This window comes from Papio anubis, chromosome 15, assembly GCF_008728515.1.
Source record: "Papio anubis isolate 15944 chromosome 15, Panubis1.0, whole genome shotgun sequence".
Lineage (NCBI taxonomy): Eukaryota > Metazoa > Chordata > Mammalia > Primates > Cercopithecidae > Papio > Papio anubis.
Genome location: NC_044990.1, coordinates 66326335 through 66398423, shown reverse-complemented (window position 1 = coordinate 66398423; position 72089 = coordinate 66326335). Strand labels below are relative to the sequence as shown.

Sequence of the window (72089 nt, the reverse complement as noted above, 5' to 3'; positions counted from 1 at the left end):
GTCCTTTCTGTTTGTTAGTTTTCCTTTTAACAGTCAGGACCCTCAGCTGCAGGTCTGCTGGAGTTTGCTGGAGGTCCACTCCAGACTCTGTTTGCCTGGGTATCAGCAGCAGAGGCTGCAGAACAGTGGATATTGCTGAACAGCAAATGTTGCTGCCTGATCGTTCCTCTGGAAGCTTCGTCTCAGAGGGGTACTGAGCAGTGTGGGTTGTCAGTCTGCCCCTACTGGAGGGTGCCTCCCAGTGAGACTACTCAGGGGTCAGGGACCCACTTGAGGAGGCAGTCGGTGTGCTGGCATAACCACTACTCCTTTAAAAGTTGTCAGACAGGGACATTTAAGTCTGCAGAGGTTTCTGCTGCCTTTTGTTCAGCTATGCCCTTCCCCCAGAGGTGGAATCTACACAGGTAGTCACGCTTCCTTGAGCTGCAGTGGGCTCCACCCAGTTCAAGCTTCCCGGCCACTTTGTTTACCTACTCAAGTCTCAGCAATGGCAGGCACACCTTCCCCAGCCTCACTGCTGCCTTGCAGTTGGATCTCAGACTGCAGCACTAGCAATGAGTGAGGCTCCATGGGCATAGGACCCTCTGAGCCAGGCGCAGGATATAATCTCCTGGTGTGCCCTTTGCTAAGACCGTTGGCAGTATTAGGGCGGGAGTGACCCAATTTTCCAGGTGCCATCTGTCACGGCTTCCCTTGGCTGGGAAAGGGAATTCCCTGACCCCTTGCACTTTCCAGGTGAGGTGATGCCTCACCCTGCTTTGTTTCACACTCAGTGGGCTGCACCCACTGTCCTGCACCCGCTGTCCAACAAGCCCCAGTGAGATGATCCCAGTACCTCAATTGGAAATGCAGAAATCACCTATCTTCTGTGTCACTCACGCTGCGAGCTGTAGACTGTAGCTGTTCCTATTCAGCCATCTTCTTAAATTTCTTAAATGTCATCAATGTTGTGTCAATCTCTTGACAAAAATGACATATTCAAATGAGTAAGTAACTAAGTGCACAGACACATACACACAGACTGATAGCCAAACAGATAGATAAATTTATCTAGATTTTTGAAATCAACATTTTATAAAATTTATATTCTCCCTTATGTTAACTATTACCTCATGAATAGACTTTTCACTTCATTTATTTATTAAAGTTTAAGGATCTAACCTCATGCATTTGTTTTGTTTTAATAAACACTAAACTTTTTTGCATAAAACAGTATCTAGTTTTATTTCTTTCTTTTAGATCAAAACCCACAGTATTTCTGAGTCAAGTGATAAAAAAATGTGACATATTTGATCCATCTAGTCTCCAAATACATTGACATGTTTGGGCAAATATATATGAATTCATTCTTCTCTATAAACATCAGACTGACTTTGAATTTAACTTAACCCCTTGGTAGTACTAAGCAGCATCATCTTAAAGGTTATTCCAATTTGATAATCAACATATGTATTTAAATTTAAATTTTATTCTTATTTCACAATTTGCTGGTGAAGTTGAACATTGCACAATATTTTAAAATAGTCCTGTAGGAAGTCTCACATAAATCGAAATGTTCAACAAATGTACTTTTTAAGTATTTATTTAATTTATAGCATTTTTAAGGTAAGTCATAAATTTAAAGTAAGTCATATTCAATTATGCTAAAGAGAAAAATTCAATGAATTCACAATATTTATATTTGTTTTATAAGAGTCTATGCTGGACATAAAATATATTCATTTTACTCACACAGTTTTTTAATACATATCGTTATTCCAAGCAAGAAACTAATTACAGTTACCTAGCATCTTAAATAATTTACAGTGATTTCTAACACTTTTCTAATGGAAAGTGTCAGTGATAGAGACACTCTTAATTTATCTGAGATGATATTTTTAAAATGAGAATGACTGCCAGTAATAAATTTTTGCATCTTATGTTTTACAAATAGTTTCAATACCAATATTTTATCTGTCCTACTCATTTTGTGAATTACCATAGGTTTTTAAAAATTATTTATAGACCCTTTTGTAATAATCTACTTGCTACATGACTTGGAAGCTTGAAAGAAACACTGCTGTGACCACTCAATCTCCTTCACAAGTTTTTTAGGACCAGCAGTCCCGTAGATTCTCAATGTTTGGTGAGAGACATGCTTAGATTGTGCTGTTCCTACAATGCGAAGCCAGATAACACTTTGACCAACTTCAGAAAAACTGGTAAGTACATTGAGAAACATATGTATGGTCCTATTAGTTTTTATGTGTTTGGTACACAAAACATTTCTCTGAAAATGTAGTAACTCTTTAGTCTTCAATATTTATAAATGTTAAGCATGTATTTTATAATATTGTCCTAGGTTGCCTCTTTAACTTAGATTTTAATGGTTCTAGCAAGTAAAGAAGCAAAAATAATAAATCATAATATTTTAGAAATCATATTGGAATTCTATAGCATATAAGACATAATCATTTAAGTTCCCCTAAAGAAAAGACATTAAATATTGTCATATGACAGTAACATTAATAATAGTCATAGTGTGAAATTCATATTTTGAGGATGTTTTTTGTTCAAAAATACCTATACCTATTATGTTATGCTTTTTAAAATGTGTTTTATGTTATGTATGTGTACGTTTTTAAAAACTTGTCATTAAAGTAAGTGGATCTCTAATCACACAGTGTGAGATCTTTGTAAATAGCTGCCTTTTAAAGACAATCAAGAAACTTGTGTGGTATCATAAGTGTTAATCAGTAATCAACTTTTGACACAGAGCACTGATTATTTGTTTTATAAAAGAAATAGACACATAATTAATAATTTTAATAATTAAGATAATAATTAGCTGTGGAACGCTTGCTGATACAATGATAATCTGAATTATGTGTTCTCAAATTCTGATATTCCTAACTAAATAGGTTATAGGCCAGGTGTGGTAGCTCACGCCTGTAATCCCAACACTTTGGTTGGCCAAGGAGAAAGGATCACTTGAGCCTAGGAGTTCGAAACCAGCCTGGGCAACATAGTGAGACCCCATCTCTACAATAAATAAAAAATTTAGCCAGGCATTGTGATATGTTTCTGTAGTCCCAGCCACTTGGGAGGCTGAAGTGGGAAGACTGCTTGAGCCCGAGATGTCAAGGCTGTAGTGAGCCTTGATTGCTCTACTGTACTTTAGTCTGGGTAGAGAAAAACACTTTCAAAGCAAACAAAACAAACAAACAAAAACAATAGAATTATAGAGGTTTTATATAATTTTATTTTTCATAGAATTGGAAATATTTGATCTTTGATCAATAATGAGGTATTTAAGTTGCCCATTGCAGCAGACTCTTATTTCTAGAGAACATCACTATATCTTTCCTCTTACATGTTCTGCAACGTGAACTTGTCTCTTTCCTATCAAGAGATAGAGTCTATTTCTTGACTTACTTTAATGTGAACCAATAAAGTATTTGAGAAGAGAAGCTGGACCAGTATCACTTTAAATGGCCTGGAGGCCGTATTTGCTAGGAGCCCTACGGTAAGTATAATTACCCTGAGACAAACAGACCATAGAAAAAAGCCCAAGTCTCATGCATCCCTTGGAAAATGAGATGAAATACAGAGAAAGGAAGAAAAAAGGCCCTTAGACTAGATGTTTAAGTGAGGAAAGCATGTGGAAATGAATCCCCCAGTGGCACACGCTCCATCTCCTGTCACATGAATCACATATGCACCACCGGCTGGGCCCTTCCACAAAAACATAAGCAAATGAAAATTTACGTTTTAAACCACTAAATTTTGACTGGTTAGTTATGCAGCAATTGACTTGTAAGACAGTTATGCTCACATGGAAGAAATATAAAAACAAAAATATAGTTGATCAAATTCTATTAATAATATAGGAATAATAGATCAACAATTGAAACTAGACTGTGCAATGCACTTTTATTATTTCCTGACACTTTAATACTTCTTTTTCAGAATCTGCCATTTCCCTCATCTGATGTTGTCAATGCTATCATTGCCCTGCATTCATTTTTGTAGGTGAATGACCCAGCATAGCCAGTAATATGCCACTCCTCCTAGATACACTGATCACATTAACAATTACACAAACATAGATAGTAAGGATCCTTTTTATGGTTTTATTACTGTTTCTAGGAAGGAAGGAGTCTCTGTTTTTGAGCTGGATGTAACTGATAACCCATTGATACTTGGATTGCTGATGTCTATAGTAAGGGCAACATGTGAAAAACCCCTGCCTGAGAACTAAGTGAAAAAAATATATAATATGGATCAAAGTGAACACGAAAGATACAGACAACAGATGACATCTTTTGAACTCCTGGACCCACTTATGCCTAAAGCAAGAGCTTTCCCTTTGATTTCAAAGTTAAGCGAGCTGCAAAATATTTTTTTTTTTCTTGAATTGGTTTTAACTGCCTTTTTACTATTGAAAACTAAAGTCCTGACTAACCAAACGACATGGACCCTATGTGATCTGCGAATGTGAAGGAATAACAGAGATCTTGCCTATCATGAATGTACTATGAAGTTCAATATAGGTTGAAGATTGTACCAATATTTATTTCGGAACAACTATTGGGCATCTAATATGTGCAAAAATTTTCACTAGACATATAGAGGTATGTATATGTGTATATGTATATGTATGCATGTGTGTGTGTATATACATATACACATACACATATATATATGCCTATATTATATATGTTCTCAATGATTAACCATCTGTTGGGAATTTTTATGTTATTATATACTATAAAAGCTATTGGTTCCAAAAGTATGAGAATTTTGAGAGAAAATTGTCATTACAAAGCATTTCCATGGGAACATATAATTAGTAGACACTAGGAAGCTAAAACTTCCACTTAGTATGAGCTCTTTATGTTCTTAATTATCAATGTGGAACTCTACAACAAATTAGAAGAGTGGTCTTTTCCTCTCTTGCCATATACCCAAAGCAATTAGTATTTTTATTTTCACTAGCTGACCTCATGGGGTGTATGTCTAAAGTCTATAGTGTCTGTCTTTCACAAAGATTTTCTAAATTCCTTTATTTCAATTGCAGTAAAGTTTTCAATTTCATAACAGGTTATCTCCCTCCTACCACACATATCATATCCTTGTATGGTCTACAGGTTTTTCTGCAAAAAAAGAAATTTTTGAAAGAACTTCTATTTCTGATGAATAAATTAGAATTTTCTTTTGAAAATATATAATTTGGCCGGGCGCGGTGGCTCAAGCCTGTAATCCCAGCACTTTGGGAGGCCAAGACGGGCGGATCACGAGGTCAGGAGATCGAGACCATCCTGGCGAACACGGTGAAACCCCGTCTCTACTAAAAAATACAAAAAACTAGCCGGGCGAGGTGGCGGGCGCCTGTGGTCCCAGCTACTCGGGAGGCTGAGGCAGGAGAATGGCGTAAGCCCGGGAGGCGGAGCTTGCAGTGAGCCGAGATCACGCCACTGCACTCCAGCCTGGGCGACAGAGCGAGACTCCGTCTCAAAAAAAAAAAAAATATATATATATATATATAATTTACAAATAAAGCAATATATATACATATATACTAAAAAAGTAATGAAATATACATAATTGCAGACACATCCTTTATTTTTTCTCTAGTAACTTATTCTAGTAATTTCATAAATGAATCTAGATTTCCATGAAAACAGACTGCTAACCATTTTTAAATAAAATTTTAATTATATTATAAACTCTAAACATTAATTAGCAGCCGTCAACAGTGATCTAAATCTTTTCTTTTCCCCAAGCAACTTCACTTCTTATTCATATAATTCTATATTTTATTTATAAAGAGCAATCTGAAACAAATACATAAAAGTACTATTTCTGGGTAACTTAATAAAATTATTCTATTAAATGTTTATTGAAAGTAACAAAAATTAATAATGTTCATTGATTTCCATTAAAGGTTACGTGGAAAAAACTGTAGACGTACATATACAGGTAGGTGCTTCCCAATTAACTCTAGTTTAGCAGAATATAGAGTATATATATAATCTATGTCAATGTTAATTGAAATACATAATGACTTTCATATCCTTCTGCATCTGATGTTTTCAAGAATAATAGCAAATTAGAAATATTTACATAATAAGAATTTTTACACCATTATTTCTTTCAAATTTATTCTTTTTTTTTTTTTTTTTTTTTTTAGAGTTTCGCTTTTTTCGCCCAGGCTTGAGTGCAATGGCGTGATCTCGACTCACGGCAACCTCTGCCTCCCGGATTCAAGCGATTCTTCTGCCTCAGCCTTCGTAGTAGCTGGGATTACAGGCGCCCGCCACCACACCCAGTATTTTTGGTAGACACGGAGTTTCACCATGTTGGCCAGGCTGTTCTCGAACTCCTGACCTCAGGTGATCTACCGACCTCGGCCTCCCAAAGTGGTGGGATTACAGATGTGAGCCACCACGCCAGGCCAAGATGGTGAAACCCTGTCTCTACTAAAAATACAAAAATTAACCAGGCTTGGTGACAGGCGCCTGTAAGTCTAGCTACTCTGGAGGCTGAGGCCGGAGAATCGCTTGAACGCGGGAGGCGGAGGTTGCCGTGAGCAGAGATCACACCATTGCTCTCCAGCCTGGGCAACAAAAGTGAAACTCCGCCTGAAAAAAAAAGAAAAAGAGAAAAAAAGAAAAGTAAACAAATGTTAGAAGCATACTGTTGAAAGTTATAGAATATTAGTAACATATGGCTCAACTATTTGTTAGGGTTAAAAATGCAAAAGTGTTGCAAAATTATAAAATATTCTCTTTTTTTATTACTACCTTGATTATAGGTTTGATTTTACATTTACTGAATGTCCGTGCTAAGGTATTAGGTTAACAGACTGTACATGTTATTGTGTTTCTGAACTAGTTATTTAATAAATCTTGTATTAATGATGCCAGAATTTATTCTATAAAGAGTGAACTGGCCCTCTGCAGCATTAAGACTGAACGGGCTTTCTGTTACACAGGGTGAACAGACCCTCTGGCCCTCCGTTTATCTCCAAAAGAGATGCACCTTGATAAGGACTTTATTCTAGTTGAAGTTAAGTAATGAGATGGGAGAAAATTAATTTTATAGTTAAGCAACAGCTCTCAATGCATATTTAAGAAGAAATTATCATCCCTATATTATTTAAGAGGTTTACTCTGGCTTACATTGTTTTAGAAAAACTTCAAATGAATTAGGCCTATATGCTTACACTTATTGTATGTATCTTCAAATATATTTAATGCTAGTTGTATGTTTACTTTTGATCTTTCTTGCCTTTTCAATGTGGATCAATGTCAAAATTGTTTATCTGCTTATACTTTATAAACTTCAAAGTATCTAGTACACAGATAAGTCTAACAGATAATTTTTACTACAAATTTGACTTGTTGACTTTTTTTAGCAGTAGGAAGTAAAGAAGAAAGTTTCTTCCAGATTTCCTTATCTGTAGGCTAAACTATTATCTACTGCTGCCATAATTACTGAAGTTCTTTGAACTGAATTTGTTTTTCCCCTTTCTGTCCCTTATCTCCACCCCAAAGCCATTTTATTAAAATTACAAGTCTTAACAAAACTTCTTTTTGAGTAATTCCAACATACTTATATAAGTTCCTTTGGGGTTTTGTTCAATTAAAAATATCATATGAGATATATCAAATTAGGAGCTAATACCTAGAACATTTATACATAATTATTTAAAAAGTTATAAATAAGGCATATTTGTGCTTAGGACCAACCTAAGTCTAAATTTTTAAAAGAAAGTTATATGAAATATTGTAGGCATTTATAAAAGATCACATAGAACAATTAAAATTGGTTTTTCAGATTTACTTAAAAGCTATTTAGCTTTTGGAGGAATGAGCTAGAGTTGAGCTGCATGAATAAACAATGCATCAAGGAATACAAACTGATGTGGGAAATAATTATTAATAGGATAGCTTGAACAATATCTCATTAAAATAGCAACTTTGAAGTCAACCGAAGTTAAAAAGTAACTTCTCAGAAGTCTGATAAGTTAAAATTCACTTTAAGAAGATAAATATATAAAACTAAAAAAAATTAACTGAGAATGAATTACAGGAGCATTTTTTTCCCTTAAGTTAGGGGTAGGAATGTATGACCATAATGTCTTTATAAAATCTGTTCTAGTGTCACTCTGAGGACTCCAGAAAATGATTAGTTATGGTCTTTTCCTCTTAATTGAGATTTAGTTTGATTTTATTTGAATAAATTAGCCTATGCTGTGTGTTATTGTAAATGCTCCAGTGAACACACACATTTTCAAATTGCAACTGAATTCAACTGATGCATTGCCATGAAGGTACCTTGATGATGCAGTCTAACATTATACATAAGCTCAATTTAGTTTCTCATTAAAGAAAATTTCATGCAAGAAAAAAATTTACCTATCATGCTAGTGGATTAATATCCTTTTGGAATATTTACTCTATGTATATTTCTAACTTGGAGTGTTGTATCCTGAAATGTATAAGGGACTTTTAATGGAAATTAAAGGAAAAAACTGTATTAGTTCATAAATAACTAACTTTAAAAATTATAGTCACTGTAAATATGGGCACCACAGGTGATGTGAACAAAGAAAGGTCTGCCAGGAATTCAGTAAACTGGAGACAGTGAAATGGTGTTGGTACTAGCAGCTTTTAAAAATTGAAGATGTTTTGAATTTAAATTTAAAAACTAAACATTGGCTTATAATTTTGGATTGCATAGGCAAAGCAAAGAAGCTTTGATCTACCAGTAGATACCCAGGTAAGCATATTGAAAGACATTCTTAAAATATGTAGTGGGCCACAGGAGACTTACCAGCATGATGAGGTTACACCATTCTGTTGATGATGTCCAGGTTGGATTACAGCAGCGGCAGTCCTCAAATGAGTTCATTCTAGGACCATTTATACTTTTAAAAATTATTGAAGACCTAGGAGTGGCTTTGTTTATGTGAATTATATTTCTTTAGATTCACAAATTGGAAATTAAAATGGAGAGATAATTGAAATCATTATTTATTTACTAATTAAAAAATAACAAAAATTAACTACATGTTAATTGGCATATTTTTATGAAATGTAACTATATTTTTCAAACAAAAGAAAATTTACTGAGGTGAGTGATATTGTTTTACATTTTTGAACTCTCTCGAATAAACAGCTTAATACAAGATCATTACATGCTCTTATTTCCTTTGCATTAAATGTGTTGCTATATAATATTTTGAGTGAAGTGTACCAGGAAAATTTGGACTCTACACAGATACTTCATGGAAACAGAGAACACAGGTACCTCCAGAGATCCTCAGATCACATATTAAGAACCACTGAATTAGAGGAAAGATGGGCGCCAACTAAATATAAGACTATGATAACACTTGGGCTGTTAGGTAAAAAAGTGCAAACCATTTCGTCCAACTGCTTAATGAAGAAATATGTATTTTTTAAGTAGCCCAGGCTTAATTTCAAAGTAAAGACATTTTAAAGTCTCTTATGTGAACCCTGGGTTATAACTGAATATAAATTAAATAAGTTTCATGTCACTACAAGTAACGGAATTATTGTCATTTAAAGAAAATTCTGGAAAAGTAGTATTAAGAACATGCTTAATGTCGTTAGGTTTCTTCCTTTGTAATAAGCCAGAGACAACATAAGAAGAAATATTCACCTTACCCCTATTAGTGTCTTTACACCTCTCATGGAAGTGAACACTCAGTTGTAGCCTAGCATTTTCATAGTGACATAGTATATAAATATGTGTTTTATATTAAAGTGATTTATTACTTTACATCTTCTGTATCTCCAATCTGCCTCATCGTTCTCCAACGTCTGTCTCATCACTGTATTCATCAAATTATTCTCCCTAGTAGTATTGTTGATTATTTACTTAATTATGTCTCATTACCACCTAATTATTTGTGTCGTGTCAGCTAAAGGCTCTACTTCTTAAGCAAAGATGAGCATAGTCTGCTGACTTAGCATTTTTCTCGTGCGATTCAGCCAGTCCATCAGATTGTAATCAATCAGAGTGTAATACTGATTTATCTTCGATAAATTTTAGTCAATGTAAATATGGACACCAGAGGAATAGACTCTGTAGGAATATAGAATATATTGATTCTATTATAGATTATATAGGAGTATAGAATCTATAATTCTCGTAGATTTCACGACTATCCATATTAACTACACCTGCTTATAAGTCAAGCTTTCTACTTATACTTTTTAGATTTCAGACTGGTGTAACGGTATGCACTTTACAGAAGACACAGAACACTTATACATGTCCAAAGTATCTGTATAAATAATCAAATAAATAATAAGGAAAAAGAGTAATGGGAATAAGGCTTCATAAAAAGAAAAATAATCACTTTTCTCTCAAAGTACATAGCTGTATATGATTTCAACTTGAGTTGCTGTCTTGGAAAATCTATACTCTTTGTTCATATGTGTCTTATTAGCTACATCTTTTATCAGCTTTCTCCTGTGCCCTTACAGAACTCTGTATTGAACTATTGTGCTGCTTCATTGCTTTAACCATTGATTTTGGGCAGAGGGTCCCCAATGTATATTTGTATTTCTTTACCCTAAATCTAACTGGGAACATAACCGAGATTTTCACCTTTTCTCACCTTTTTCTAGATCTAAATGTTCTTTGTATTCCTATCAGTAGAATTTGGATCATGTATTCTACTTGCTGTGCATCAAGTATGTCAACAGTGTTCAGACCATTATTTTTGTTACCACGCTAAAAAGTGCTCAACTCATTCAAACACCTGTCACTTTATCTCCTGTAAAGCAGAGGTGGCTTTGGCCATTCTGTTTAAAACTATTGATACAGCTGATAGACAAACATTCAGATCCATGAATGCTAAAAAGTTTGAGAATCTTTATTCTTTTATGCCCCTCTGCTTTTCTTTTTTAAGAATTCCATAGCCAAATAGAAAGAATCGTGTTAAAGCAGTTTAGGGTTAAGTCAGCCAGCACAATAATTGTCACAGCCTATGGTAGAGCAAGGAGAGATGGTGAGGATCGGCTGTTATGCAGATAACTTTGAAGTTAAAGGAAAGTGACCCTTGAAAGTTGGTAGTGGGGAAAGGAAAATGGGAAACAGTTTAATTCCATACAAAGATGTAAGTAGGGTAGCTGCTTCAGTCACTGTCAGGACAAAAACATAGCTAGAAATTTTCAGGGGCTTCAGCAGACAAACCAAATGAACTGACCAGGTGATTAAAAACAAATGAATAAAAAAGGATTCCAACTAATGCATGCAAACCTGTGCACTGTGCCCTCAGTGTCTGATTCATTCAGCCTCGTGGGATATCGAAACACCCCTTTCAGTGCTTTAATTTGACATGATGCAAATTAAATGTACTTCACATTGACGGAGTACATAAAATGGTCAGGTAATGAAGGTGGGCAGACTGTCACCTGAATAGAAAGTATAAGTGGTTTTCAAAAAGTGGCCACGTGGGTTCATAATTCCTAATCAAATGCTACAGAATCAGAAAGCTCTGGAGATTGAAAGAATTTGCAACTCGGTTGACAGCAAAACCTGACCCCACATAAAACCATTGGATAGAACTGATGTAACTTGATGTTTGACCGTTGTTTACCTAATTTTATATAGATATTTTTGTCCAACTGTAAAAACTAAGGTTTGGTCAAGGACTGCTACACAACATACTACATATATGTATGATACTACGTTACTGAAATCTGAAAAATTGCAAATATGAAATATATGTCACCACAAGATGTTTGGATCAACCATAGTAGGTATATAGGCCTGTATAGCTGTGATTGTTATAGAAGAGGACTCCATGACCCTCTAGAATCAATGAAAGAGGGAGACCTCTCCTTTAGCCTCACTGCCCATGGCAATGAGTTGTTTTTATTGGAAAACTATAATCAGTCCCAAGTGAATGTGTTTCATAGGAAAGAGCATCTTCTCTAAAATTACATGTTTCCATTCTAGAATCCAAGAGGAAAAATAGTGGATATATGTGTATGTCTCATATATATATATATAAATGCATTTTTTACAGTAAATGATCAAATTAAAAACCATTAAGTTCTATCTGTTCTCCTTATGATCAAGAAAACATTCTGATGTTTCAGGTTTCACATCCAGGTATGACAGATTTTGCTGTTACTGATGTTTGTTTTGTCTTTAAAATTTCCCAGGGCAAAATACATTATACATATAATGAGTCAGAAATGATCGTTATTCATTTACAGGCCCTCCAGTTAGAGTGAAATACTGTCATTTTTAGGTCATTGTATAATGATATTTCTGGAATACGTGGTTTGAATAAAGTAACTTTCAGTGCCAAGGTTAATGTATCAACTTCAGGTAGTTGCTTTGTTGAATTTTGTTAAATATTCTTGAGCTTCTCTAACCCTCTGAGACAGACCAAAATGAAAAGGAATTTAATTAGAGTGTGCTGGGAATGTAATGTGATATATTAAGTTTTTATTAAGAAAACTGCTGCTGAACCACAATGTTATTGGTTCTGAAATTATCCTCCTAGATAAACAGAATACACATATGTGCAGATAAGCAGGGTGAATGTAAAGGGAACTTATCAAAAATACTAATTCAATGAAAGTTTACATCAAAAAGTGATTTTAAAAGAGGAAAGCTTTCTCATGCCATGCGAAGTTCAAAATTAAACCTCCTGTTTCATTTTAAAATCACTGTACAAGAGTGGTTATGCTGTGCCAGTTTTAGTCATTGGAATTCGGTACTCCTGTGATTAATTTCAAAGGCACATTGGTTCAGGGTTATTATTAGGTTAGTCTGTTAATGCAAAATCTGTCAAGAAGGCCTTGAAGTGGAAATCAAGCAGATGCATACAAAGTTCTGGTTTAAAATACCTTTAACCCAAGGATTTTACTATTTTGGTTTCATTTGTTAAAGGGAGCTCAAAATTAAGTAATTAATTCAATTGAGCTGTTTTGTAGCAGCATGTCATACTTTTTTTAAGAATAAAACTCTAATACTTCTTAAAAAAAGCTCCATTTCATAAGTCTATGAATGTTAAAGAGTTAACATGTATTCGATTATTTTATTTATTTTATTAACAACAAATTAATCAAAATGCATGTAAATAACAGCATTCTGTATTAGGCCATTCTTGTGTTGCTATAATGAAATACCTGAGGCTGGATAATTTATCAAGGAAACAGTTTTAATTTATTCATGGTTCTATAGGCTTTACGAAAAGCATGATGCTGGCACCTGCCTCTGGTGAGACCTGTGGACGCTTACAATCGTGGCAGGAGGTGATAGGGAGTTGCATGCCACGTGGCAAGAGCAGGATCAAGAGAGTCAGGAGGTGTCACATTAAAAAAATGTTTATACTTTAAGTTCTAGGATGCATATGCAGAACATGGAGTTTTGTTACATATATATACACATGTGGTTTGCTGCACCCATCAACCTGTCGTCTACATTAGGTATTTCTCCTAATGCTATCCCTCCTGCAACCTGCTTCCCTCAACAGGCCCCAGTGTGTGATGTTCCCCTCCCTGTGTCCATGTGTTCTCATTGTTCAGTTTCCACTTATGAATGAGAACATGTGGTGTTTGCTTTTCTGTTCTTGTGTTAGTTTATTGAGAATGATAGTTTCTAGCTTCATCCCATGTCCCTGCAGAGGACATAAACTCATCCTTTTTTATGGCTTCATAGTATTCCCTGGTGTATATGTGCCACATTTTCTTTATCCAGTCTATCATTGATGGGCATTTGGGTTGGTTCCAAGTGTTTGATTTGTGAACAATGCTGCAATAAATATACACGTGCATGTGTCTTTATAGTAGAGTGGGCAAAGGATATGAACAGGGAGTGCCACACTTTTTTAAACAACCAGATCCTGTGTGCACTGAGCACGAGAACTCACTCATTATCATGAGGAAAGCACCAAGGCATTTAAGGGATCCACCCCCAAGAGCCAAACCCCTCCCACCAGGTCCCACCTCCAACACTGGGGATTACATTTCAACTTGAGATTTGTGGGGCACAGACACCCAAAACACATCACATACAAAAAGATAGAGATAAAACTCCTATACCACTAAGTTTTTCTTTTCCAGAAATTTAAACCCTGATTTTTTTTTTCTCTGTGTATGTGTGTTTTTTTTTTCCCCTACCTCATCAGCTTCACTGACATTATCTACATGAATTTCATTTAAAATAGTCATGGGTGGTTATCTCTTAAATAACGAATCAATTTCAATAAAGCTGAAAGTCAGATAATTCAACACTACAATAGTTTATGTGATTTTAGATTAACATAATTCATTATTGAAATTACTGGAGTAATTATTTAATTTTACTTTTAGCTTAGTTCTATGTAAATATAGGCAATGCCATAAAATAATCAACCATGATACTTTATTATCACTTTGACTGTATCAGTCATCCACTATTTCAAATCAATCACCTAACTAGAGAATTTTTATAGAGCTTTTTAAACTTCTATAATTGTTAGTTTAATATAGAATAGTTTATCTTTTGACTGGAACTCTGTTAAAAGTATTAAAACTTCATTTGATTTTCTTGTAATTACTAAGTTAATTTTCTTAAAATAACTGGTTCATCTTAAGTTTTCTTTAAAAATGTCAGCTATATTTTCTCAAAAGTAAACATATACTAGACCATATTTAGTATAAACCTGTACAAATTTTAAACCATTTCCCCTCAAGAACTGTGGCCTCTTTGATAAATTGGTGTGACTTTCAGTGCCTGTGTTTAAGAACACTTAGTACATCTATTAAACTACACTCTTAATTTTAAATGTAATGAAAGAAATGAAGATATCTACCATATATGAAATCGTTATTTTCCTTATGCTTGCATAAATAGTGTTTTTTCAGTTTTCTTTTCTCAAAACTCCTATTACTGTTGATGTAGGTATACATTAAGTGACAAGCACATTATTTTAAGAATACATCAAAAATAATATGTTATTATATTAATGCAGCACAATGTTTTTATCAATAATTCAAAATTTTACCTTTTCTAATGGTAAGACACCACAGTATCTTCCTTAAATTATCTCAAAATTTAATAATTCACAGTCAAAAATTAAAAACCAGGTAAGAATGCAAAGCACCATGAGCGAGAGCCAGAGAAAAAACAAAACAACAACAACAAAAAGAACAAAAATAGGAGCAAAAACCACCAGGCAGAATCAGAAGATATTGGACTAATGAGGTAATGGACAGAAAATAATTATATTTTAAATGAGGGGAAGATATTAAAAATTTGTTGGAGAGATTAGCATAATTAAAATTTGAAGTGGTATATTTATAAGTAGTAGTTTTCTCTTTATTATTATTTAAAACATATTTTGACTTTAGAGGATGTGCTTTGAACTTTCAAAGACAAAAAAAGGATGAAAACTGATTCTTTATGAATTCTTTTTTTTTTTTTTCCTATGAAAGACTGTTATTTTCAAAGTCTTGTATTTTGGTAACACTCATTGACAGTGTCTGATTAGAAGTAATGCCAGCAGGTTATCAAATCACTGCCCTTTCCTGCTTTCTTGGAGTCATTTTCAACAATTCATTTTAACATCTGTATATTTTATTGCTCTAAGTTTGATATATTACAGAGATGTTTTCATGTTAGTATTTGCTTGCCAAAAAATTGATAACAAGAGAAGACATAATTCAATGTAGTTAATTTATTTATGAATACAAATGTTATTGTTGATAATCCACTTTTATCAAATATAGTAGAAATGTTTGTATTTCCCTGTGTTTGTATGTATTTGTCTTTGCACTTGTCATTCACCTAATTCAGATGAAAATATAAATTATAATAAGGTATACAAATAAGTAGTTTAAACAATATGAGGAATTTATTAAAATACTAATTTTATATTATTTAAAATGCATAATCATAGATACTGTATTTATCCTACTTAAAGTCTGTAAAATGCTGCTATATATATATATATACACACGTATGTACATATCTGTAAATGTTTTAAATGCATGATTGCAAAAGAGTAAAGACTGAGCAGAGAAAAAATAGTACATGAGATTATTGAGATGTAGACTAGTACTAAAACTACAATTTATCTGAAGGGTACACATCCACAATGGGTGAGCCTGAGCTTAGTTTTGAAAAATACATGACGAGAGGTAATAAGAAATAAGTTAGAAGTTTAAGAAAAGACTCCAATTCAAAACTAGCACACCAAAAGTAAAGCAGTATAAAGGAGAAAAATAAATAAAACAGTTTTCTTATTTTCTTAGATTTGGTGGTAAGTGGGTGGGGGAAATAAGGTCCTTGATAAATTGTAATAACAAGTTGATTTTCTTCACAGAGTTTACAGTTGGATCTTCTCTATGTATTTGAAAAATAAAATAAGTGGAGAATTTAAAGTGATGCCCTCATGGTAAAAACTTGGGAGATGACAGAGAAAAAAGGCAAGTTCTGACTGGAGAACTGAAATTCTAGCAAGTTCAAATAAAGTCTCTCAAAACTTTAATAATTCACAGTCAAAAATTAAAAAGCAGGTAAGAATGCAAAGCACCATGAGCGAAAGCCAGAGAAAAACAAAACAAAACAACAATGACAACAAAAAAGAACAAAAATAGGAGCAAAAATCTCCAGGCAAAATTAGAAGATATTGGACAAATGAGATAATGGACAGAAATTAATTATATTTTATATGCTTAAAGAAATAATGTGCCTAAAAATAAAAAAGAATGTACACAGTTTTTGAAAAATCAATTTTCAAAATGAACCAATTAGAATTTTCAGAACTCAGTAAGTTATGAGGATATGTAGACAGTATAAAAAGACTTAAAAATTCAGAATAATTCAGAGAAAGAAAATGAACTACATACAAATACTTTTTAGACTTATAATTTCCTTATAAATAAAAATGCATGTTAAAGGTCAATAAAATGCTGCCTTCCATGTGCTGAGTAAAAATAACTTTCAGTCTGGAAATATAAATGAGCAAAAAATATTTCAGGATTAGTAGCAATACAAACACATTTTCGAATTGTAAGAAGTAGAATGAGGGAAAACTGTACAACTCACATTAATGGAAATGTTAAAAGGTATTCTTAAATAAAAAATGAAAATAAAACCAAATGAAACTTCTGAGTTTATAAATATGTGGGGAATTCTAAATAAAGATTATGGAAAAGACATAGTGAATTTTAGTTTTTGAGTAAAAGTAAGAAAACAGAAACCGTGTATAACTTAAGAGTGGAAAGGAAGGACACAGGAGAAAAGATTCTACTGATGATTGGGAAGAAGGATAATTTCTTTTTCACTGTAAATGCCATTTATTTTTTTCCAGCCAACTAGTCTTTCTATTACTTCCAGCTCAATGTCGACTAAAATAATAATAGCAGATATCTTCCCCTTCCCCTAGTATCAACCTGTTTGTTGTTAACTAACTTGTATTTTAAATTGTCACATAATAAGAAAAATGAACATTTTAAAAATATTTTTACTTTAATTTTTCATATGCTTAATCTTTTAAATTTGGGGGCATAATAAACCAAATATATGTTTCTTCCTTCAATTTTAAAATCAAATAATTGTATAAATAATTCATTATTTGGTAAGCATATGAAAGTACACACCAAGTTTTTTCCCTTACTCTCCCAATATGATGTGCAAAAACCAACCAGTTAATAATTGCTATGCCTTCATGCATGAGTGCATGCTTACATTTTCCATCCTACTGAGAATCATTGAAATCACCTGTGTTATAAGCATAGAATCTGTATTGCTCATCATTAAGCAGTCCTGCTTAAATTCCAACATTAAAGGCATTGTCAGGAAAAAAATGGCCAAAGTCATGTTTTTCCTAAAAATTAATAACTATTCAAAATAATATATGATCTAAATCCTGAACCCTAGACAAGTCTCTTTTCTGTTTAGAGTACTGGAAATATACAATGTAGGAAATAAATAATGAGACTTTAATTTCATGTTTTTTATTAGTCACAATGTTAGCAGCTGTGTTCCTTCTTTACTAGAAGATCCTAGAAATAAATGCAGGTGTTCCTGAAGACAAATGCAAATGATATCAACGTCTTCATTTTTTAATCCACTGAATGTTTAATTATGGAATGCTGTCTTTAGATTTTATTTATGTTAATAGTAATGCCTTACAAAATAGATTCAGAGCAAGAGTTAAACTTCAGAGAAGTTCATGAATTATTCTTATCATCAATCTTGTCACTGTTGACAAATGCTCCATATGTTCACAAATTCCTATGCTTTGCTTGATTTTTAATGTACATTCAATATCAACACTTGAATAAAATCACATGCAAAATTTAAAAAGAGGATAGTAGGCCACTATGCAATTTGGAATGTTAAATGTTATTTTACCTTTATTATTATTTGTTGCAAAATATTTATTTCTACATTTTGCTATATCTACTTACATATGTGTCTTATGTAATCTACTAAAGTGCAATCACTTCAAGGCCAAGGTTCATGTTGTATACAGTTTTATATGTTTAACAACAGTTGTAGGGCAATATTTTAATAGATGTTGCGAGGTGGTGCACAAAAAAACTTACAAATAAGAGATATACATAAAATATTTTGTATGACTGCCTCTGTCCTTCACTGTGTAATAAAGATTTTAAGTATGGATACTTTGCATACTTCGATACAAAGTGACTTTAGGGAATATTTAGTTCATCTGTGCCTCAGTTCTCTTATCTATAATAGGAATGTAAAGGGTACTGGCTATATTTGAATGTGTCCTCTGCAAAATTTATATGTTGCCAATTTGATAGTATTAAGAGGTAAGACCTTCAAGAGGAGATTAGGCCATGAGAGTTTCTTCTTCATGACTGGGATTAGGTGTCCTTATATTAGGTGTCCTTATAAAGGGGTTTCACAAGGGACTTTGTTCTCTCCTGCCTTTTTGTCATGTGAGGACATGAGAAAGTCCTCTCCAGATGCCTTGATCTTGGACTTCCCAGCCTCTAGAACTGTAGAGAATACATTTCTGTCCTTTGTAGGTTACTGAGATTTAGATGTTCTGGTAAAGCAGCACAGATGGATTAAGACAATACCTATCTCATTTTTATCATGAGGATTACAGATTTTGTAAACAGCAAAATATAGTGCCATATATAGAAATGCCATATAAATATCAGCTGTTACTATATATTAATTACTTAGGAAGATTTACAGCATAATTTTCATTAATCACTAACAGAAATGTATTATTTCTTACCATTATGAATATGGGCAACAAGTCACTGTAGCCTTATCTTTGTTAGCAATAGAATTCAAAAGTAATTTTATATAATACTGCAGGTTTTGCAGATATCTCAAATCATTACTTCTACTCATCACTACTTCAAAAGTATAGTTGTTTTTAAATGTGTTGGTATATCTTAATTTATCATATGAATAAGGAAACATACACTACATATACTATTCCAATTTTGTGGGTTGGTTATTCTTACAAGTACATTTTAATATAATTTATTTTATTTTCAAACTTACATCTTATATTTTATATACTACAAAATTATTTTAAAAGGTGGTCTGTAGTCTTCACCACATTGTCACAGGGACTCATGTACAGAGAAAATGAAAAATCTCTGTGTTAGGGTGTGTGGTACTTGAAAAATGAATTTTAACAACTAATCCCAAACATTGGATGACTTTTTCAGAAGAAAATAGCATATGGATTTCTTCTATTTCATAGGGTATAAAGAAAAACATATACTATTTATAAAATGAAAGTTTCAAATAATTAATGAGATTAAAACATTAATACAGGGCTAGCATTGTAAAGTGGACTGAAAGATCTCAAGATACCAAATAAAGCATATATTAGGTTTTTTTTTTTTTTTGAGAATGTATTCATTAAACATTTACTATCATGGTTTTCAGGTCAAAGGACAGGTGAACTTTGGAGAATATCCAGTCATTGTAGTCATCATGATATTTTAAATTCCGTACAAGTATAACAGAGATATAACATAAAGGCAACAGATAATAATACATAAAAGGAAAACAACAATAATGCAATGGAATGGGAATAAGAATGAGATGTCAATTTTCCTTTATGAAAAAAATAGAAATTTCATGGTACATATAATGTTTCTTCACCAACTTGAATAATTTTTTTTTTTTTAAGGCTATCATAGATCCTCAAGAAAGAAGACATCACTTACTAAAGGAAAACTTGGTGATAAAAAATTCAGTTTCCATCCTATTCAATCTTGAGAATCTCACTGTCTACAAAACTGCTTGTCAGGAAGCAGGAGAGTTTCAGAATTAGATAATAGAGAAGTTCAGTGAAGTGTAATGTGCATTAAGAAGTAGAGAATTTCAGTGCTACCTTCGGGGAAAATGTCCTTTGGTTCCACTATGATACACTGTCATTGACCTGCATTAAACATAAAATGTAATATTGATTTTTAAATGCATTTTGAAATGTATTCTACACATACTACTTAGATGAGAAATCTTTTATATTTTAGGTAAAGATTGTGGTATTTGTACATGATAACTCCATCTGGTTTTAAATTAATTCTTCAGCAAGCCACAATAATTTAATAATTTATCTAACTACATGAAACTAATTAAATCTAACATTTATAATTGTTACAGATTCATGCTTTTTATGTCAACTCCGGCTACTTGTCCCTAATTTGACTTTTTAACACTAGCACCCCCCCAAAAAAAAATCTTATTCAAGGAGACATGCCATGTGTGAAATTGCAAAGAAAGTCTGATAGAATAACAAAAATGTTTTTGAGAAAAAAATCTTGTTTTACTACTTTTTTGGTTGTTTAGAATTTGATTGTTTATTACAACATTTTTTAACACCTGCTATGTTATGGGGTGACATTCTACTGGAGTAATCAAAAAGGAAATATAATTTTTTGCCAACTAGTTCCTCAGATCTAATAAGGAAAGGGATAATAAATAAGCCATTAAACTATGTCACAATATGTCGCACACAAAGGTACATTGTGTTTGAATACAAAATATCTGGTTTTGAAAACTAAATATGTACAATAAACGTCATACTATTTAGCACCAAACAAAGAAAAAAGATAGTTGTTTCACTATTATACATTTCATTTTTGTACTATTATGATGTAAGTGATCAAGTGAGAGGCCCAAAATTACAGTATTCTCAGGAAAGATCAGGAGAGCTTTCTATTAAGCTCATGCACTTGGACACAGGAAGGGGAACATCACACACCGGGGTCTGTTGTGGGGAGCGGGGAGGCGGGAGGGATAGCATTAGGAGATACACCTAATGTAAATGACGAGTTAATGGGTGCAGCACACCAACATGGCACATGTATACATATGTAACCTGCACGTTGTGCACATATACCCTAGAACTTAAAATTTAATTAAAAAAAAGAAATGTAGTTGATTTTTACAGAGAAAGTAGAATAGTATAGAAAAAAGAAAATGACTGCAGCAATGACTGAGGAGATGAATTCTGCTGCGCAGTGTAAAATCTACTGCTAAAATTGGAAGGACATAGAAGAAGGTGGTGTAGGTTCTGCCTTCAAGTAACTCCAAAACTGGATACACTCTGTATATAACTATAGTAGAGAAAAAAGACTTATGGGGTAACTGAGTATGCATTGAACTTTTCTGACTGTTAAAAATATGACTAATGATTCTAAAACTACATTCTCAGCTGTAGAAATATTACAGATAATGAAGGTTTGGTTGGTGAAAGCATTAACAAGTAGCTAAAAGGGTGTTCAAACAGCCAGATACTCCTTGACATACATATTTTTAAATATGTCAGGAAACTAAAGGAAGGGATGAAAGGCAGGAGAAAGGGAAAAATAATTATCGGTATGGGAAGGAAATATTTGAGAGATACTGGAGAGGTAGATCTCAAAAACATTCATCATCAGCTGTAGAAAACTAACAGATGACGGAGGAGACTAGTTTAGTCTTCCATCAGCTGTCCGTGGTAAAAGGTTTCTGACCAATATCTCTGCAATATATAATAGAAATACTAGGAAACAATATCTAAAAACTCATAGATATGTAATTTAATTTTTTATTACTAGATTCAACAGACATAAAATTACATTTTAGCAAAAATATAACAAATGCATAAGGAAAAAGAAAAATCTTACATAAGGGAACACATTAATTATTGGAAGTGTGTATACCAGTGAGTAGTTGAATTTTAACTAAACTATAATTGAATAATTTAATAATAAATTAATCTTTTAGTTACTTTAATAATAAAATGAGCAATTGATTATATTTCGTGGTCCTAAAATTTTATCTAATAAAAACATGGGATAAAAAGTAGTAACTCCAGGCTGGGCGCGGTGGCTCAAGCCTGTAATCCCAGCACTTTGGGAGGCTGAGATGGGCGGATCACGAGGTCGGGAGATCGAGACCATCCTGGCTAACACGGTGAAACCCCATCTCTACTGAAAAAACTAGCCAGGTGAGGTGGCGGGCGCCTGTAGTCCCAGATACTAGGGAGGCTGAGGCAGGAGAATGGCGTGAACCCCGGAGCTTGCAGTGAGCTGAGATCCGGCCACTGCACTCCAGCCTGGGTGACGGAGACTCCGTCTCAAAAAAAAAAAAAAAAAAAAAAAAATTGTAACTCCATATTAGTACATGCCTCTGTACACAGTTTCAAATAACAATAATTTACCGATTTTTACACATTTTATTATGACAACTGAGACTGTTCCTTCTTTTTTAACATAACTAGACTGGATTGATGATGATGCTACACTAAGGGAACCATGCTGAAATTACTGGGGTTTTTTTTCTAATTTTTAATTGTAGTAAACATAAAATTTATCATCTTAACATTTTCTAAGTATAAAATTATGTTAAAGAAATTCATATTGTTTGCAACCATCACTACCATCTATCTGCAGAACACTTTTCATCTTGCAAAACTGAAATTCTGTACTCATTAAACAGTAACTCTCCTTCCCCTTCTACCCTAGCCACTGGCAACCACCATTCTAACTTCTGTCTCTTTGGTTTTGACTATTCAGGGTACCTCATATATGTGAAATCACTCTGTATTTTTTTTTTTATTGGCTCATTTCACCTAGCATATCTTAAGTTCCATTAATGTGCAGAATTTTCTTCTTTTTGAAGGTTGAATAATATTCCACTTTATGTATGTATTCCACTTTATGTATATACAACATTTTATTTATTCACCTGTCAATGCACACTTGGCTTGCTTCCATGTTTAAGCTGTTGTAAACTATTCTGCTATAAATATGGGTGTACAAATAACTCTTCAAGATCCTGCTTTCAATTCCTGCACTTATTTACCCCAAAACAGAATTGCTGATCGTATGGTAATTCTATTCTCAATGTACTGAGGAGCCACCATACAGTTTTCCAGTGGCTGAATCATTTTACATTCTCAGCAACAGTGCACATGTGTTCTAATTTCTCCACATTCTCAGCAACCCTTGTTATTTCCTGTTATTTTATTGTGGTTGTTTTGATAACAGTCATTCTAATGGATGTGAGTTGGTGGGCCTGATTGTGGTTTTAATTTGCATTTCTCTAATGATTAATGATGTTGAGCATCTTTTCATGTGCTTATTGGCTATGTGTATTTTTTTTTTTTTTTTGAGAAATGTCTATTCAAATCCTTTGCTCATTTTTGAATTGGATTATTTGTTTTTATGATTGTTGAGTTGTGGGAGTGTTGAATATATTCTGGTTACCAATACCTTATTAGAAATATGATTTGCAATTATTTTCTCTGATATGGTTTGACTGTGTCCCCACCCAAAATCTCATCTGAAATTGTAGTGCCCAGAACCCCCATAATCCTCACATGTCTAAGCAGGAGCAGGTGGAGGTAATGGATTAGGGGGGCAGTTTCCCCCATGCTGTTTTCATGATACTGAGTGTGTCTCATAAGATCTGATGGGTTTATAAGCCTCTGGCATCCCTGTTTGTACACATTCTGCCCTGCCGCCCTGTGAAGAAGGTGTCTGCCTCTCCTTTGCCTTCTGCCATGATTCTGAGTTTGCTGAGGCTTCCCCAGCAATTTGGAACTGTGAGTCAATTAAACCTCTTTCCTTTATACATTACCCAGTCTGGGGTATTTCTTCATGGCAGTGTGAGAATGGACTAATGCATTTTCCGATGCTATAGGTTGCCTTTACATTATGTTGAAAGTGTTGTTTGATGCAAAGCAGTTTTTAAATTTTCATAAAGTTCAATTTACTTTTTTCTTTTGTTGTTTAGCCTTCGGTATGATATCCAAATTATCATTGCCAAATCTGATGCCGTAAAGCTTTTGTCCTATATTTCCTTCTCAGGGTTATACTTTATTTATGATGTTGTCTTATTTGATTTTAAGTTTTTGTATATGGCATTAGGTAAGGGTTCGACTTTATTATTTTACATGTGGATATAAAGTTTTGCTACCATCATTTGTTGAAAAGACTGTCCTTTTCTCATTTAATAGTTTTGGAACCACTGACAAAAATCATTTGACTATATATACGAGGATTTTTTCTGGGCACTTTATTCTATTCCATTGATCTATATGTCTGTCTTTATACCAGAAAGACACTGCTTTGATTACTGTAGTTCTGAAGTAAGTTGTGAAATTAGGAAGCATTTGTTCTCCAACTTTGTTCTTTTTCAAGATTGTTTGGCTACTCAACGTCCCTTAACATTCCATACGAATTTTAGTATGGATATTTCTATTTCTGCAGAAAACATAACTGGATTGTGATAGGGATTGCAATAAATCTGTGGATCATTTAGGGTGATATTAACATGTTAATAATATTAGATCTTCCAATCTCATTAACATGGAATATCTTTCCATTTATTTATGACACCTTTCATTGCTTTCAGCGACATTGTGTAGTTTTTATTATACATGTCTTTTACCTTCTTGGTTAAGTTAGTTTCTAAATATTTTAATCTTTTTGATGATATTGTAATTGGAGTTATTTTGTTAATTTATTTTTAGATTATTCACTATTAATGCTCAGAAATGCAGCTGAAATTGTTTTTGTATCGACTTTGTATATGGCTACTTGTTTGGATTTGTTTACTAGTTCTGATAGTTTCCCGTTTCGTAGAATATTTAGAGTTTTCTAAATATGAAATTATGTCATCTACAGGCAGAAATGAGAGGATTTATTCTTTCTCTATTTGAATGCCTTATATTTCCTTTTTGCAAAGATAGAAAATTATTTTACTCACAATAATTTCAAGAACTATGACATACAGGTATTGGATATATTTGAAGGAAACATAATGCTTATTAAATGAAAGCAAAACAACATCTAAGCACGTGAGTAATTATAACCTGCTAGTAGATTGAAAGAAAATTTCATAGAAATGATAATTCTTTCAATATGTAAATGTAATGCTATTCTACTTAGAACCCAGATAGGGATTTCTTTTCTACTGAATATTCACAAGTTATCACTGTATAATTAATTGGGCATAATGTGATACTCTGCTTCACTTATAAAATGTAAAATGATTGAGTCAAGCTAATTAACATATATGTCATCTCAAGTACTTACCATTTGTTCCTTTTAAATGAAACATTTTAACGTTTGACCAACTTTCCCCATCTTCTCTCTCTCGACCTCTGGAAGTCATCATTCTGCACTCTGTTACAGACCACATTTTCTTTTATTTATTTATCAAGTATTTTTAATTTTTAAATATTTTATTTTAATTTTATGGGCACGTAGTAGATGTATATATTTATGGGTTACATGAGATATTTTGATACAGCCATACCATGCATAACAGTCACATCAGGGGAATGGGGTAGCCATCGTCTCAAGCATTTATCATTTATTTGTGATAAATTAATTCTGATTATAGTCTTTTAGAATACCACCAGTGCAGTGCCTCACGCCTGTAATCTCAGCACTTTGGGAGGCTGAAGAAGGTGGATTGCTTGAGGTCAGGAGTTTGAGACCAGCCTTTCCAACATGGTGAAAGCCTGTCTTTACCAAAAATACAAATATTAGCCAGGCATGGTGGCTTGAGCCCAGTTACTAGGGAGGCTGAGACAGGAGGATTGCTTGTACCTGGGAGGCAAAGGTTTCAGTGAGCTGAGATCATGCCACTGCACTCCAGCGTGGGTGATAAAGTGAAACTCCATCCCAATAAACTTTTTAAAAATAAAATAAAATATATAATACATTATGTTGACTGTAGTCTCCCTACTGTCCTATCGAATCCTAGATTTTATCCTATCTAATTATATTTTTATGCCCATTAACCACCCCCAATTCTTCAGCCCTGTTACCCTTCCCAGCCTCTGGTAGCCATCTTGATACTCTCTATCTGCATCACATTTTCTTTTTTTTCTTTCACTTTTTTTTATTTCCAATTTTTGTTTTAAGTTCAGGGATACATGTGCAGGATGTGGAGGTTTGTTATACAGATAAATGTGTGACATGGTGGTTTGCTGCACAGATTGTCTCATTACCTAGGTATTAAATCCAGCATCCGTTATCTATTCTTCCTGATGCTCTCCCTCTTCCCACCCCACACCCTCCGACAGACCCCAGTGTGTGTTGTTCCCCCCAGTGTGTCCACATGTTCTAATCCTTCAGCTTTCACTTACAAGTGAGAACATGAGGTATGTGATTTTCTGTTCCTACATTAGTTTGAAAGTTTGCTGAGGATAATGGCATGCATACGTTCATTGCAGAACTATTCACAACAGCAAAGACAAGGAATCAGCCATCACATTTTCTTCATCCTTTCATCCATTGCTGGACACTCAGGTTCATTCCACAACTTGGCTGTTATGATTAACTCCAAAATGAATACAGGAATGCAGATATCTCTTTGGCATATTGATTTGAAATCCTTTGAACATGCATATACTACTTTCATTGCCTCAATGTCTAGCTTCTTGAAACCCATTGCTTTATATGTTTTATGAAACAAGGTGAATAATCTGTTCCTTCTACTACATCTTGAGAAGAATTTAAAATTCTTTATGATATTTTCACATACAGAAATACAGAACTTATCATACACAGTACAGTCTTGCGAAGGTAACTGGATGGGGATGGAAGACAAAACATTTTTTTTAAAATCTCAGTGAAAGATGTAAAAAAAAAAGACAATTATATTTTTAAAAATTAATTTTAACCCTTTGCCAAGCACATTTCATATATATTTATCGAATACATATTATTCTGTAAATCTGTTAAAATTATATATAGATAATTATAATTTATTTTTAGTTTAATGTATTCTATATCCATATATTATCTGTATGAAGATATTTATTTGATATAATTAACATTTTAAAATTCTGTTGTATTTCTTTCTTTTGATGAGAACTTTAGCAGATACTATGTATCAAGATAACCCTTAACTCCATTGTTAAAATAGTGTTAACTTATGGGGCATGTCATAAGTTGCTACAGAAATTATCCTTTGTTTTTTTTGCCATGCAGAAACATGTTGCCTTCCTTCCTTTGATGAAATTTCAAAAAAAAAAAAAAAGGTAAGTCTTACTATCCAATTAGCATCTTTTAAAATTGAGACCAAATGGTTTTTAGTCTTGTAGACATCCTGTTTATTCCATAATTCAAATATTCTTGACAATTTTCTCATGATAAAATTCTATTTTAGTCTGCATTATCAATTATTTACACTCAACTTTCATATTTTCATAAAAAACAGAATAATATTGAATAATAGATATGATATTATATAAAAAACATTAGCCTTTTTATTATTAACAATTTTACTGTGGTTGTAAGCACAGTTTATTTTCAGCTGATATTTTTTCCATAGAAATACTTTCTCAATGAAAGAAACATTCTGTTGATTTATATTCTGGCATAGGCTCCTTTATGTGGATAGCTATTCTATTATGTTTCTGTAATTGTAGCTGTGTCATCAGATTCTATTTCAAAACAAATCTTTAACTCCAAATTATGTATGTTGACAATGTAAACCTTCATAGTTTGGTTCAGTACTAATGTTTGTCAGCAATCAAGCTGAAAACAGAAATCTTCTCTTTATATCACCATTATATTCAAATTGCACGTATGCTATAAGAATATCTATGTTAGAAATATTTGCACATTCATCACATTGTAATGAAATGTACATTACTGAGTGTATTTGTCATATAACTTAGCTAAACGGTGTGCTCTGACGTTATTGGAAAGCGATACTTATGTTAACTTCTTTGCACATACTTACTCAACTTATATGAGCACACTCTTTGAGCCATGCTATGATTAATGTCTTAACAGTCATACATATGTATTTGTTTTAGTCTTAGTCTTAGGATAATCACCAAATATTATGTCTGATATGTAATATATTGTACATTTGCTTCTACTAGCTTTTAAATATGGTTACACTTTTTTCAAAGAAATTCGGAGTGTTTATGATGTATGTTGTCATGCTTTTTATCTTAATGCCACTTATATAAGATTGTCATGAAAGTTTCTCTTTGTTTTCACTCAAGTTGTGCACTCATATCATGAATTTGTAACAGTTTATAGAACACTACTCATTTCTGCAGTAGAATTGCTGTAGTGTGACTCCAGCTGTTCAAACGTTGGTGAGGTAATCAATGATGTCAATATAACCAATGAAAGAAAATACGGGAGGATAACATATATGTGGAGAGTCAGGGTGGACATTTTTGTTTTTATTTTGCCTGTGAACATAGAAAGTTTCATATACTTATGAGCATCTCTGTATAAATAAATGACAGTTGAGAGAAAAATTGGCCAGTTCCAGTTTTTAATTCAGAAAAGGAACCAGAAGACAATGTCTCTATGGGGATATTTTGAATGAAAAGCACCTAGAGAACATATACACTGAAATGTCCAGTGGCATTTAGAATTATAATCCTGAGGTTCAGTGAATTCAGAGTTAAAGGGAAAATGTAAATATCCACAGAGAAATGCACAAGTATAGACATACTAGTTAATATAAAATTAAATAATATTATAAATGTTGCATAACTTATACACTTGCTATGATGAAAAGATGAATGTTATTAGGAGAATTTCTTTACTAAGAAGCACACAGAATAGTAGTCAGAAGAAAACATGGAAAGTAGATCTGGAAATTAAGAGGTACTCAGAGTTACAAGTCTCAAATATTGCTAAAAGATTTATAAAAGCTCATACCACATGATTTAAAAATTTGTAGATTCCTGGTGTGTCAAGTGGCCCTGAGGCCACACTTAGGCTCAATAATTTGCTAGGAAGATGCACGGGTTTCAGAAAAGCTGTTGTACTCATGTTTGGAGCTTATTACTTTGAAAGGATACAGACTAACATCAACAATGGAAAAATGCTCATAGGACAAAACCTGGAAGAAAGCAGGGGCGAGCTGCCAGGTGTCCAGTCCCAGTGTAGTCCCCCAGGGATGCACATAATTCAAACGGCAGTGACAAGTGAGAACACATTCCAAGTATCTCTGATAAGGAAGATTACCATAGCCTTTCCATTGGAGTTTTTTGTTGGATGTCTGTCATGTTAGAACGCAGCTCCCAGGGCACTGCCCTCAGTTACAGTTCTGCCTCCCCTCCTTGAAGCAATGGCAGGTATTCACCATTCATCACATGGTTAGGACATTTAAAAATGAGTGAGAGAGAGATTGGTTGTATTGGAATAAGCGAATGAATTTCAAAGACTCGAAAATGAGAGAATCCACGCTAAGGAGGCAAAGTCAAAAAGAAGTAATAAGTTTGAAAGAAAGTGTGTTTTATCTTCTCTTTCTATTCTCCTTTTTTCCTTTTCCCCCGCTCACATTTTCTTCTTGTTACATTTCTGAATAAAAGGTGGATCTGAGAAAGATGTATTTTGTATGGGAGCCAGCAATGGGAGATTAGTTACATACAATAAGAGTGATCAAATAAGTCATAATCAATTAACTGTAGACAATAAGAGCTAAATTTCTATCAACTAAATGAATAACAAATATGGAAAGGGAGGGCATACACACACACGCACACACAGATACATATTGTATTTGTCAGGGTTCTTTAGAGGGACATAATTAATCAGACAGATGCATATTTAAAGGGGAGTTTATTAAAGAATACTGACTCACGCGATCACAAGGCGAGGTCCCACAATAGGCCGTCTGCAAGCTGAGGAGCAAAGAAGCCAGTTTGAGTCCCAAAGCTGAAGAACTTGGAGTCTGATGTTTGAGGTCAGGAAGCATCCAGTACAGAAGAAAGATGTAGGCCAGGAGACTAAACCAGTTCAGTCTCTTCACATTCTTCTGCCTGCTTTTATTCTGGCCATGCTGGCAACTGATTAGATGGTGCCCACCCAGGTTGAGGGTGGGTCTGCCTTTCCCAGTCCACTGACTCAAATGTTAATTACCTTTGGCAACACCCTCACAGACACACCTGGAAGAAAGCAGGAACAATACTTTACATCCTTCAAATCCAGTCAAGTTGATACTCACTATTAACCATCACCCACACATATCATAGCCCTGTCCACTGAGAGGTCCCGGGAGAAGTTTCATACCAATAGCAGTGAGCAAAATAGGCACCAAGATCCTGGTTTTTAAATTCCATTTTTTATTAAAAGAAACCATCATCTCTTGGAGAAATAGTGGATTCCAGGACAGAGAATGGAAAATATATGATGAGTTGCAGGCATCTTTTTGTGCCAGAAAGTGAGAAAATTGTTATTTCCAAAGGACAGGGGGCCACCATTGAATCTGGACCCAGGTTTTGTTGCTCACTACTTGAAAGCTAAACATGAGAGGCAAGGGTTGGTGGGAAGAAAAGCAGGTTTAATTAGAAAGCCAGCAAACTGAGAAGATAGTGAATTAGTGCTCTAAAATACCATCTTAAAATTTAAATTTTACCATAGGGTTTTAAAAGGAAAACTAGATATGAAAAACCTACAGGAGTGGTGCAGAGTGCGCGGTCTGTGAGGTTTGTTCCACATAATTAACTTCAGCCCAATGGTGGCAGACTAATTGCTCGTGACTCCCTCTAAGTGGGAGGACTCTGCGATCTAGGTCTATGCCTGATTTGTTCCAAGATTAGCCTCTGGAATTTCTGAAGCAAGAACATAATTAGATAAGCGTTCAGTGACACAGGGGAGTGCCCAGAGAGGGAAGGAAAGAACAAGTGAGAGGGGAGGGAAAGAAAAAAAATAAAGTGGGTGACAAAATGTACTTTTTATAACTGAGGTCCCTGGTAATAGTATGAGGGGCTTCCACTGGCCAAACCTGGAATAAGTGTATCATCAAATAATTAATATTAATATATTTTAATCCATACAGCAATATAGGAATCCTTAAATACATACTGATATAAATAAAATAAAGGAAAATCTGATGAAAAACAGAAAATGTACGAAGATTCAGTCTTTACAGAAAACACTTATAAATTAAAAAGAGAAAATGAGTAACTTTACATTGGAAATGACTAGCAGGCGCCAGCTTAATCAAATAATCAATTTTAACAACATCAGTATTGGACAATAGAACAAAGTCATGTGCCACTTGATAAAATGGAATGAAAAGATCATGGCATTGCTGATGATATTCCTGCCAAAAATGCATAAACTGAGTCTCATCATAAGGAAATATCAATCAAATCCAAACTGACAGGCATTCACCAAAGTAACTGGCATATAATCTTTAAAATTGTCAAAGATGTGAAATCAAGGAAAGACTCAGGATTTTCTCCAGATTAAGGGAAATTAAAAAGACATGAAAATTAAATATGACATAATGTACTAGATGAGTTTGCTCTAAATGATATTATTGGGACAACTTTCAAACTATGAATGAAGTATGAAAATTAGATGTTAGCAATGTATTGATTATAGTTTCCTGATTTTTATGGTTTTATTGTGACTCTGTAGGAGAATGTTCTTGTTATATATGTACACACCTATAGAAAGCTTAAAATGATACCTAATAAGGGAAAGAAAAATGAAATGGCAGTAACTTGAAAAATCATGAAGTTCTGAGAAAAGTGTTATTAAGATTGAGTTTATAAGCCTAACACATCGTCTGATAAAGAGAAAAAATGAAGATACAAAAATAATGAATATCTAATTGAAACAGCAAGATGCCTGATGGTATCAAATGGTGTCTATAACTGCGTGAGAAAGAGCAGAAGCCAAGATGTCCTCAGAGTCACAGGGAAAAGTGAAGAACAAAAGGTGAAGGTAAAGAAGTATCTTCCCTTATGGGTAAGATAAAAGCATCCACATCTAATGACCTGTATATCTGCAGCGAATAGGAGACAATGACAGAACATAAAATACTTGGAATTCTAAATAAATGTTTATTGAAATGAATTGATTAACAGACTTCAGTCCACAGAGGAGTGGGGAAAACATGTATAACAAAGTCAACTGTAGTTGAAAAGGAATGAAATAAAAGTTGCACTAAAGGTTTATGTGTGTTTAGAAATCATTCATTTCTATCAAAATACTACTTTATGTGATTCTGACTACTCTCAGCTGCTTTAGTGGGGGATTGAACAATAATACTACCTTATGTTTGCATTGTGTTTCACATTTACAATTATGTTATTTACTCTTATGGCAATTCTGTAAGTTTCCAGTATGTGGACTTGAAGCTTGACAGATACATAGTTATTATGTGATTTTCTGAGGACTCAAGATTAGCAAATGGCTGACATGTCAACTGACTCCAAAATTCTGTGACCTGTGGTCCTCATGTGTGACACTTAATGTTAATATACTAATCTAAAAAGTGAAGGGATTGATATTGGTAAGAATGCATTTGAAATATTTGCTCGATCTGGTCTGCATTGAACTATTCACACAATACAAGGCAATCCAGATGAAGATTAACGGAAAATGAGAATCAATCAAGGGCTTGTAAGTACGGTAAAGGGAAAGAGCAGGTTTGGTGAAAAGAAAGAGTTGTGAGAATCATGAAGACTAAGACAATTGTACAAAGAAAATATTTGTGAATTTTACCATTTGATAACCTGTATGATCTTCTAATTTCATGATCTTTATCCATTAAACAAAAGAGTTGATCATATGCTTTATATTTCAATTGTGAAGTTATTTACTTTAGTGAAGGAGAAAATGCCTCCACACAAATCTAAGTAGAGTAAAACAACAGCCAAAATCCTCAGAGATATTTACATGCATAGGAGTTACAGCCTCCTTTTCATCTCTCTGACTTGAAGGCTTAAACTCTTCAATGGTTTTACCGCCCAGGAGTGATGGGCTCCAGCAGGGTTAGCTTATCACTGCAAGCCACACTTGGTTACCAGACCTAACTCAAAGAAAATGTAAAATGACTTCAGGCCTTTTGATATTTCAATGCAGATTATGTAATATGTATGGAAGAATAGGAAATGCTCAACATCACACTGAATTGTCGGCTTAAGTCCACAATTCATGAGTTACGTTTGATAACTCATGAATGTCTCTAGTACAATGTGAGCATAGAAATAATAAGAACTAACAATTTGGCTTGTGGAATAACAAAGCAGGTTTAGACAGAATTCAGAATACATAATTTCTACAAACAATGGCAATGTATTACTTTAAATATTATTTCATTTTAGTTTTACAAATATTTTCCATCCTGATATTGCTGCCTCAATGCTAGGTAAGAGTACAGGGTGAAAGCACATTGAAATCCTCTGTAAGGGTAATGATGATAAGTCAAAGCTCAGTTTGGAGATGTGTTTCTTTTTGTCAACTAGGAAAGTGTTTCAGCCACACAGGGCTGCTGATCTACAGGTGGAATTGCTTTAGGTAGACACAAATCCGAGGAGATTCTTTTTGGAACTTAAGAACACAGCAGACACTATTTGATTGGATTTGAAGTAACCTCAATTCATCCATGCCCAAATAGAAAATTGTACTTTCTTCTTATACAAGATTATTATAATGGATGCAAAAACATGTGAAAAAAGTATTAGATGATTTCAAATAAATTCTGCTTAAATAATAAGATGCAAAGTAAATTTTAATACTAAAAGTAGCGCATCATGAAGAATGGGGTATCCACTGCCTCAGTCATTTATCCTTTGGTTTATGAACAATCCAATTACACCCTGTAAGTTATTTTAAAATTTGAAATTAAGTTATTATTGTCTACAGTCACCCTATTGTGCTATCAAATAGTAGGTCTTATTCATTTTGTTTTTTTGTGTGTACCCATTAACTATCCCTACGTTCATCCAGTCCTCCACTACCCTTCCCAGTCTCTGGTAACCATCCTTCTACTCTCTTTGTCCATATGTTCAATTGTTTTGATTTTTAGACCCTGCAAATATAGTGAGAACATGCCATGATTGTCTTTATGTGCCTGGCTTATTTCACTTAACATAATGATCTCCAGTTCTATCCATGTTGTTGCAAATGACTGGATCTCATTGTTTTTCTAAAAATATTCACATTGTATGCCAGTTTCAAAACATCTCATGTACTCCATAAATATGTACACCTACTATGTATCCACAAAAATTAACAAAAATCCATTAAAAATAATAATAAAAGCAGCACAACATTTGGGATCAACAATTAATTATGAATGATATGATTATATTGTCCCTAAAATAATTTTATTCATATAATGTGTAACAGTGGTCATATTTTTATTTTGGATAAAGTGTTAAGAAAAAACGGTGTCTGTCATTATCTGGTCATGCTTTTAGTGCAGCTAAGGGAGCAAAGTGAAATTAAAATATGTGTCATCTAGTGGCCAAATAACTTACTGCCCTTTAATTATATTTGGACAATGAGAGGGGGCAAATATATGTTTAACATTCCTCTTGCCTTTTGCAAATGAGATGAAGGAATACAGATACTGCCAAAGAAAATTTTTACAAGGAGGGGTTAAACATACAAGGGAGGCTGTATTCAAGACTATGGCAAATAGAGGTGAAGACAATTTCAAAAGGAGATTGAGACTGAACTCAACGCTGTTGAAATAAAAAGTGGAAAATTTTTAAGAACTGGCATAAGAGAGTGGAAAAGTACTGAAGGAACTTAAAGGGAGGTCAGTCAATGTGATTACCAAAATTTTTGGCAAATTGGCATGTATAAAAATTAGGCTACCCTTCCAGCAGACTGGAAGAGAGGGGCACTACATTCTGTGACCTGGGACAGCCCACAGTCCATGAGAAAGGCATCCTTGAGTTATAAAAATGTCAAGAGGCCAGGAGAAGATTTATGTCTCAAACAGAAAGTGGAAGAATTTATAATTGCACGTTTTCTAAAGTAAATGTTCTTTCTTTTTCTTTTTTTTTTTTTTTTTGGTTTGTTTTCTTGAGACAGAGTCTCACTCTGTCACCCAGGCTGGAGTTCAGTGGCGAGATGTTGACTGACTGCAACCTCCTCCTTCTGGGTTCAAGTGATTCTTCTGCCTCAGCCTCCCTAGTATCTGGGACTACAGGCATGCACCACAACGCCCAGCTTATTTTTGCTTTTTTTTTTTTTTTTTTTAATGGAGACAGGTTTTCACCATGTTGGCCAGGCTGGTCTTGAACTCCTGACCTCAAGTGATTCGTCCACCTCGGCCTCCCAAAGTGCTGGGATTACAGACATGAGCCAATGCACCTGGCCTGTTTTCTTTTTTTAAAAAAAGAAAGAAAATCAGAGGACTATATTCGGAAAGAAACCTCTCTAAAGATTAGCCCAGCTGCTGGTAATATTAAGGTGTTCGTGGTCAACACACACACATACACACACACACACACTCAATTTTTCCTCCTCCACACTGTTTCATGCCAACATGGTGTGTTCGTCCTTTCTCACATTGCTGTCAGGGAATACCCGAGACTGGGTAATTTATAAAGAGGTTTAATTGACTCACAGTTTCACATGGCTGGGGAGGCCTCAGGAAACTTACAATCATGGCGGAGGGCATCACTTCACAGGATGGCAGGAGAGAGAATGAACGCCAGCAGGGGAAATATCAGATGCTCATAGAACCATCAGATCTTGTGAGAGCTCACTCACTATCACGAGAACAGCAAAGGGAGACCCACTACCATGATTCAGTTACCTCCCACAGGGTCCTACCCATGACATGTAGGGATTACGGGAATTACAATTCAAGATGAGATTTGGGTGGGAAACAGCCAAACCATATTACGTGGTAAATGGTTATGACGATGACTTTAGTTTTAATAACGTATTTGCTAAGGCAAATTTCCAGTGAGGCTTAGTTTTGTAACTATATACTTACTTTCTATTTATTGCAATTAATTGATCATCAGTCAAGTAAGAAAAATAATCATAAAATATGTAAATGGAAAAGTTTTTGGAAGCCAAGATATGTATTAGAAACCAAACTATGCATTCAGGAATAATAGAAACACAGTTGAGGTTTCTATTCTGTGGTCTCAGTTAGTACCTACCCACAATTTGTGACAACCGTACCATATAATACTAATATTTTGCCCATAATTTATCCTCCTGACTGTCTTGGGGTTATCACAAGAGTCAGTGAATCAAATAATGATTTGGAAATTCTGAATCTGAGAATTTAATTTACTTGTTGGATTGTAACCTTGTTGATTCCACTTTTGTATTTTTGTAGCTTTTTTTTTTTTTTTTAAATTTATTTATTATTATTATACTTTAAGTTGTAGGGTACATGTGCATAACATGCAGGTTTGTTACATATGTATACTTGTGCCATGTTAGTCTGCTGCACCCATCAACTCGTCATTTACATCAGGTATAACTCCCAACGCAATCCTCCCCTCCCCCTCCCCATGATAGGGCCCTCCCGTGTGATGTTCCCTTCCTGAGTCCAAGTGATCTCAAGAGTTCAGTTCCCACCCCAAGGAGTGAGAACATGTGTTTGGTTTTCTGTTCTTGTGATAGTTTGCTAAGAATGATGAGCCTCAGCTGCATCCATGTCCCTACAAAGGACGAAACTCATCCTTTTTATGGCTGCATAGTATTCCATGGTGTATATGTGCTACATTTTCTTAATCCAATCTGTCACTGATGGACATTTGCTGATTCCAAGTCTTTACATAGAATAGTGCTGCAATAAACATAATGCGGTGCATGTGTCTTTATAGCAGCATAATTTATAACTTGGGTATATCCCCAGTAATGGGATGGCTGTCATATGGTACATCTAGTTCTAGATCCTTGAGGAATCGCCATATACTGTTTTCCATATAATGGTTGAACTAGTTTACAATCCCACCAACAGTGTAAAAGTGTCTTCATTTCTCCCACATCCTCTCTCTCCAGCACCTGTTGTTTCCTGGACTTTTAATGATCGCCATTCTAACTGGTGTGAGATGGTATCTCACAGGCTTTGATTTGCAATTTCTGATGGCCAGTGATGATGAGCATTTTTTCATATGTCTGTTGGACAAGGAATGTCCCTTTGAGAAATGTCTGTTCATATCCTTTGCCCACCTTGATGGGGTTGTTTGTTTTTCTGTAAATTTGTTGGAGTTCTTTGTAGGTTCTGGATATTAGCCCTTTTGTCAGATGAGTGATTGCAAAATTTTCTCCCATTCTGTAGGTTGCCTGTCACTCTGATGGTAGTTTCTTTTGCTGTGCAGAAGCTCTTTAGTTTAATTAGATCCCATTTGTCAATTTTAGCTTTGCTGCCGCTGTTTTGGTGTTTTAGACATGAAGTTCACCAGTTTTATGTCCTGAATGGTACTACCTAGGTTTTCCTCTAGATTTTTATGGTATTAGGTCTAACATTTAAGTCTCTCTAATCCATCTTGAATTAATTTTTTCAGATAAGGGTAAGGAGTATCCAGTTTCAGCTTTTACTTAAGTGGCGGCCATTCTTTCCTACACGACGTCCCACCCCATCCTATTATTTCTGAGGACTCTGTTCGTTCCATTGGTCAATATCTCTGTTTTGGTACCCAGTACCATGTTGTTTTGGTTATCAGCCCTGTAGTATAGTTTGTGTCAGGTGAAGCGTGGATGCCTCCAGCTTTGTTCTTTTGACTTAGGATTGTCTTGGAGATGTGCGGGCTCTTTTTGTCTCCATATGAACTTTTAGCAAGTTTTTCCACTCTGTGAAGAAAACTCACAGTAGCTTGATGTATGTACTGAATCTATAAATTACCTTGGGCAGTATGGCCATTTTCACGCATATTGATTCTTCCATCCATGAGCATGGTATGTTCTTCCATTTGTTTGTGTCCTCTTTGTTTCACTGAGCAGTGGCTTGTTCTCCTGAAGAGGTCCTTACATCCCTTTGTGTTGGGATTCTAGGTATTTGATTCTCTTTGAAGCACCAGAATGGAAGTTCATCATGATTTGGCTCTGTGTTTGTCTGTTATTATGTATAAGAATGCTTGTGATTTTTGCACATTAATTTTGTATCCTGAGACTAAGTTGAAGTTGCTTATCAGCTTAAGGAGATCATGGGCTGAGACAATGGGGTTTTCTAAATATACAATCATGTCATCTGCAAAGAGGACAATTGACTTCTTTTCCTCAACTGAATACCCCTTTGATTTCTCTGCCTAATTGCCCTAGCCAGAACTTCCAACACTATGTTGAATAGGAGTGGTGGGAGAGGGCATCCCTGTCTTGTGCCAGTTTTCAAAGGGAATTTTTTCCAGTTTTGCCTATTCAGTGATGATATTGGCTGTGGGTTTGTCATAATAGCTCTTATTATTTTGGAGGTACGCCCATCAATACCTAATTTATTGAGCGCTTTTAGCATGAAGGGCGTTGAATTTTGTCAAAAGCTCCTTTTCTGCATCTATTGAGATAATCATGTGGTTCTTTGCTCCTTGGTTCTGTTTATATGCTGGATTATGTTTATTGATTTGGCGACGTTGAACCAGCCTTGCATCCCAGGGATGAAGCCCACTTGATCATGGTGGATAAGCTTTTGATGTGTTGTTGAACTGTCATGCTATTTTATTGAGGATTTTGCATCATGTTCATCAGGATATTGGTCTGCAAATTTCTTTTGTTGTGTCTCTGCCAGGCTTTGGTATCAGGATGATGTTGGCCTCATAAAATGAGTTAGGAGGATTCCCTCTTTTCATTGATTGGAATAGTTTGTGAAGGAATGGTACCAACTCCTCCTTATACCTCTGGTAGAATTCAGCTGTGAATCCATCTGTCCTGACTTTTGGTTGGTAGCTATTAATTATTGCCTCACCTCAGAGCCTACTGGTCTATTCAGGGATTCAACTTCTTCCTGGTTTAGTCTTGAAGAGGGTGTCCAGGAAATTATCCATTTCTTTCTGTGGCTTTCCAATATTTGGCGAGGTGTTTATATAGTATTCTCTGATGGTGTTGTATTTCAGGGGTCGGTGGTGATATCCCTTTATCATTTTTAATTATACATTTGATTCTCTTTCTTCTTTATTAGTCTTGCTAGTGGTCTGTCAATTTTGTTGATCTTTTTCAAAACCCCAACTCCTGATCTCACTTTTCGATTTTTGAGGGTTTTTGTGTCTCATCTCCCTTCAGTTCTGCTCTGATCTTAGTTATTTCCCTTGCCTCTCTGCTAGCTTCTTTGAATGTGTTTTACCTTGCTTCTCTAGTTCTTTTAATCTGCATGTTAGAGGTCAATTCTTGATCTTTCCTGCTTTCTCCTTGTGGGCATTTAGTGTTATAAATTTCCCTCTGCACACTGTTTCAACAAAAGTCCCAGATTCTTGGTATGTTGTATCTTTGTCTCATTGGTTTTAAAGAATATCTTATTTCTGCCTCTCTCATTTCATATAAAAATCTAGTAGTCATTCAGGAGCAGGTTGTTCAGTTTCCATGTAGTTGAGCTGTGGTTTTGATTGAGTTTCTTAGTCCTGAGTTCTAGTTTGATTGCACTGTGGTCTGAGAGAGACAGTTTGTTATAATTTGTTCTTGCACATTTGCTAGAGGAGTTGTATCACCTAATAATTTTGTATAAGTAATGATGTGGTGCTGAGAAGAATGTATATTCGTTGATTTGGGGTGGAGAGTTCTATAGATGTCTATTAGTCTGCTTTAAGGTAGAGATGAGTTCAATTCCTGGACATCCTTGTTAACTTTCTGTCTCAAGGATCTATCTAATGCTGACAGTGTGGAGTGCTGAAGTCTCCCATTATTATTGTATGGGAGTCTAAGTTCCTTTGTAAGCCCCTAAGGACTTGCTTTATGAATCTGGGTGTTCTGTATTGGGTATATATTTAGGAGAGTTAGCTCTTCCTGTTGAATTTAATCCCTTGACCATTATGTAATGGCCTTCTTTGGTCTCTTTTGGATCCTTTGGTGGTTTAAAGTCTGTTTCATCAGACTAGGATTGCAAATCCCTGCTTTTTGTTCTCCATTTGCTTGGTAAATCTTCCTCCATCCCTTGTTTGAGCCTATGTATGTCTCTAAGGCAGAGATGGGTCTCCTGAATACAGCAGACTGGATGGGTCTTGACTCTTATCCAGTTTGCCAGTTCGTGTCTTTTAATTGGAGCATTTAGTCCATTTACACATATTAAGATTGTTATGTGTGAACTTGATCCTGCCATTATGATATTAACTGGTTATTTTGCCTGTTAAGGCTGATGCAGTTTCTTCCTAGCCTGATGGTCTTTACATTTTGGCATGTTTTGGCAATGGCTGGTAACCGGGTTGTTCTTTTCCATGTTGAGTGCTTCCTTCAGGTCTCTTGTAAGGCAGGCCTAGGTGGTGACAAAATCTCTACATTTGCTTATCTGTAAAGGATTTTATTTCTCCTTCACTTATGAAACTTAGTTTGGTTGGATATGAAATTCTGGGTTTAAAATTCTTTTTAAGAATGTTGAATATTGGCCCCACTCTTCTGGCTTGAGAGTTTCTGCCGAGAGATCTGCTGTGAGTCTGATGGGCTTCCCTAGGTAACCCACTTTCTCTGGCTGCCCTTAAGCATTTTTTCCTTCATTTCAACTGGTGAATTTGGCAATTATGTGTCTTGGAGTTGTCTTCTCGAGAGTATCTTTGTATGCTCTCTGTATTTCCTGATTTGAATGTTGGCCTGCCCTACTAGGTTGGGGAAGTTCTCCTGGATGATATCCTGAAGAGTGTTTTCCAACTTGGTTCCATTTTCCCCTCACTTTCAGGCACCCCAATCAGATCGAGATTTGGTCTTTTTACATAATCCCATACTCTTTGCAGCAGGCTTTGTTCATTTCTTTTGTTTTTGTTTCTTTTCTCGCTTATTTCATTCCATTTGATCTCAATCGCTGATACTCTTTCTTCCAGTTGATCGGTCGGTTACTGGAAGTTTGTACGACAATGATTGTGGTCATGGTTTTCATCTCTTTCTTATTTCGCTTATGACCTTTCTCTGCATTAATTAGCGTCTAGCCGCCAATTCTTCCACTTTTTTCTGGCGATTTTAGTTTCTTTTATACGGCAATAATTCCTCCTTTAGCCTGAGAAATTTGATGGACTGAAGCCTTCTTCTCTCATCTCACAAAGTCATTTTCCTCATCTAGCTTTGATCCTGTTGTTGGCGATGAGCTGGCGCCCCTTGCCGATAGTTTTATTTTTGAACACTTCCAGCTTTCTGTCCTGCTTTTTCCCCATCTTTGTGGTTTTCCCGATTCGTCTCTGGTCTTTGATGACAGTGATGTACTGATGGGGTTTTTGGTGTAGGTGTCCTTCCTCTGATAGTTTTCCTTCTAACAGTCAGACCCTCAGCTGTAGGTCTGTTGGAGATTGCTTCTGGGAGGTCCACCTAGACCCCTGCTTGCCTGGGTATCAGCAGAGGCTGCAGAAGATAGAATATTTCTGAACAGCAGTGTACTCTGGGTCTGATTCTTGCTTTGGAAGTCAGTACTCCACCCTGTGAGGGGTGTCAGACTGTTCCTAGTGGGGGATGTCTCCCAGTTAGGCTAATACTCAGGGTCAGGGACCCACTTGAGCAGGCAGTCCTGTCCCGCCTTGGGATCTCAGCCCTGCTGGGCATCCACTGCTCTCTTCACAAAGCCGTCAGACAGAGTCAGCTATGCCTGCAGAGTTTTCTGCTGCTTTGTTGTTGTTGTTGTTGCTGTTGTGTGCTGTGCCCTGTCCCCAGAGGTGGAGCGCCCACAGAGACAGGCAGGGCTTTGAGCTGCTGTGAGCTCCACCCAGCTGGAGCTTCCCAGCAGCCGGGTTTACCTACTTAAGCCTCAGCAATGGCGTGGCTCTCTCCCCAGCCTGCCAAGGCCTTGCCGGGTAGATCACAGACTGCTGTGCTAGGCAATGAGAGGCCTGTGGGGCTTTGGGACCCCTCGGCCAGGTGTGGGATATGATCTCCCGTGTGCCTCAGTTTGCTTAAAGCGCACATTGGGGTGGGAGTCACCATTTTCCAGTGCCAGTGGCCCAGTTCCTGCTAGAAAAGTGACCCTTCCCCTATGCCTCCCAGGTGAAAGGATGCCTCCTGCTTCAGCTCTCAGCTGGTCGGGTTGCAGCAGCTGACCAGCACCGGACATCAGTCCGGCATCCCCAGTGAGATGAACCCAGTACCTCAGTTGAAAATGCAGAAATCACCGGTCTTCTGTGTCGCTGGCGCTGGGAGTTGGAGACTGGAGCTGTTCCTATTCGGCCATCTTGCTCCGCCCAGCCTTTTTGTAGCTTTTTGATGTGATATTGAGATGTTTGATACTGATAAATAAACTTAACCACAAAATTATCATAAATATGAATAATAAAATAATTAGAATGCAAATAATTACTTGATGACAAATCATTAATAATTTTAAAACAGTTAATTTAAAAGTGATTATTTATTTTCTTTGATCATTATCTTTAGTCTTGGAGGAAATTAATTATTTTAATTCCAAATAGTATAGAACCTGTCATATGGCTGCTTATACAAGCTGTAGTAAAGTTCTCTCTAACGCCATTGATTTTCAAAGCATTAGTGTTTTATTGATACTGTTAGAAATATGTTACTATTCATAGCATGGAATAGCAAGGTTAAAGAATGCACACATTTTCTATTTCATTCTTTTAAAAAGGAAACCATAATTTCTTGGAGTAGAATAAGGGAAAAATCTCTACATATAGGATGCCACTTTTAATTTGATCAGTTATCAAAATTCTGCAAGATATTCATTTTTGCAGATATTTTAGTGTAAAGTCTATAGATTTGAATTAATTTCTTATCTGTTAAAATGGTTTTTAACCATTTGTAAATGGTTTATCAGTATTGTGAGAGTTACTCCAAAAAGAGTACATTGGGAGGAGGGGGACTTATACAGGTTCATTTGAAATTTTCAGTCATTTCCAATATGACTTTTTTGTACAATTAGAATTTCATTACATTCTACACTACACTCTGGATACTTACTATATTGGGCCCTGGAACACTTTGCCACCTTAGTGACTTGGTTGAGTGTAGTGAAATATTGAAATGTATCTGAAATAAAATATTTCTACTTTTTCTTCTTACTCTCTTTATTTAACTATCCTAAGATTTTCAATTAGGTAAAATTTTAAAAATATGTTTTACTCTTTTGAGAAAACTGTGTTTCCTCACTCACACCGGCATTAAGGAAAACATAAGATTCATTAATTTTTTTTTTCCCACAATGGCAGGATCTCGGTTCACTGCAACGTCCACCTCAAGGGTTTAAGTGATTCTCCTGCCTCAGCCTCCCCAGTAGCTGGGATTACAGATGCCTGACACCATGCTCGGCTAATTTTTGTGTTTTTAGTGGAGATGGGCTTTCACCAGGTTGGCCAGGCTGGTCTCGAATTCCTGACCTCAGGCAACCTACCTGCCTCAGACTCCCAAAGTGCTGAGATTAATTTTATTTAAAGTTTTCTACAACTTCCCAGGTGAGAACAAAACAAGAACTTTAAATAGAAGAGTGAGCATTTAATTTTCTTTTTTTTTTTTTTTATCTAAGAAACACAGAAAATAAACACAAATGAAAATACTACATGTTACAAATAATGTGGATAAAACAAATACAACCATATTTCATAGTTTCTTATTATATATTCTCATCTGGGGTATGTGTACCGCACAGTTGACATTTGTCCTTCTGTGATGCAAGGAGCAGCCACAACACCATTTTATCCTGTTCAGGAAAGATGACATTCTTGCAAACATCTTGTCAGATGCTCCTGGAATATCTCTCATGCTCATAAAAGTTATTTCACGGCACCTGCATGTTGAGACCTTTACCAAACCCCTAATTAAAAGGATCACTCGCTATGGTTAGGTGACAGCCCCTACTATAATACCTATGAATTTATAAATTCTTTTCTCAAATTTATGGGAGTTTCTAGAAGTGAAAAACTGTTTTGCGTATCCTCTCATTCTCAGGATTAAACCAAGAGCACTGGTAAAAGTAATTACATAATACAATGAACACCACTAAAGACTTTTTTTCTCTTAATTGGTTTAAAAAGCAATATTTAGCAATGAAAATAATGTATTATTAATATATGTTACAAAACATAGAACTCTTAAATACATTATGCTCAGCAAAAGAAACCAGTCACAAAAGACCGTATTAATCAGTCCATTGATATGAAATGTCTAGCATAGGGAAATTTATAGACAGAGAATACAGATTTGTTTGCTTAAGACTGCAGCGGGGAGACGATACAGAAGTGATGGCTAAAAGGAATAGGACAGGGAGATTTTTTTGAGGTGAAAGAATGTTCTAGAAGTGACTGTGGTGATGGTTGCATACGTCAGTATACTAAAACAATTTTAATGTATACTTTAAATGAGTGAATTTTACAGTATGTGAATTAAATCTCAATAAAGCTATTAAAACAATTCATGGATGAATATACTGATTGGCCACCAAAGGATATAGACCTTGAATTTTTGTTTCATATATTTTAAGAGTCAACAAAAGCAAAACCTGTTTTTTGTGTCTGTGAAAACAAAATGATACACATAGTGGAAAAGTCTTTTTATGTTTTCATTTATTTTATTATATGAAATCTTGATAAGACTGCTAGTTATAGCATGATTTTTTAAATATTTTTAAGGTTTCTGTGATGAAAGAATGTGATTGTGCAATTTCCTTTTGTTTTTATTGTCTTACCCTCAGAAGCCATTTTACATTTCCTCTGATAAAATATTTTAGGGAATAGATGAGGAAATCTGTATCTTTATTTGAATTTTTCAATGGAGGAAAAAATTAAAAATTAAAAACTATTTAAAATGGAAAATATTAATTTATTATTAGATTTAAAATGTATAAATGCAATATACAGAAAATTAAGGATTTATTTGATAACTAGTAAACATTAGCAATGTAGAATCGTTAAGAAAAACATCCCAATTGCACTCAAATTTGTGCAAGATTTCCTTTCCATTTACAGATTGTAGATTTTATTATGTTTCTTTCTTTATAGAAAGATTCACTGGAAACAATTTTTAAGAAGATGCTTAGTATACAAGAAGATTTTTAGGGGCTGCTATCTGGGACAAAAGTCATTAAAGGATAAAAAAAAGCAAGATTGGGCAGAGGAAGAAGTTAAGCTGAAGTAGAGTGGACGCGGAGTGTCAGCCCATCCCTTGGGTAGCACTGAAGCTGACCCTCAAAGCTGTCTCACATTGAAGCAATGGGTCTAGGACTTTTGCTCCCTCAACACCCACTCAGTGGTCCCAGGGAGTGAAACCTTTCCTTGAATGAGGCAGCTCCCTTTTGTCAAGGGAAACCCAGGGAGGGCACTGTGCTTTGAACCCTCATAGTGGCCCTCCCAGAAATTGAGAAAAACAGGTGCCTCCACCCTCTCAGCAACCGAGAAGCAGGTGCCTTCACCCCCAAGGGTGCATTGGGGGCTGCATTCAGTACAATTTTTAAAAATAAAATGGATAAACTGAGGGAAAATATTTGCTACATATATACTTAATATAACTACACAAAGACACGGTGGAAGAAATATGAAACAATATAAAGTGTAAAAACAAAGAAAATTTAAAATACAAAATTTTATTGAATAGAATAATAAAATATATCTTTTATTTTCATGTATCTTACATAACCGTTGAAAAATTAATTCATAGGCAAGGTTAGCACACATGTACGTTCAGTAATTGTGATAAAATTAAACACTATCTCTAGAAATAAGCATGCAGAATATTTTGTTTTCTCCACATTAGATTGCCATAGATTTCTTTTGACTTTTGACCAAAATTTGAAAAACAAATCACTTTTCATGACTTAAAGTGATGCAACTTTCTTTAATTCTATGTATCTTTAATGAATGTATAAGGTCTGTATTATTCAGTAAAATTCTGTGCTATATTTATTTCCCTGTCACTGTATATTTTGTTAGCTGTGTCTTCTCAACTCTGCTGTAAGACTCTTGAGGGTAAGATCATATCATCTCTCTTTATAATTTAGAATAACAAGAATGGCACTCTGGTTCTAGATGCTAAATACATGCTGGGTGCTCAATTATCCCATCATGTTTTTGAAACCAGAGATGTTCTCTTATTCACCTCGTAGGGCTTGTGACAGGGGTGTGGCTCGCTCCTTCAGTGCCTTGCTGCCCAAACCCCTTGGGGGAGCATGCAGAAGGGCAGGTCATGGGGAGTACTTTTTGTGCTCTGACTCCACCGCCTTGACTAGGGTTGAGTTTTTACAGCTTCTGAAGCCCCAGTGGGTGTGTGTTATGTGAGCTCTTTCGAATTTGCCTTCTCCAGGCAGCAGGCAGCTTGTGTTAAGCAGCTCAATTAGACCCTCTGCTTTATACACAAGGCAGGGGGCTTTCTGTGTCCTGGGTTCTCGCTCTAGTGTACCAGAAAAATCGGATCACATGTGGACTTGGAGAATGAATGTAAGGTTGTATTGAGTGGTGGAAGTAGCTCAGTGAGATGGATGGGGAGCCAGAAAGGGGATGGAAGGGGATGGTGGTCCTCCCCCAGAGTTGGACCGCCCAGCCTCTGGACTCTCCTCCCATGGCCCCTGCTGAATTCCATGTCCTTCGGCCGTCCATGGTCTGCTGGTGTCTGCTGGTGTCTGTCCATGTGTTCTTCTGCTCGTCTGCTTCTCTCAATGTTCAGCTGTTTGTTTCTGTGCCCACTAGGGGATCTTGGGTTTTTATGGACACGGAATGGGGGTGTATGGCATGCCAAAAGGCAACTTTTGGGGCATGAAAACAGAAATGCCTCTCTTCATTTAGGTTTGTGTGTCCCTCTACAGGGACCCGGCCCTTCTCTATCCAGCACTTCCCTGCATCCCTCCTCCATCATTTTTAGAAACTTGTTTTTGAGAAACTTAAAAAATATGGTAGAGCAAGAGGGTATAAAAAAAAAAAATCACTTTTATCCTCATACCAGAATTGATAACTGTCACTATTTTCTAATTTTTAAGAAAATTATGACCTCTTTTTTTTGTTAAATTGCCTATACGTACCTAAAGCAGCCATTCAAAATCTTTCAGTAAAATAATTGGAGTGCATTTCATGAATTATTATTAATTTGTTTATCTTCCTTATTATCACATTTCTTTGTGGAATTGAGGGTTTGGGTTTGCCCACACATTTTAATTAAGCCCAGCATTCATATTCATTTGTATTTTTCTTATCTCCACCTTTCTTTGTGCATTCTCCTTAAATTTGTGATGTAATAAGTACCTTCACTAAATCTTGTGTAGCCCTCATCTAGAAACAGTTCTAGATTTATCAGTATAGTGCTGATGAGAAAATAATAAATAAATAAAATAAAGTGCAGTCCTGACAGCTGACATCTTGTATCTATTCTAGTTCCCATCAGTGAGGCTGTTAAGTTGCCGTGCTGAAAAAAAAAAATGTTGACAGAATACCAACCGACATGGTCTGTCTGTGATCATGATGGAACAAGACAACAACACGAATATTCTGTAATCAAGAACCATGAAAACAAATATGTAACCATCAAACCAAATAAGTGATCAAGCATCCCTCTCACCCAACTACCCTGAATGATTACTGCATCTTCACCAGTTTGCTGACAGCATTGACTCCAAACAGACTCCCATTTCTGTGCACTCTCTTCCAATTCACTTAATGCTCCTCTCATCTTCTAACAAGTACTTCCTGACATCTCCTTCTGAGACACACCATGGTTCCAATGGTTTGCAATTCCTTGTATCACATCAAGTACTCAGCATCGCTTCTTTTGAATACAAGTGTGTCCCAAGTAATCTGACTTTTTGTTTTGTTTTGTTTTGCATCAACAGGACTAAGGAATATCTTGGCTCTATTCTTGGTCTTAAGGTTCTGTCTGTGTTGTTCTTCTCTGTGCCCAAATATTTAGCTCCAAGAGGAATTTATCTCCAGTATTTTTTTCATCATCTTTTTGTAAATTGAAGAACCATATTCCTGGTCTCTGACTTCCCACAAAAAAAGTTGGATCCCATCTTAAAAGAAATATTTTAAACACATTTATTATACTACTTTGGATAAAAAAAACTTAGCAAGCCTACCTCTTTAGTCTGTTCACCACCCTGGTGTATATTTTTATGGCCTGCAGATATGTGTGTCTTATCTGTAACTCTCATTAAAACTTTCTGGTTTCCTCTTTATCTATTAGTGTTATGTGTTTTGGGCAGGGAAACGTTTAAACATAAGCACACTGAGCCATCTTGACCAGTGAAAAAGCTTGTTTTTAGTGTCTTATTTCCTTCGATGTTTTTTATGGTTTTATTTTTAAATTTATTTATATATATTTTTTTGAGACAGAGTCTTGCTCTGTCGCCCAGGCTGGAGTGCAGTGGTGTGATCTTGGCTCATTGCAACCTCTGCCTCCTGGGTTCTAGTGATTCTCCTGCCTCAGCCTCCCAAGTAGCTGGGACTACAGGCGCCCACCACCATGTGCGGCTAATTTTTGTATTTTTAGTAGATACGAGGTTTTGTCATGTTGGCCAGGCTGGTCTCGAACTCCTGACCTCAGGTGAACCACCCACCTCAGCCTCCCAAAATGCTGGAATTACAGGTGTGAGCCACAGTGCCCAGACCCCTCGATGTTTCTAAACAAAATAAATATAACATTGTTCATAAAATCAGCATCTCTTTTGACAAACAGCACAAACCTATGCCTTTATTCTATCTCCAAAGAAAATTTTCTCTTGAGTGTATTATTCTTGTCTATATTTTTCTTCTTTTCCACACTACATATACAATTATGTACAATATATTATTATTTGTGTTTTAAAATTACATAAATGGCTTCATTGTCTTTGTATCATTCTGCAACATTATTTTTTCATTTGACATGATTTCAAATCTATCTACGCGTCCACATTTTTAAGTGTTTTCTTTTAACTGCTGCATGGTACCCTTCTTCTTTAAGGACATCGCCAGAAAATAAATGCAATATTATCATTCATATCTATCTATCTATCTATCTATCTATCTATCTATCTATCTATCTGTCTATCTATGCAGTAAAAAACCATATCCATTTGGAAATATTCAAAACATCCCTTTAGAGCATGGTTGTTCTACAGATTTATTATAAATACAGATTTTTCATAAATTTCCCACAATTATAAGGTGTCTAAAATGTCCTTATGGAGTCTATATTCTATTTTGCATACCCTATAAAGCCAGTTTTCAAAATTTTGCAAAGCTGGGTTACTTAAATCTTTTCTTTCCTATCTTGCTGATTTTAATCATTTTTCTTCATCAGAGATGGAAATGGGTAAATAAGTTGACATATCTAATAATCTAGGAACTGAACATCTAACAAAATTCTAAATTTTACAGAAAATGTCTGTCTTTCTAAAATACAGTTCTTTCAGCTTGACTCTTAGATCTGAAATTTATATTCAGCTTCTATAGATCTACCGTTCACCTCGTGATCTAGCAATTTTATAATGTGATGGTTCTTTCCTGAGAAAACAGGAATAATAAAGTGTAGTTAATTTAGAAGTTCACAAAAAGGAGTGGAAGGACATAAAAAAACTATACACGTGTTACGCTCAAGCAAGAAAGACACAAGGGGCAAGTTTCAGAAGACACAGAGTTTGAGTGATATCTTGGATTTAGAATTGTATTTCTGAATATCAACATACAGATTAAAGAAGCTGACTACTTAATATTTAGTAGTCTCTTTTTTTTTTTCTTGAGTTTCTCTTTAATACACTAATTGTTGGTTTTGACATGTAAAAATGTTGCCTAAAATGATCATTCTTATTTAAAATGAAAATTTTGTCATTTGTAAAAAATGGAGCCAGATGCTGTGGCTCATGTCTGCAATCCCAGTACTTTGGGAGACTGAGGCAGGCAGATCACTTGAGGCCAGGAGTTTGAGACCATCCTGGCCAACATGTTGAAACCCCATCTCTACTAAAAACACAAAAATTAGCTGGGTGTGGTGGCATGGACCTGTAATCCCAGATACTTGGGAGGCTGAGGCAGGAGAACCACTTGAACTAGGGAGGCAAAGGTTGCAGTGAGCTGAGATTGCGCCATTGCGCTCCAGCCTGGGTGGCAGGGTGAGACTCCATTTCAAAAAATAATGAAATAAAATAAAAAATGGCACAAATTTATAATTTATATATGAGTAAAGTAATTCCAAAAGGAAACTACAGATTTAACATAGACATCTCCTAATGAAAAGAGAGGCCATCATAGTGAACAGTAATTTGCAGTGTCTTGGTTTTTTTCAACCAAACAGAGGCTAGAAAGTAGCCATATGAACAACAACCTGACAATCATTGACTTAAAAATATGGAATAAACACAGGACCAGAAACGAGGCCCCTGGAAGTTTTGTAGGAGACTCAAGGCAAAGTTTGACAATTCCTGTCTTCTCATATAGCTCACCAGTCTAACGATATTCCAACAGCTAGTTTTCAGTGCCAACTTTCACTTTTAACCAATTTATTGTATTGGCTAACTCAGTAATTAATTATAAAGAACATCAACCTGAATTTTAAAAAACTCAACCAGAGGTTTCTGATTTTAAATTACAGTATATAGTTGTTTATTTCTATTAATTTGATAACTGATGAATGTAGATTTATTTTTATCTTTTTGGTTATATGTTTTCTTTACTTTTGTTCTTTTCAGATTTTGATAGATTTATCTAGTGTTTTTTATTTCTATTATTTCACAACGTTTTGGAAAAGTATCCATTCTAATTTTACTTTTTTAATGATTGTCGTGTTATTATTAACATATGTCTTAACTTTAGATTTCCTAACAACTTTAACTTCCTACTGAATCACAACTTCTGTTTGAGCTTTAGTATTTTATTTACATAATATTTTAAAATAATATTTTATTATAATCTCATAATTATTACCTAGATTTATGTAACTGTTGAAATAATTTCTGTGCCTATTCTTGGGTTTTGCGCCTTTCTTTCCCAATCTTAGTCCCTCTGTTGTTTTTATTGGTTTATGTACTTTAATAACAGTGGATCTATAAACAGTAAACTTTTTTTGCAATTTAAGACTAAAATGTTTTTATTGCAGTCTCACTTATGAAGAAAAATATAGCTTATCATAGAATTACTGGTTTGACTTTTTAGTATATTAAAGACATTACTTCTGTATATTTTGCTCAGATAAGAAAACTAAGTTAATCTCATTGCCCTTCTGTTGTGGCTGATCTCACTCTTTACTCTAATGTCTTTTCTCTTTGCTCTCTCTGTTTCCTGGACTCAGTGTGTACAAGCTTAAAAATGCATCTTTCTCAGCATACATCCAGTTTTCAGATATGAGGATTTATATCTTTCTCTAACTTCAAATTGTTTTCTGACACTTAACCTGCTCAGTGAGTCACTGTTCACTGTTTCGTGATCTCCCCTGATGCTGCTTTGCTTTATAAGCTCCTGATCTCTTACATCTTGCAACTAGTTCATTCTTTTGATCCCTTTACCTTACTGGATTCATTTTGAAACATTTCTTCAATTATATTGTCTACTTGGCGAATTCTAACTTCAACTGTGGGCAGTTTTAAGAGTTCTTATAATTTTTTCCAATGAGTATAGTTTTATTTTTTTAAATGGCCATGTTTTCTATATGCTTGTACTTATTTCATCTGTATTATCTTTCTTCCCTGCTTAAACTATGGATATTTAAAAGATACCTTTACATAATTTTTCTGGGATGCGCTACTAATCTAATTTAATCAAGCATAAATTTGTTCTTTTGTTGAAACTGTTACTAATCATATCAACCTTAACTCAAGCATGGCACTGGGCTTCCTGCATCTTAAAATATTTTGTGAACTCATTTTGATTTTTTTTTTCCCCCCGAACAGATCAGCTCTAAGGATTGTATAAGCTCTCCGTTTTGTATCTATGACTTCACTCCTTTGGGTCTCTCCAGCTGCACCCAGATGTAATACTGCTTATAAGGTGAAAATCACAGTTTCTTGTCAGGCAGATGTTCTGTGTCTACCCCCACTTCTACTTCTTTCACTAATGAGTAAACTCTGAAATCTTTCCAGATGTAAGCTTGGAACAGAAACAGTGGGAGTAGCTACTTGGTCCTAACCCATAGTTTCAGAAACCAATACCCACCCAGCTAAATGTACAGATCCTGGTTTTATTTACAGGATACGTTGAGCTTTCAATCCAAAGCAGGCATTAAAGCATTGATTCTTACTTTCCATAGGTTCTTACTTTTTATTCAGCCCTCTATAGACCCTCAACTTAAGGTTATTGATGTCCTCTTTATGAAGTCCATCATGATTGCTTCTGCTTAGTAGTATCACTATTAAGTCTGTAAATTCCTAACACATACCCTTTATGTTTATCTATATTTGGGTCAAAGAAAGGATGTTTTCATTGCACCAAATATCATAATGGTAATTTTTCATTTACCTAAGTGTTTCTTTGTCTGTAAAACTCAATTCTTATACAAAAGATGAAGTCACTATCCTACAATTCTTATTATCTCCAAATTTAGAACAGGATTTATACCTGATGTAAATGACGAGTTGATGGGTGCTGACGAGTTGATGGGTGCAGCACACCAACATGGCACAAGTATACATATGTAACAAACCTGCACGTTATGCACATGTACCCTAGAACTTAAAGTATAATAATAATAATAAATAGTAGAAGAGTATTACAGATGAACTACTAGGTATATTTCTTATAAATTATGGTGCTAAAGAAAATTCTGATAAATATGTGAATAAGCAAGAAGAGAGGGGTGAGGAGCAATAAGAAGAAAAGAAGAAAAAGAGAAGAAAATGTTCCTTTTAAAAAATGCAAAAGGAGATCTTTTTTTCCTTCTAACACAAACTTACATATTTTCCTCTAAGGTGAAAATGATGTCACTTTTGTCCATACGTTAACAGTACGAAGAGTCTGACACATCAAAACCTGTGTATTTCATTGTTTTGCTTATCATTAAATTGCTGGAGGAATTTGTGGCACTGTAGCTAAATATTCAAAAACTGTTCAGGGTTCCAGTCAATAAAACAATTTATATAACGTAACGGTCTCTTGCCCATATTTCTTCAAGTTATATATCTCTAGAAACCATGAGAAAATCTAGTGTTCTTTCTTCTAGAGATTATTACGAATATTTATTTCCATGTCAATACGTGTCAATTGGTGTAGCTGTGAATAATGCTATTTAGAAAGATTTGGACCTTGCTTTCAGACTAAGTGAAGACAATTACTTATTATGGAGCACACAGTTAATACCCCAGTTATAGGATACCAGTAAAAATATGTGTGCACCTATCCCTCCTTATGTTCCTAATGACACAGTTTCAGGTTATAATGAGAAACTCTGATTGTAAACAGCTCTTTGAATTAGCTATCCGAGATCATTTATCTTTCTATTCCTCACAGTCTTAAGGACAATGACTTTCGCAATGTAAATACTATAAGTATTCGATATTTATCTTTCTCATAGCATTTACTCTCATTCCATCTCTCTTTTGAATCCAATGATAATGAATTTCAACCCAATTTGGAATTGCAACAAACAAGAAAATCAGATCCAGTTGTCATCATCATGCCCACGGTAAAATGCTCACTACGTTGTCAGTTTAAATTAGTTCTTTTATCTCAAATCCCAATAGTACTACCTTTAAGCTCTTTTCATCCTGCATTTTTATCATTATCCAGTTCTGAGTAAACGTCATGAAATCTACTGGGACAACATTTGAGAAACCATCGTTCCAAAAAGTAGTTCAGTGCTCTTTTGTCTATGAGATGTTCTTATCATTTTTATACAGAGTTTAATTAATGGAATCAAATTATAAGTGCACATAAAAATCTGTGTTGGTCATAAAAATAATAGTAAAGATTGCCTATGACATTTTTTTCTATAGAAAACAATTCTGCTTAAGATAATTCTTCCTTGTACTGTCTTAAAAGTTTAGTTACTGACAAAGCAAAATGAACCTAATTATAAAATTATCTCACAGTTCATTGTTCCTTATGCCAGCATTAGAGTAAAACTTGAGCTTAATGTGATTCAGAAAGTATCAGATGGCCTAAATATTATTCATCAACTTATTTTTTTTTAGTAAATTTACTGTGTACACAAGCAAGAAGTGGAAAAACATCAGGTTATTGTACTCTGTTCTGCAAATAATTTTTTGTCAAAATACAGATTATCAGCAAATGCAAATAGGATGATATGCAAAAACTAATACATGATTATTAATAAATTAGCAAATAATAAATGCAATGTATATTGACTACATGGTGCTGTGATGTAAATATCCGTACCCCACAAATTCATATGTTAAAATTGTAACTCCACGGGTGATGGCATGGGGGGGTTGGAGGTGGAGCCTTTGGCAGATGATTGGTTCACAAAAGCAGAGACCTCACAAAGGGATTAGTGCCTTTAGAAAAGAGAGCAAGTTAGTCCCTTTCACTATATAAGGGCACAGCTAGAAGGCAGCACTTACAAATCAGAGAATGGGCTCTCACCAGACACTGAATTTGCCAGTACCTTGATCTTAGACTTTCCAACCTCCTGAACTGTGAGAAATAATCTTTGTGTTTATAAGCCACCCCGTGCATAATATTTTGATATAGCAGCCCAAAAGGACTAAGACACACGTTTCTAATGTTCAGTATTTTTCAATGATAAGTCTCACTCCCTTATATGAAAGTACAAAATAATTCAGAAATCTCCTAGTGCTACCAAACTGTGGTGGTGTTGTTTTTCAGTTTAATCTGCATGGGTTAATTTTTCCATTCAGTGTAGGAACTTATTGACTCAGCCAGGAATCTAAAAATTGTGTTTGTTAGCAAAAAAATGAAAGCAATTGGCAGACATTCATAATCCAGTTATTGTTTGACTTAAACACTCTAGCTGCCAACTGCGAGAGAAAGTGGAAAAAAAGGAACAGGAATGGGCTTAAATTTTATTTGTTGATTTGGTGGAAAGACACAAAATAGTCTCACTACATTAATTGCTTTTCATGTTTTCTTGCATTATACATTTTTTTAGTCTTGAGGATTTTGAAATGATGGCTTGGTACAAAGTCACAATTTAAATAATGTAGCCATTTGCTGTTTTCATTTAAGAGAAACAAATTCCCTACGGATACAGAAGGGAAACAGAAGTGCTTGCAGCATCTCATTTATTTACCAGTGAGAGGAAGCAAGTGGGTGACTCTACCGGAAAATCCAGAGATATTTGGGATCTAGTGGGGAGAGAGGACGATCAAATAATCTGAGAATTAAAACATCTTCTAATAAACATTCTTTTGCTATAAAACTCTGGAACGGAGGCAACAGGTATGCATTTCCAAGAAGTCTAAACTTATGACTACACTTTAATTTTGGAATTGTATACAGAGCAGAATACAGAAAGTCCAATCATCTCATACTGTCAATGCTATTTCTTCCTATTCTTGAAGGGCAGTGATTGGACCTCCCACTGATTCTATGTGGTAACCGTAAGCAAGGTCCTTAAAAAGTGATTTTATTTTGTAATTTTTTGGGGGAAGAAAACTATAGGATATATTGATCCAATGTGGGTAAAACCAACCTTTCTTTTGCAAAAGATCCAATTGATCCCAGTGTATTAAAAAAAAAGAAAAAAACAACTTAAAAACCGTCTTAATGTCTCATTCTAATGTGGCCTCATTATACAAAATCTGTTCTAAGAGTCAGATTTTTAATGGTTTTTTAGACCTTTAATGTAACCCCAGGATCAGAGTCTGAAAATATCTGTGTTTTTATTATCAGTACATTTCCTAATGTGTTTTGTGTAGCACTTGATTAAGAATCAAAGTGCTTGTAAAAGTGGGAATATCATCTCCTACCAGTTGAATCAGAGCTGAGCTGATAAGTGTAAAATTTGGTTTTAAAATCAAAGGGTCAGGGCCCAGTGGCTCACACCTGTAATCCTCAGGCTTTGAGAGTCCGAGGTGGGAAGATCGCTTGAGGTCAGGAGCTCAGCACCAGGCTGGGCATTATAGTGAGACCCTGTCTCTACAAAAAAAATAAAATTAGTCGGGAGTGGTGGTGTGCCCTTGTAGTCCCAGCTACTCAGGAGGCTGACACGGGATGATCGCTTGAGCATGGGAATTTGAGGCTGTGGTGAGGTATGACTGCACTCTATACTACCACAACAGAACATGACACTGTCTCTAAAAATAAATAAATAAAATCAAAGGGACTAGAAATTTGATTTTGAAAATCCACCCAAGTGAATTTTATGCCTACTAAAGTTTAAACACTGATTTTTATAAACTTAATGAGATATGTACTTTCTTTACCTGTCTACTCATCAGATATCTATGATCAACCAAATACATTACCAAACTCAAAGATAAACTTCAAAATAACAATGAAATTGTTTAAGAATTTGTACTGGCTCCGAGGTCACATGGGCTCAGCTCTCATTTTCAAGTCCTCCCTGTAACTCCAGGCAAGTTACTTTACCTCTTTAAGTATCAGTATAAGGTAGCTGTAAAAATTTCATAGAGAACCTGTACAGAGCACTTGGCACCAGTCAATGTCAAATCAGACAATAAAAAGACTAATAACATTTATTGAATACTTAATATATGCCAGGCTCTCTCCTAAGTGTTTTATACATCTTAACTCATTTAAACCTTACAGCAAAATGGTAATATGGGTGAAGTTGTACCTACATTTTACGGATGAGCAAACAAGGGCAATATGAGATAATTTCTTCATCCAAAATTACAGTATGGAAGTGGAAGGGCCTAAAATTAAAGTTTCAGTACACGCAATTTACTTAAGAAATGCAGGTAATCTTAGAGGTAGAGTAAGAAAGTGACAGAAAAAAGCAAATTCACTTAGTAAAGCATTCACCATAAGATGCCTAACTTTGTGGGCCACTGAAATTTAATATCATGGGGAAAATCTGAGAATTGTGAATGCCACACCTAGGAATTATCATAGGGGGAGAAAAGGACGTTGAATTAATTTTAGAGCAATGGCCAAGTCAATAGTTCAGGCAATCTTTTGTGAATTTTAATTCCTGGGCCAATCACATGTGGGGAGTATTACCTTTCATACAAGAAGAAGAGTGGGCAAAAAGAGCCATCAGGTATACACATGCAGATCCTGCCAGCTGGATGCAAACCAAAGCAGACAGCAAGTTCCCAGGGATGTGAGTTGGGCATAAAGTGCCTCTGCTGCAGAGGCCCAGCTGGAATTGTCTTTAACTCCAAAGCATAAACTCATATCTCTTATGGTTGATTGCTTTTCTAGATTTATCACTGCACAAACATAGCTCTAACAGTTTCAAGATATTTCTTAACTGCTTTGCTATTGTCAGCCATTTTTTGTAGTCAACAGGGCAAAGTTGCTTATTTATTTATTTATTTTTGGTCCTAAATGAATCAAAATGCCTAATAAATGGGTTCTCATCTCAAGAAGAAGACCTTTTTATAAAAAACATAAGACAAGTTTTCAGATTGGCATGAAGACGTAATTGAGCTGTTAAAGAATTTTATATAGAATTAGAAAACTACACATTCTTTCTATCCTTTTGTACTCTTTAGTTGTAGTTTTAAATCAGAATTTAATGCATTCAACCTACATATATATTGAATGCATTCTAAGCCATAATCTGTTCTAGGCATTAGGTTTAAACGAAAAGCTATGTGATAAGACTCATATTGCATAGTGAGAAATAGAAGTAAGAACATTCACAAACAAAGATGATTTCATAGAAGGTTAAGTGAGATGACAAATATAAATAAAGACTAAGTAAAAGGAGAATCATTGTATACGAATGGCTAATTTAGCTTTGCTGATTAAGAAAAGCCTCCAGAACTATTAACTGAAGAGAAGAACAACGATATAGGTAAGCCTTGCAAAACTCGAGGGAAATCTGGAGCTCGAGAGGATGATCAAGATAGAATTATAGAGCAATGGAAATCTAAATTTAAGTCAGGAAAGAAAGGAATTTTTAAAAAGCTTCAATTTATTGAGAAACTATTATGTGTCTGAAAACTGACATTTTGCTTGTTAATTTTCTAGCAATTTTGCGTATTATATGTGCTTTCTAAATTGGAAAAATGAGTGATAAATTAAAATTGGATTAAGATCACGCACAAATGCTGCTGGGTAAAATCCGAGTCCAGATCTAACTTGAATTTACTTTACTTTTTCAGTGGTCTTTAACAATGAATGAACAGAGGATTCATTTGGAGATACATTAGCTTAACTCTGGAAGATTCGGAATTAATTGCTGTGGGTCTGTTTTAGGCATTTAGAATTACTGCAGGAAGCATTATCTCCCAGTAATTTTAATTTGCAGCTGAGCAGTAGCCCATTGTCCTGCATCTTATTTTGAACAAAATAAAAGAGAATGGAGATTCGTATTCTGGTAGGCATGTTGTGTATGTCATCTCATTTAATTCTCAAGTTAATTCTGCAAAGCATTACTAAAGTCACTTTAAAAAGAACATACAAAGTCAGGCTTAGAAAATTTAAGCGTACAGCTTACTTAATAAAAGTCATATTTATGAAACTATTGATATTAATCTAATATAGTGAATACATTAGTGACTGTGCACTAATAGAACTTTATAGAAACAGCAGCATGCCAGATTTGCCTTTTGCTCTAGGTAGAAGGAAATGTAGTTTGCCAACTTCCAATCTAGGCAAATGAAAGTGGATTTCGTGCCCCACTAAAGGTTTGGAAGGGGGAGATTAACTCATCAATACCTTGAATTTAGGTTGAAACATTTAAAAGTACAGTATAAGAGAAAAGAAGGAAATAGTATGACTCTCACAGATCTGAAAACCAGCTAAACATTATTTCAGTTCTGAATAATCTTGCTAAATTGTCAGTGATATTGCTAAAATCCCAAACCCCAGTTTTCTAGATGACATAAGTATAAATATTCTTGGTAGGAAGGTTTAAGTATCCAAAGTTTTAAATTACATATGTATCATATATACGTACGCATGTGATGTCTGACAAGAAATGAAAAATACCCAGGTACACTGAAGACAAATTTTGATAATCAAAAACAGGATAGTGAGTGTATAGAATAGAGTTGCTGGAAGCAGACTGTTAATTACACTTAATATGTTCAAGAAAGAAAAGGCAGGTTTGGTAATTTTAGGAGATAACCAGAAAATTTAAAGACAAAAAGAATTTTTCATAATTGAAAACGAGTAAAATTCAATGGCTTTGCTTAACAGCAGATTAGATCTAGCTGTATAAAGAAAAATGAAATAGAGTATAGCTCAGGAGAAAATATTGCCCAAAGATCAAAAAGATCAAGAACATGGAAAAGAACGCTAGAAACATAGAGACTAATGTGAGAAAATGTAATTAGAGTCCCAAAAGAGGAACACAGAGAGAATGGAGTACAATATATTAAGATATATTTGACAAAATAAGGGCTAAGAATTGAACAAAATTGAAAAAAAACACAAAGTTTGAATTTCAGAATCTTGGCAAACGTTCAGCAAAACTGCAAAGTAAAAGCACACTTAGGCACATCATAGGCAAAATACCAAGCCAAATACAAAAGGACATCTTAAAAGTAGTCAAAGATGGTGGGGGTGGGATGGGAATGGCATATTCCTCTCAAAAGGTAACATATGAGACAGGCAGCTTGTATGTCCAAACAAACACTGAATTCCAGAAGGCAAATGAATAGTATTTTCAACATGCTGAAGTTAAAAAAAACAGACAACAACAACAACAACAACAACAAAAAACCCTGCCAGTTTTAAAGTCTATATACAGGAAAATAACCTTTCACAAAAATGATGTAAAGTTACTTTTTAGCAAACAAAAGTTAGCAAAAATTTATTACCCCAGAGCTACACCTAACCATCCCGCCAAATATAAAATAAATTTCTGAATGGTGTTTTTCAGGAAAAAGGCAAAGAATCTCATTATGAAAATTCACAAATGCAGAAATAATATAAATAACACTTACCTAAGACATTAGAATACACTTTTTCCCCAAATATTCATGGAACATTTATAGCAACTGACCAAATGTTGAATTTTAAAATAGGTCTCACCAAATTTCCAAAAAGTTAAATGGTACATTATTTTCTTTTATGTGAAATTAAATTTGAGTCAAATATAAAAAGATAATTAGAAATTATCCAAATGTCTGGAAATTAAGAAATGTACTTCTAATTGAAATAATAATGAAAATACTGAATATTTAAATTTACAATATACAGCTAAACTGTGTTTACAAGGAAAGCATAACTTTCTCTTATTTTAGCTTGTAAGTTCAAGGGTACATGTGCAGGTTTGTTCTATAGATAAATTCGTGTCACCGAGGTTTGTTGTACAGATTGTGTTATCATCTGATTATTAAGCCTAGTACTTACCAGTTATTTTTCCCGATCGTCTCCCTCTTTCTACTCTCCACTTTCAGGTAGGTCCCAGTGTCTGTTGTTCCCCAATCTGTGACTATGTGTTCTCATCATTCAGCTCTCACTTGTAAGTGAGAACATGCAGTATTTGGTTTCCTGTTCCTGCGTTAGTTTGCTAAGGTTAATGGCTTCTAGCTCCATCCATATTCCTGCAAGGGAGATGATCTCATTCTTTTTTATGGCTGCATAATATTCCATGGTGTATAATCACCACATTTTCTTTATTTAATCCATCATTGATGGGCATTTGAGTTGATTCCATGTCTTTGCTATTGTGGATAGTGCTGCAGCAAGTGTACACATGTGTGCGTCTTTTTGATAGGATGATTTATATTATTTTGGGTATATACCCAGAAATGGGATTGCTGGGTTGAATGATAGATCTGTTTTTAGTTCCTTAAGGAATCACCACACTGCTTTCCACAGTGGTTGAACTAATTTACATTCCTACCAACAGCACAAAAATATTCCTTTTTCTCCACAATCTCGCCAGCATCTGCTATTTTTTGACTCTTTAATAATAGCCATCCTGACTAGTGTGAGATGGTATCTCACCGTGGTTTAGATTGAAAACCTAACTTTCAAGACAAATTTAGAAAGTAAAAGATACATCAAATTAATTATCTACATATTCATTATAGAAATTTAGAATTTAGAAAAAGAGAATATTGTACAAAATATAGAATACTGTTTTTTAAAAAGTGGAAAAAATGTGAAATAGAAAACAAATAGTAAAAATTAGCAAAGCCAACAGTTGATTGTATGAAGAAATTAACACAGTATATGAACCCTGGACAATGTCCAGCACATAAGGAAGAGAGAAGGCACTAAAATGCAGTATCAGTACAAAAAGAGCATCCTTGCAACATTCATAGACAAAAATGTGGCATCAGTAAAAAGATGATAAGAATATTAGTTTTAAAATCATCCTAGTAAGTTAAAAAAGTCTACGTGTTTTATGTATATAATTGCCAAAGGTGAACTAGGAAGAAACAGAGAATTGAAAAATTTTATAATCATTACATAAATAAATCATATTTAAAATTTCCAGCAAAGAAAACCTCAGGCTCATATCCAAACTCATTGATAAATTCTATCAAATATTAAAGGAAGAAATCGGATCTATCTTAGCAAAAATCTTTTAAATAATAGTAAAGTGGAAACATTTCACAACATAGTTTGCAAGGGCAGCATAATATCTGACCAGGACATTATACAAAATCAAAATCAAAGATCAATGTTTCTCATGAACATAGGTACAAAAATTTAATCAAAATATTACAACAAATTTAGTGTTATATAAAAAAGGAATGGGTTTCACAAATAATTTTCATTGATCCCACAATTACAAGGTTATTCTAGCATTTTAAAATATATAAACATATTAAACAATATCAAAACTACAAAAAAGTGACCCAGCTTCTGGGAAAGGCAGAGGATGGCAGTGGGAGCAGGGTCAGGATAGGCACATTGGAGATTATTTTCTATAAAAACTTTTGAGCTAGGAGATTTCATGAGTTTTGGGGTGGCTGAACTCTTGGAGCTGCTGGGAAGGTAGTGTGCCCAGACAGGGCATGGGAACTCTGTGACACCTCCCTCCACAACCATGCCCTTAGCGTGTTCTCTTTGGGTGATCATCTGTGTCCCTCATAATGCACTGTTGAGCACCAAAACCTTGTGTGAATGAGCTCAAGAACACTGCATCCAGATTATCCTCAAAAGTTAGACTTTCTAAAGGACAAAGGACTATTTCCTGTGCCTTTTATTTATTTATTTTTTCTACTCTGTAGCTATGTCTGGATCCTGCCACACAAGGCTTCCAGGTTAGGAAGAAAGATGCAAACAAAAAGAAAAACAGAAAACTACTGAAGGCATCCAAGACAGGCAATGAAAATGTGGCATCAGTCAAGGCTTTAAGTCCTGGAAAATTAAAGCAATTAATTCAAGAAAGAGATGCTAAGAAAAAGAACAGAACCTAAACCATCCATGCCAGTCAGAAGCTTTCTGACAAGAGCTGGAACAGCACACATGAATTTGGATAGGACTGAGGTTTCTTTTCAGAACCCAGGGTTCTTAACCTGCAGTGGGCTCACAATGACTCTAAGAAGAACCTTTCCTAGCAGATGACTCTCCCAACCCCCACTGGGCATAGCCAATTTCAAGAAAGTTCCACCTTCTAAGGGTGTAGAAAAGCTACATGATTGTGATTATAAGATACTCACTGACTTGGGAGTACAGAGCTCAGAAAATTATTCGGTCCCAATGCAGGACACTCACATCCTTCCTGATACAGAGGCTCTATCTGGTGTACAAAATCCCTCTTTCATTAAAGATAAGAGCCAAGAGAAAACTCAGTCCTGGTATGAAAGGGTTGAAGATTCCAAAATCAATATCCCTACCCTCAGTGGCCCTTCAGCTGAGATCCTTTCTGGTCCGTTGGAAAGGACATCCTGTGGTAAAGGACAATTCTCTGAAGAAACATTGAATGATACTAGCGGTTCCCCAAGACTGTTTGCTCAGAGCACTGTGTGTGCTCCTTTGCCACAAAGAACAAGTGCAAAAGTTATCTCTCAAGGAAACCTCAGAATTCAAATAGAAGAGTTGGGTTAATGAGTAGAATCCCTTAAGTTATCTGATTCTTACATGGATCCCATGAAAAGTGAATATGATTGCTATCCCACCTCCAGTTTTAATAAGGTTATCTCTGAATTGAACCTTAGAAACTGGTTGGCTTTTGGTAGGTCTATATCCTCTACATGTCTCATAAAATTCCTTTTGGCAGGCTAAGAACAAGCAATCCTTGGTGCTAAACCAGATCATCAAGATGCCCTCAAAGCTACTACAAATCAACAGGACGTTGCTAATACCACCTCTGTCCTAGGACAGATCTTCAGTGCTATCCCACATCAATGGGAACTTCATGGTAATGCCTTGGGTAGGACCCCAGATCCACCAAAGATTCCTGGTGCTTTTCCAGTCCAAGAAGAGCTCTTTGGTGCTATCTTAGACCAAAAAGAAACCCTTGGTATGAGTGGGGGCATTGTCCCATACTTGCCTCTCTTCCTTCCTGTTCCTCCAAATCTAATTGCTACCTGTAATGCTCCTCCCAGATGGCCTGAGCCCTACGGCACTGTCTCATATGGGCTTGCAGTCCAGAGTGCTATATAGATTTTACCTCTGGACTCAGGACGCACTCCTCAATCATCATCAACCCCGGAGAAGAAAATCATTACCTCCAGTAATGGCTATAAGCAATGTAGAAAATGAAAAGCAAGTTCATATAAGCTTTCTGCCAGATAACACTCGGGGTTTCATAATAGCCCCTGAGAAAAGACTCTTCCATGCTTCACTGGGTATTGCCCAACTCTCCCAGGCTGGTCCCAGCGATTCAGAAAGAGGGAGTTCCCAGGTCAGCGTAACCAGCATGGTTCATGTTGTCAACACCACAGTGGTGACTATGCCAGTTCGACTGGTAAGTATCTCTGCTTCTTACACCACTTTATTACCCACTTTGAAAAAAAAAAAAAAAAAAGAAAATGAAAGCAATATGAGGTCTGTGAATCCTACCAGCAGAAGTCCAACTTTGGTAAATGCACTAATTGCAAGAACAGAAAGAACAGCCATCAGATCTGTAAAAAGAGGAAATGTTAAGAGCTGGAAAAGATACTGTCTGCCATTGTGCCTTTGGAGGTTGTAAAGGAAATCAAGAGGCCCCAGAGGGAAAAGAAGCCCAAAGTTTTAAAGGCAGATTTTGACAACAAACCAGTAAATGTCCCCAAGTCAGAATCCATGGACTACAGTAGATGGGGAAGAACAGGGATTGGAATTGAATCCACATCCCCTTGAAATGATAATTAAAATTGAAGACAGCGTGATAGCCATTGAGGTGGAGATGTCCAACAAGAAATTACCTTTAACTGATCATGTCAAAGGAGATTTCAGTGCTAATGTCCCAGAAGCTGAAAAATCGAAAAACTCTGAAGTTGACAAGAGACAAACCTCCAAAACTGTACAGACTGTAAGAAATGGCACTAAACATGTACACTATTTATCAACTGAAACAAGTGTGTCGTTTAAAAACTCTGATATTGAAGAATTTGTCAAGATATTTGAAAACAATCTTATAAATTCCTGAAAGAACCCGCAGACCATAATGATGCCATGAGCTCCGTTGCTACTAATGCAAATTGTTATCATCTCAAAGGGAGAAGTAATGTTTTAGTCTTCCAGCAGTCTGGCTTTAATTGCAAATCCATTCCACATCCTTCACACTCCAACATAAACTGGCCTGGTAGTACACACAATGAAGTTGATAAATCACAAACTCCTGAGGTTATACCAAGTAAAGAACTAAAAGATGGATCTCAACCAAGTCTCTTACCCTTTATGAAAGATAAGAGATTAACACTGGAGCAAGTGGTAGGCATAGAGGTCTTGACTCAGCTCTCAGAAGCCCTATCAGGTAATTCCTCCCCATCAAAGTCAGAGAATGATGAAGAATCAGAGCAGAGAACATCCAGTTATCTCTTTTTATACCAGAATTAAATTCACCCCAAGAGTGATGCCAATAAAAGTATTGCTCAAAGTATAATTACTGTTGACAGTTGTTGCAAGAATTTGCATCAGTTGTCACCAAAAAATAATAAGTCAGGGTATTGTAACCAGTTACTGGACAGCGGCAAACATTTGGTTTAGATGACCTATCATGTCAGGATGTAGCCCATACTCCAATTGAAGAAGATGTTGCAACACAGTTGACACAACTTACTTCAATAATTAAATTCAATATAAAATTTATAAATTATATAAAACCAGAGGACAAAAAAGTTGAAAGTACACTGACAACCCTTGTTGCATATAACGTGCAGCAAAAATACAGTCAGGGGAAGGGCGTGATACAACAGAAACCACCTTCAAGTATACAAAATAATCATAGTTCATCATTAACAAAGCAAAAAAACACAACCCAGAAAAAGACAAAATCCACCTCATCAGGAGATTGATGGAAAAAGAAGCCCACTGTTGCTGTTCAAGAGCAACTCATGCATCCAAGACTGATAACGTTACCTTGTATCTCTTATGAGACACTTTACTGAAGTCAGTACCAACTCTTAAGAATGTAAATATTACATGTTCTGGTGGAATTACGACGGTTTCTACCAAAAGTGAAGAGGAAATATGTTCATCCAGTGTTGAAACATCAGAGTTTTCCACAGCAGAGCATGCACAGAGAAATTTTAGTGATTATGCCATGAACTTCTTTACTATCTATCTCTACAAAAAACCTGATGTCTATAACTAAAGATTCTGAACTGCCCACCTGCAACTGTCTTGATCGAGTTACATGAAAAGCCAAAGGCTCATATTATATACACCTGGGGAAGGACCAGGTGTTGCTGCTGTCAGGGAAATCATGATGAATAGGTATGGTCAAAAAGGAAACATAATAAGGATAGAAACAGTAGTGTATACTGGTAATGAAGGGAAAATCTGTAATAGGTGTCCAATCATTAAGTGGGTTTTAAGAAGAAGTAATGATACAGAAAAGGCCCTCTGGTCTAGCAGTGTATAGGCCACCATGGTCCAACTGCTGTGATAGTGATGCTCATCATGGTGTGAGATGGCATTCGTTTCCCCATGGCTGACTAGCTGTACACAGAGCCCACCAAGAATCTAAGGTCATACAATATTCATCCTACCAACCGAAGATGCACCCTCCATTAAAATTGTACCTGTACATGTCAAGGAATTGATCCAGAGATGTGTGGAGCTTCATGCTTCATTCTCCTTTGGCTGTTCATGGAGCATGTACTTTAATGGCTGTAAGTTTGGGAGAGGTCCAAGCTCCAGAAAATTTAGAATTGGTTCAAGCTCTCTCAGATACCTACTATGAAAGAATTACTAAAGGACATAATCCAGAAAGACAATGCATAAAACTAGAACAAATTTGTGTGGAACACGAGGCCATGGAAAAAAACTTGAAGATAACTTACAGAGTTTGGCTACACAATTAGCTCCAATTTATAAGCAAGCTGCTCTATTAGCTTACCAAAATCAGGTGGAACATGAAAATGTTGCACAAGAATGTTAGCTTGGCAGCAAGGATAGTTGTTCCTTCTCTGGCATCATTGACTGCCTGGACTTCTCTGCCCAGTGCCACAGAGACATTCACAACATGAATAATGGAAGCACTGTGGTTTGTACTTTCATTCAAGAAGATAACTGCTCTTTGGGTGTTATTCCTCAAGATAAACAGCTCCATGTGCTACTTCTGTATAAACTTTCAGATGAGTTTGGCTTAAGGGAGGGAATGGAAGCCAAAATCAAATCTGGGGCCATCGAGGTCCTGGCACCATGATGCAAAAAATAAAAATAAAAAAAGAATATGTTTCACTCAGCCTGTTCCCAAGTTCTGGGAAGAAGGGAAGAAGAGGGTTGTGATGATGATGGAGGTTCTCGCACATAAGATAAGGGCAGTGGAGCCAAAAATCATTCCCCAAATCAAGTGGAAGAATAACTCAGCAACAATAAACATCAGTAAGGCTTCACTGCTGCCAGTTTTCTCAATTAAAACAGACCCCGTGCAACCTAAAATAAAAAGTAAAGTTAAAGCCTATTTTATCCTAAAAGATTTGCGAGGCCACAACACTAAAACCTTTTCTCTGATGCCATCCATTCATCACCCAGTGAAAAAGGCCACTGCATCTCCAGGCTTCTGCTGGTCCCCGAAGACTGCTTCAGCCATTCAGCTCTATTGAAGAAGGATGCAACAGTCCCCTACAGGTTTTCAGAAAAAAGTAGCATTCCCCACTGCTCACTGCACGATGCCTTCTGGAAGGCTCAGTGATGCCAATGCAGCTGCGGCGGAATGCTCTAGAATTGCACAGCCTGGTCAAGTGGCTTCTCTCCCCACTCTGTCTCCTCCTGTGACAGAGCCCTTGGTTTCTTCTGAGCCTCCCACTGGTCTAACTGAGCCACTAACTTCTCATCAGCCAAGCGAGCAGCACCCCTTCCTCACCTCTTCTCAAGACCTCGCCTCTTTGATGGAAGAAGATGAGAAGCATTCTGAAGCAGATGAGCCTCTATCAGACGAGTTGCTGTCTGACGACCCCCTGTCACCTGCTGAAGAGAAATTGTCCCACCTAGGTGAGTGTTGGTCAGAGAGTGAGCACATCTTTTTGGCTGCAAATATTGGTTGGGTGGTCACGGCACAGCTCAGTTTTGATTCAGTGTGCCCTGTGAGAGCTTCACACAGCTCCTGTGAGCACCTAAACCCTAGTCAATCAACTAACCTCTTCCTTGTCTTTCACCAGCACAAAAACCTGAATAAGCCCCAACATTGTCCTGAACTAAACAAGATTAACTTTCAGACTGAAGAAGCTAAGAATAAGAAAATGAAGGTCTCAAAGTAAAAAGACCAGGAAGCTGTTGAAGGTCCTGAAATTATTTGAACCAAGTTCCTTCTCATAAAGCATTAACATTAACCCATGACAATGTTGTCACCACGATTCCTTATGCTCTCACATACATACACCCTATAACCATTGGGTCTGAAGGCATTTCTCCCCCTCTTAATGCCCTTGCTGGTGCAGTGTACTTTTTCAAGGTGCTATTAAAAGAAAATCATGTATAGCTTACTATATCTTCTTCTCACACATTTTAAGTCTGAGATTAAAAAAAATAAGGTGAGTATTCTTAACTGAGATTATATTTTGACAATTGGTAGAAGCTGCACATTTTAAGCAAAAATAAAAGTTGTATTGTTTTAAATACAAAAAAAGGAAAATTATGCTCAATTCAACAGATCTAGAAAAAGTAGTTCAAAAATTCAATTTGCTTATGATTTTAAAATATAATTGGTATTCTTAGTAGACTAGCACTAACATTGAACCTCCTTAATCTGGAAAGACACATTTGTAAAACTATATGTACATGATAATCATGACACATTAACTGTACTATTAAGCTAATATAAGATTTTAAATGTCTACATTGTCATTTCTCTTTCCTCAGAATATTTCAACACCTAGCCAACTGTGAAAAAAAGAATTAAGATTAGCCAAAAAAAAAGCAAGTAAAACAAACAAAAGACAACAATGTACCTTACCTTTCATTCAATTGCAAACAATTTGGAGCTGTTTATATTTCACATTTTTCCAGTACAGTAGTCATTACTAGTATAATTTTTAGCTAACTCTTTGGTCAAATTTTGTAGAAACACTCTGATGAATAGTAAACATTCTAAGAAAACTGAAGAGCCCTTTCAGCTGAAAACATTCAGCTTTGAAGGGTTAGACAAAGCTTTCAGAAAGGTTTGCTCTAGCTCTTATCTGTATTTGCTTCTACAATAAATGAATCTCAGTCATTGTATAGTTTTCTTGATTTGCTGTCATTATGAAGGGTTTATATAAGGCAAGTATTTGCTCGAGGAATATTATTACTTCAGTTTATAGATAATTGATTCCTAACAACTCTGGTTCATTGAATCAAATCTTCTGTCACAGAGGTTCAAGTTTAGCAGCTTTCAAACATGGTCATTTCTGCTTCCTTGTTTTGAATGAGGGTTTGAAAGTAGTGTTTTAGTCCTCTTTGCTTTGTATTCTTTCCCTTTTTTTTCATTAATCAACTTTTTTTCCTTTTATTTTTAGTTGACACATGATAATTGTACATATTTATGGGATACAAAGCCTAATGATTAAATCAGGATAGTTAGCCTGTCCATCTCCTGGAATATTTATCATTTCTTTGTGTGGGCAGTTTTTGCAGGTGGCTGCTTGTTTCAAAACCATTAACCCTTACCTGACTTTATTTTATTATTATGCTATATTTCAAAACCAAATCTAGATTTTGGTCCATTTTTTTTATTAGTCTTTCAGCTGCAATACACAAAATTACAAAGGAAAATGCCATTAGATTTAAAAGATGTTCAAAATTATGTGCCTAGTTCCTGGTACAGTACACCTTGTGATGCTTAATGAGCAGGCAAATTAGGCATCAATCAATCAGTTAAGTAATTTTGAAACCAGTCCTCTATAATACACAAAAGCAATCATCTATTGATATTTCTATATCGGTTTTGGTGGCAATTGGTAAAAACAGAAGCATCGGTAACTAGAAAGCATCTATTTTCCTAATTTTTTTTTCTTAGTTACTCATCTGTTTTGATTATTTTTCCACATTTTGCTTTACCCATCTCCACTGCAATGTTCTTTTCTATTCCTTCCATTCAGCAGGTAGTGGAAACAGAAAGAAATGAAGCTTAGAGTTGGTAATTTGAGACTCTACGGCATCACCCATTAGCCACAATTCATTGAATAAATTGCACACTTTCATAGACTACTTAAGTAAATAAATAAAAGTTTCTTTGGCTTGCTTGTAGTGTCTCTACGTTTTATTAGCATTCATGATACATTACATTAAATAATCTTCCTAACAGCATATATTTTAATTTACAAAGAATATTCTAGGATTTTTCCAAATGCCAGACTTTATTAAAAATGGAGTTCTTATGATAATTTAGCAGAGAAGATAATTACAATATGATTTATAAGGAAAAATAACTACAAGCATGCCGTGTCCCCTCCAAGTCTCATCTTTACACTTACTTCCAGGCCAGGCGTGGTAACACATGCCTGTAATCCCAGAACTTTGGGAGGCCAGAGTGGGTGGATTGCTTGAACCCATGAGTTTGAAAACAGCCTGGACAACATGGCGAAACTCCATCTCTACAAAAAATACAAACGCTTCGCTGAGTGTAGTGGTGCACACCTGTGGTCCCAGCTACCTGGGAGACTGAAGCAGAAGGATGACCTGAGCCCTGGAAGCAGAGGCTGCAGTGAACTTAATGGTACCACTGCACTTCAGCCTGGGCGACAAAGTGAGAACTTGTCTCAAAAAAAAAAAAAAAGAAAGAAAAAATAGAAAAAGAAACAAAAGAAGCTTAATTTCCAGTGTGACTGTAATGAGAGGTGGAGCCTTTAAGAAGTGATTGCTATATGAGAGCTTTGCCTCCTGAATGGATTAATCCATGGATTAATGGGTAATCATGGAAGGAGAACTGGTGGCTTTATAAGCAGAGAAAGAAAGACCTGAGCTAGCATGTTAGCAAGCTCAACTCCCTTGCCACGCAATGATCTGCACTGACTCAGGGCTCTGCCGAGAGCCTCACCAGCAACAAGACCCTCCCCAGATGCGACTCCTGGATTATGGTCTTCTCAAACATGGAGTCTCTGGACCTTGGACTTAGTCCCCAAAACTATAAGAAATACAATCTCTTTCTTTATAAATTACCCAGTTTCAAGTGTTCTGTTTGAAACTCAGTTATCTTGCCTCCTCTGTGGTCAAATGCTAAGATATAATTTATATCCCAGAGCTTCACTCCATGGTCAGGTTGAAGCTGGACTTGGCCAGAACTTGCACCCTTGCCTGGGCTATCCTAGTCTTTACCAGTTTATCTGAAAACATTTCTATAGTAAACCACTTGCACACAAATCCTGGTCTCATGTTCTGCTGCTGCAGAACTTGACTTAAGATAGGTGATAAAGACGGCCAGTAGCCAGTAGTCATAGCCGTATAAATCCCAACAGATTAAGTGAATTTTCCAAAATCATGCCACCAGTGGATGGTGGGTCCTGGCCTTCTCTTTTAAATGCAGAATACTGTAAAGCAAACAAACTATAGGTTACATATCATATGATCACATCTGGAATATAATGTCATATCTTCAAAGTCTCTTCAGAATCAATGTTTTCATCCAAAATTAGAGGTAAGGTCAGAGGTGCTGATGATTTGAGCTGATATGTGCTATTACAGGGGAAATAAAGAAGAGAAAAACAAAGGAAGATTATGAACACAGAGTATTTTAATAAATAGGGACATAAAGCTAAGCCTTTTGCAGAGGTGAGATTTGAGCAAATGTTTGAAAGAGGAGAGGTGTTAGGTAATACCAGGGCAAAGAGTGTCTCAAAGAAGGAAAAGTCAGTGAAAAATTTCAATGCCTGATGTGATGTAAGACTGGCAAGCTGTCTAGTGTGGCTGTAGCAGAATTAGTGATGAGGAAAGAAGGTCAGAAAGAGAAGGTCATCTCAGATCATGTAGGACATATCCAACCACTGCTAAAATAAATTTTTACTGATTCTTGACATGCATGTGCATAATACATTTTCCACTGCATATTCCTAAGCCTGAAATTTGTGAGAGATTGCAAAATAGAATTCAGTTTGAGACACAGATGAAAGAACAAGAACAACTGCTTCACAGAAAATTGAGTAACATTAGCCTGACAGTAAACTTCTGACTTTTGCTCTCTGTGATACAACTCCACCATGGAGACTCAAAATAATGGACTTGATGGGTAATCATGGTTCCTAGAAATCCCAAACTACACTGG

At 35.4% G+C, this 72089-nt stretch overlaps 3 pseudogenes; all 3 read left to right on the top strand.

The window, feature by feature from the left end:
* Positions 1-32096: 32096 nt before the first annotated feature.
* LOC101024542 lies at positions 32097-65269 on the top strand (annotated as a pseudogene).
* LOC116270526 lies at positions 65262-66619 on the top strand (annotated as a pseudogene).
* Positions 66610-68254, top strand: LOC110741721 (annotated as a pseudogene).
* The last annotated feature ends 3835 nt before the right edge of the window (positions 68255-72089 follow it).